Source organism: Mustela putorius, unplaced genomic scaffold (genome assembly GCF_011764305.1).
Source record: "Mustela putorius furo isolate JIRA1106 unplaced genomic scaffold, ASM1176430v1.1 tig00537291_pilon_pilon_pilon, whole genome shotgun sequence".
NCBI classification, from domain to species: domain Eukaryota; kingdom Metazoa; phylum Chordata; class Mammalia; order Carnivora; family Mustelidae; genus Mustela; species Mustela putorius.
In genome coordinates, this window is record NW_025422429.1 from 746940 (window position 1) to 818400 (window position 71461).

At 45.9% G+C, this 71461-nt stretch overlaps 1 protein-coding gene across 1 annotated transcript; it reads right to left on the reverse strand.

Annotated features, from left to right (window-relative positions):
- Positions 1–14011: 14011 nt before the first annotated feature.
- On the reverse strand, positions 14012–36458 carry FAS (Fas cell surface death receptor). The gene is made up of 9 exons (XM_045073846.1): positions 36135–36458; positions 24574–24739; positions 21048–21185; positions 19883–19991; positions 17104–17162; positions 16882–16950; positions 15739–15800; positions 15285–15309; positions 14012–14523 (listed from the first exon to the last, which is right to left on the reverse strand). Exons 1-9 carry the CDS (start codon positions 36162–36164, stop codon positions 14237–14239), a joined length of 945 nt encoding a protein of 314 aa, XP_044929781.1. The 5' UTR covers positions 36165–36458; the 3' UTR covers positions 14012–14236.
- Positions 36459–71461: the final 35003 nt, after the last annotated feature.

The following is a 71461-nucleotide window of genomic DNA, read 5'->3' on the forward strand; positions in this document are numbered from 1 at the left end:
AGAATCTGCTTGAGATTCTCTCTCTCCCTCTACCTCTTTTCCCACTCGTGTGCTCTCTCTCTCGGATAAATAAATAAATCTTTAAACAAAATGAAACAGAGGTAATAACATCTGCCTCAAAGTTGGAGAGTAAAATGCAGCAGCGAAAATAAAAGTAGAAAGGGTGCTTGCATGGACCAGTGATAATAATCCGTACACGGAAGCATGAGACCATCTCAAACCCCTGTGCCCCCGATACCCTCCACCCCATCCCCATTCCCCGCAGGAGACCGTCTCAGTAAACTTCCCTATTCTAACACTGGCTCTCATTGCCAGGAAGCGAGCTATTCCTGTTATCATCTGATTTCTGGATCTTTATCCAAAGCAAACTAGCTCTGGGATCTACAAGTCTGACAACATTATATATGTACCCCCCTTTGACACTGAAGACAGTGGAAAGCCTTTGAGATCGCTACTTTCAGACAGTAACTTGCTACTACTGTATCTGCTCATGGGGCTGTGGGGGGATTAAAACCCGCACCTTCACTGGAATGTTTGTAGTGCTGAGTAGTATACTTCAGCAAGCAAATATAAACCATATGTATAAAACCAAATAAAACTATATAAGCAGGGGTACCTGGGTGGCTCAGTGGGTTAAGCCTTTGCCTTCAGCTCAGGTCATGATCTCAGGGTCCTGGGATGGAGCCCCGCATCGGGCTTTCTGCTCAGCAGGGAGCCTGCTTCCTCCTCTCTCTCTGCCTACTGTTCTGCCTACTTGTGATCTCTATTTCTCTGTCAAATAAATAAATAAAATCTTTAAAAAAAACCCATATAAGCATATAAAACCACACGTTGTATGAATGACAAGGAATAGTTTTAAATCCTCAGAGGCAGAAAACAGAGTGGTGGTTTCCAGAGGCTAGATGGAAGGGAGAGTGAAGTAGGGGCTTCTGAACAGGTGCAGGGTTTTCCTGGGAGTAGCGAGATGTTTTGGAACAAGGAGGTGGCTGGTTGCACAACTGCACAGTGTGGAGTACAAGGCATGCCACGGAGTCGTATATTTCAAAGTGGGCCATTTTATGCCTTGTGAATTTCACCTCATTTAAAAACAACAGGTGGTGGAGGGAAGGAAGGGACTTTCCAAATTCCAAGTTGTTAAGAAAATCCTTTCTCGGTGGAAAAATGAGTAAGGTATGATGCATAGGAAAAGCCAAGAGCTGGAGGAGGAGTGGAGAGAATGCCCCAGAGCAGAGTACAACGTGCACAATACACACTTGGCAAGATGGGTGTAGAGCGTGCCGCGCTGAGTGCCCTTCCCACCCGGATTCAGGGTTCTGCCAATCCCACAAATGGTCTTCGCGGGCCCTCCAAAGGGCAATCAAGCCCACGGATTGTTTCTTGCTTCCTGGTGCTGGGATCTCAGCTCTACCCCGGCAGAGTCCTGGGCTATTGCATTAAGCTTCTCGTGGGAAGCTTGGAATGATGCCCGGCTCAGAAATGCTAGTTGTTCAGCAAATAGTTGCTGAGACAAAATCCCCTAGCTGTGTGTGAGCCCCTTCTTGTCTCCATCAGTGTGAAGTCTGAACACAGTCCTTTGCTAACCGTCCTGTCCGCTCTTGCCTAAGAGGAGAGTAGAAGGAGTCACCTCCATGTGCTGTGGTTACGGAATCCAAATCTGAGCTGTTCCTCCTCGGCTGTTGCCAAAGGACCGGACTGCGTCTCTCGCCAGCTTCTTCACACTTTGAATCAGACCTTCTCTGCTGGAGCCATAGTACAGTAGGGGTGCACCCTCCAAGGAGGGGGAGCCTGGGTCTTTGCTTAGAAATTGTGAAAACCTTGCCGGCACTGTCCGAAGTTCTGGTGGTCTTCTAAAGCCACAGGGATAGAAAATTCCAGGTTTGTGAAACTTCATTGCTAAACTTCTTGCCTGCTTCTGCAGGGTGAATGAAGCCGTGATTCAGCCATTACCAGTAGGCACTCAGTCATTTATTTGGAAGCAAAAAGGATCCTGTGGGGGTCCAAAGGCAGAGCTCAAAACAATTCTGTTGAGTCTGCCAAATCCTATGACCCAAACACACCAATAAATGGGGTAAAACTTCTAGAGTTACTCTACAGGCTGTCCCAAGTCTGTTAATCATCAGAGAAATATTTCAAACACTGGCTATGAACCTAGGAGAATGAACAAAATAGAGATTTCTGCCCTCATTCGTTAATCTGTGTGCAGTGGAGACTGTGGAACTTTTATTTACAATAGAAAATCATAAATGCCATTATAAGGGAAGGTAAGAATAACTTCTATGCCTTAGCCTTTCTCCTCCCATTGGAGCCTATTTGCAAAGGACATTTCCTTGCCTTGTGGTCCTTCGGCATCACAGTTATTGAAAGTAGTTGGTAATGTGCAAATTCCCAGGCCCAACACTGGACTTTACTGAAATATCTCTGGGAGCGGAACCTGCAAATAGGCATTTAAAAATGTTCCTCAGGCCATTCTTATGCACATTAATAGTTAAGACGTATTTTCTTCTTGTTCTACATAATTATCAGAAGGACAGGTGAAATGTGTCTTCATTTTGTAGATAAGAAAAGGGAAACTCAAGAGATGTTAAATCCAAGGCAATACAGTTAATTTGTGGCAGGGCTAAAATTTGAACCTGGATTTGCTTGATTTCAGATCAAATCACCTTTGACTTACCCCACGCTGGCAAAAAAAAAAAAAAAAAAAAAAAGGCGGGGGGGGTGGAGCGGGGAATCAAACTATGAAACCACTGGGATATATTTCCACAGGGATAACAAATCCCTGGGATTTGTGTATCTATGGGATAACTGGGCCACAGAGTCCCAGTTAGGCAGTTAGGACTGGAGAAACAGTGCCATCTGGTGGCCATTTTTGAGAGACATGACAGAGGGGGAAAATTAATTATTATTTTTTTTAAATTGAGCAGGGGATCATTTCCTCTTGCTCACTTTGGTGCACCTTTCATGGATGGATTTGGGTTGAGCTGGCCTCACTCATCTGGAGGACCCGCTGACTGGTGTTTTGTGCTTTGGTTTTGTAACCGAGAACTTTTCTTCTCCTAGCTAAAGTTAATTTACTCATACAGGGCAGGACACTGCAAGGTCTTTAGGGCCACATGAAAATCAGTAGATCCAAGGGACCCTAGTGAAATACTTTCTGGAGCCAACATACCCTATTCTGTATCTCTAGAAGTTTAGTTTTCATTAAAAAATTTTTTTATTCAAAAGTGGTTTGGGTTTGTTGTTTTTGTTTTGTTTTGTTTTCTTTTGTTTTTTACCATAGTTACAAAATCTTTTTGACAAAACCAGCGTGTCATCTGAGTATTAAGGAAGAGGACCCCCAAACCCCACCCCCAGGAGAACATGGAGATGAGGCGCCCCTCTGCCCCCTCCACTCCCAGCATGCGGACCTCTGCAACTTCTGTGGAAGTCACTATGGGGAGCTGTCAAGTGGACCACAGAACTATCCAGACATCCCCTAAAGCAGCCAGGATTATCTGGCCAGGTAAATGAAACCGTCTACCTCCAAGATAACACAAAATCTGCTTAAGCCACCCCAGGCAGCTGTGCAAATTCTCAGTCCTCGTTTCTGGAAATCTTCACATGTGCTTATCTCGCTTCAGATGGTGAACTTGCAAGCTGGGGGTGGTAGACCCACAGGGATCCCCTTGCTCCCCCCCACCCCGCCCTTGCCCCCCACCAGCCCTGAGCTCCACCCCAAGCTCAACAGCCCTGCTCACCCCTCTGCCTCCCACTGCTCTTACTCATTGCTGCCGCAGGAACCTTTCATATCCTCTTCCTTCCTCCAGATCTCAGGTCCACGGTCATTTTCTCGACCTCACACACGAGATCACACCCTCCTGTCCTGCTGCCCTTCGTCCTTTTCTTCCAACAGCATCTGCCAAAGTTGCACTTGGCCATCTAACTGTGGTTCTCTCTCAGTCATGTCTGCCCCTAGACGGGAGCCCCCAGGAAGGATTAGCGTTTGTAAGCCATAGCCTCTCATGGTGCCTGGCACACAGGGGGAGAGTAGTAAGCACTGACGCACTCCCTCCCTCCCTCCCTGAGCATGCAAGGGAGGCCCATCCTGTCCCAACAGCCTCAGCCTTACCCCCTCAGATCCCATGTCCCAAGCTGCGTCTCTGTGAGATTGTTTGGTGCTGGAGATCGAAAAACTTGATGCCTAGGCCCTGTTGCCCTAAAACCCCAACCTCAAGGGCAGGGAGAGGGCAGACACACGTGGAGTCCTGGCGAGATCGTGAAAGATGGCGATTTTGCTTCACAACGCCCTGCTGATTTCTTGAGAATATTCTGACTCTTACTGATTGCAACTTTGGATGAGCTCATGCAGCTTTTAAACCCTTGCCTCCTTCATCTGCAAATTGGGAATAACAGAACGATGGCGATGGCAGGCGGGGAGGAGGAGACGGGGCTCAGCCAGCTACCAAGGGCTCTGTGTCGCAGCAGTTTGACAGGGTGCTGCCCCCAGCTGCCGGAGGAGACCCGGCCCGGGGCGCAGCTGCTGCGAAGAATGCACGCGGGCTTCGGCTTCCTGTCCATGACCCCCTGCGGTAGACCCTACCCACTCCTCCCCGGATGTCTCCATGCGCAGAGCAAGCTGCCCGTGGGCGGCTTCCGAAGCCGGCAGGAGGGTGAGCCGGTGGCGCGCACCTTCCAGACCCCGCTAAGGGCCTGGCATCAATCAGGGCACCCCTGGGTGGGGACTTCTGTATCGGGAGTGAGGGCCCCCCAAAAGGGAAGGATGTGCAGAAAAACAGATCGAAGGGGGTCAGGGGCGACAACCCGTGGAGGTCTAGGCCACCACGCAAGGAAGGCCCCTGGCTCACCGGGGGTGGGGGGTGGGCGCCCTCGAACGAGCAGGAGCCAGCCTCCAGGGGGAAAGTCCCTCCCCACTGGGCTTTCTCGGAGTCTCCGGCCCCGGTCTCCAGCTCTTGAAAGTGGCCTGGATAGGGAAGTTGTTTTCCTCTCAAGAAGGCTGTGTACTCATAATTTCCCCCCAGGCTAGAGTGAAAAGACCAAGCGGGAGACCAGATTGATGGGCCCAACCCACGGGCCAGCACATTCTGTGGGAGGGAATCTCCCAGGGGGACGGCAGGGTTTTTCCACCTCTTGTCATAACCCGCTCCGGGGATAGGTGCCGAGAACTGCCCCCAGCTGTGGGTTGCGACAGCAGGCAAAGGGCCTATGGGGGAACGGCAGGAGGCCCGCTGCCCCGGAGTGGACTCCCACTCCATTCTGGCCGCATGTCCCTTGGAGGACAGCACCTCGGCCCCACTTTCTCCAGGATGCCAGCTGCAGTGGCTGTGTGCAAGTGACCAATCTCTTGCATTTTACTTTTTTTTTTTCCCCTGTAACATCAAGATTCCTGGTTCCTATTTTTGTATATGTGAGTCGAAGGCTCTGCTTCCTGCACCATGTTCTGAGAAGGCCAGTGAGCTCAGATTTACACTCAGGTATACACGTTGATCAGCCGGGGGAGGGGGGGGGGAAGTGTGGGGGTGGGGACAACTGTTTGGAGAGCGGAGCCTAGGAAAGGTCCCATTTTTGCAGGTAAGAGCTGGCTTATTGGCCATAGCGTCCTCTCGAGAGCCCTCGCCTGCAGGGTCCGTGGGAAATTAGGCTTGAACTCAGTTGCCCCCTGACTGGATCTCCTTCTACTGAGAGACTGAAAATTGGTCTGAAGAGGAACAGGTGGTGTAGGAAAGCAAAGAGGGTCTGAACCAGGTGAAAGACCAGAGGAGAAGCCAGGATTAGCTGAGGTTTGTAAATACTACTAGAAGATTCTTGTTCTGGACTTCTAATCCCAAGGCACGGACTCCTTTTCCATACCAGATCCATTCTAAACAGGATGCACAACAAGGCGTGTGTGTGTGTGTGTGTGTGTGTGTTTAAAAATGAGTGGGTATCGTTACGTGTAAGAATAGTATCTCTGTATCCATTTTGAGCTGCCCGGGGGTGGTAGTATGAAGCAAAGGCTAACTTTTTGCATGTTTATAAATTCTGGGCTTTTCTTGTTGGCTTCCAGGGAGACCATAAGCCGTGGCTTCTTCGTGGTGCCCAGAGCCAGTGTCCTGCCCTACTGTGGCAGCAATGAGTGTCCCAGGAGCTAAAGGAGACGGACGCACTGTGAGATCCCCACAAACCACCCTCACTCCCAGGGTACCGCCTCCGCAGTGCCCATGTTCTAGGGCCCTGTCTCCTTGCACTTCCCCACCAAGTCTTTTCTTTCTTTTCTTTTTCCTTTTTTAAAGATTTATTTATTTATTGGAGAGATAGGGAGAGAACGCAAGCAGGGGAGGGGGCAGAGGGAGAGAGAGAGAATCCCAAGCAGACTCCCCTGAGCCTGATGTGGGGCTCGATCTCAGGACCCTGAGATCATGACCTGAGCTAAAACCAAGAGTTGGTCCCTTAACCAACTGAGCCCCCTAGGTGGCACCCCGCCCCACCAAGCTTTTAGTTCAAGGTTAAGTAAGTCAAATAGGAACTTAAGGGTGAATGTCCGTAGTGACTAAATATCTTCATATTCCTATGCAACACTCGTATTTTAGCAAAGCAAACGATAACATTTGTATCTTAAGAAAGCACAATACCTCAAAGTGGTAGAATCCTGTGCCACCTAAGTGGATGTTATATATTTTTAAATATTAAAAAGAGAGTTTCATATTTATTATTATGGAACAGCATGCATAACCCATCATTGAATAACCACCAGACTATAAGCATAGTCAGCAGCAGGTCACTTTTATTTAACTCTCTGTGTGTATAGATACCCACAGATTCTTGGGAGTGGTTATCTCTGGTCGGTGGGATCAGGTTACCTTGCACTTTCTTCCTTACTCTTACCTGTATTACTTGAATTTTCTAAGTGACTACACTGGCTTCAGAATTAAGGGGAAAAAACAATGAATGCATTTGCTGCCTTGTGCTTCACAATCATAATTTCAAAAGAAAACAAAAAACCCACACTTTTGCTCCTTATGTTGCTTCCATGATGAATTAGGGATTGACTGGCTCTCTAATTTGCGTGGTCATTTGTGCAGCAAATTTTTCATAAATCCCTACATGTGGGAGATTGGGCAGACAGAACTCCTACCTTCCTGCTTTTATGGTGATAAGCTGTGTAACTGTGTGTCAGTTCCGATGAAAGTGATCGCTGGAAAAGCAGGTTTCATGGTGGCGTGAGCCAGGCGCTGTACTGGGCTCTTTTTGCAGTGGTCTCCTGTCCGCTCTACCAAAGGGGAGGAAGCATATCAGCCCTGATGAGTGGCGGGGGCCCAAGCTCTGAGAATGGCAGAGTCAAAAAGGCATCTTGAGCCCGACACCCCGGGGAGGGCTTCATCAGACACGTGGCCTTCATCAAAGCCTCGGAAGAGTGTGACGTTTGACCTTCGAAGACGGAAGAGAGAATCCTACCTCCAAAGCGGTCTAAGAAGAGGTGCGTGGGAGGGTCAAGCATTCGACCTGGTGCTAGACAGCTGTGTTTCTCAGCTTTGCTGGGGAGACTTTTCAGATGTGATCAGCCGGGCTGGGATGAAGCTGAGGAGGACCCAGGTGCCAGGTTTTGGAGACAGATCTGAAGTTCCTGCCATCTAGGGCTACCTGGCTGGCTCAGATGGAAGAGCAGGTGACTCTCGATCTCGGGGTCGTGAATTCAAACCCCATGTTGGGTGCAGACATTATTTAAATAAATAAAACTTTAAAAAAAAAAGTTCCTGCCATCGAGAGAGGGAGGTGTACACTCAGACAGCACGGAGGGCAGCGGACATGCGAGGATGCCACAGAGGACAAGAAATCCTCGGCTGCTACTTGCTGGTTGGCAAGCACAGGTCTCCCGCACCCCGGGCTCTGCTGTCTGGTCGCCCTAGCTGCAGCCTCAGGGAGTTGGGATGAGAAAGGAGGCACCTTCTTTCACCTGTACCCACTGCCCTGGTCATATTCCTTGACTGCCTCCCAGTGGCCACTTGGCAGTCTTCTGCAGTAGACGTGTTTTCTACTCTAAAGCGGTGGCGCCAAGAATCCCAGGGCTGGCGGCCAAGTCCTGGCTCTGTGTGACAGCCGAGGCATGGCCAAACATCACTAGCTTTGCGTGTGGTCTCCTGGAGCATCCATGTCAAGGGTCCCATGGCGACCTTACTGATGCACCAGTGCTGGCAGGGCCCGTGGAACCCTGGAGCTTGAGGTCTGTATAGCAGAGCTCCGTTCAGCACTTACCAGTGCTGGACACCGGGCTACGCACTCCGGATGCGGTAAGCTCACTCCAGAGCTGTGGATCTGCTTCTCCTTCTAGAGGTGAGGACACTCGGGCCGAGGGAGGTTAACTGGCTTGTCTAAGGGGGCCCGGTCCCAAACGCAGGAATGGCAGAGATCCAAATGCCCTGTCCTCAGAGCCTGCTCTCATAAGCCCTTCTAGATGCTCCGTTTCTGTCCCGAAGGACCTGACGGATGCATACATACCGCAAGTCAGATATTTCAGGGCACCCGCTGGGATGGCCGGGGACGTCCTGAAGGCAGTCACTGTGACTTCAGGAGACGTGAGGCTGTGGGGGAGTTGGTGACTGCCCCTTGGTGGAGCTAGCATTTTCCCTGGAGCTTTGAGTAGGGGAGGGATTCGGCGAGACGTTTCTTGGAGGCAGGGGCATAGCGCAGGGTGCAGCGTTTTGACTGAGCGATGCTGTGAGAACGGGTGGGGCGTTGGCGGGGTGTAGTGGAGACAGTGGGAGATGAGGCTGGAAGGGCATCAGACGAGGGGAGCATCTCAAAGGGCCTCGGATACATGTGATAACATAACGACATGATCTTTTTTTTTTTTTTTTAAAGAAAAATGTCTCCCTGTAGAGGGAGTGATCAGCCATTCATTATAATTTTTCTACCAAAATGCAGTTACAAATCAACACAACTGACTAGGTAGATATTTACGCCTTCTTTCGCTGATTCAGTCAAAGAATATTGATTGAATGCATACCTACTCTGTGTCGATCTTGATTTCTGTCCTCAGGTGCCCTGTGGGCCAGCGAGGAAGAGACAAACGGCTGCCTAGAGGGCATCATTTGTGAATACCTCCGAGGCGCAGGGCAATTCCATAGCAGGTGGCATTTAAAGCTGAGACCTGAGGAGAAAACCGAAAGTAGGGGGACAAAACGGGGAAGAAGCAGAAAGGCAAAAACCCAGAGGCAAAGACGAACAGCAGCTCTGAGGAACAATAGATGGTCTGGCCTGGTTGAGGCGTTAGACTAGAGCGGGAAAGGTGTTAGGGAGGGTGCTAGAAAGGCATGCGTGCCCGCATCACATAGGACTCATACCCCGAGTGTAGACTATTCGAGAAACAATGGGAGTCGTGGAGCATTTTGAGCCGGGAAGCGATATAATCAGATTGTGGTGGCTGCTGTTTGGAGCGTGGATTTGGAGGGTCAAGAGTGAAAGCGAGACCCTTCAGGAAGGTGTTGCAATAATTCAAGGAAAGAGCGCGGCCAAGGAGAGGTCATGGCAGGCAATGCGGGGTGGGCCACTCAAGATGAACCTACAAAGTTCAGAAATGCATGAGGAAAATCGCACAGGAAAAGCCAAACCACAAGAGCAGCATGGATATCAGCACAGTTAAAGTGGAGATATCAAAGGACTCCTGAAAAGGACTCTGAAATGATGGTGTGTAAGATCCCCAAGGACATGAATGGTGTGCTAAGATCTGTTCAACTATAATACATCATCCGTGAAGAAAAGCAGAAATGAACAAGTACAGCGGGAAATGTGAAACCATCAGAAATATTCAGAATGAAAAAACACAGGCAACAGAATAGATAATTCAGTGGGTAGAATATTCTAGAATAACTGAGTATGAAAAAAAAAAAGTTAACTGGGAAAGAGTAGTGAGGAACTCCCCAAAATGCACCTAGAGAGACAACTGTATTAAGAAGTAAAAATAAAAATGGAGAGATAGGAAGAATAACTCAAGAAACTTCGGCAGATAATGCTAAGAGTTTCAGAAGAAACCCTTCTGAAGGAGACAAGAGCTGGGAATTTTCTAGAAATCGTGAAACATTTCAGACTTCTCTCTCTCATGGAAGATTTCCCCACATGAAGATAAGTCCTCACTGAAGCTCGTCACAGTGAGACTGCACAGTCCCAAGGACAAGGGCAGGGGAAGCTTTGAAAGTTTTCAGTTAGAAAAACAATGATTGCCTACGGAGGAGGGATATTTAGACCCACAGCAAACATCTCTTCAGCAGCCATAGATGTAAGAAGACAGTGGATTAGTATTTTCAAAGTGCTGAGGGAAAACTGCAAATCCACTAGTATAAATTTCTATAACCAGATAAATCACCACTTGGAAGTGAGAGTGGAAAATTCTCAGATTGTGTTGACCGTATGCCTTATCCAGACAGTTGTACAGAACATGATGGTTCAACAGCAAAGAAGGGTCTGGTGCAATCAGACGCGAGCGAACTCCAGGTACATGGCAGGTCCTCACTGAGTAAGCAAGGCTTGCCCCACGGTCTGACCTCTCCTTCTAAAAAACCTACTCTGCAGCATGTGACTGGCACTCTTCCCCAGGATGCCCACCCCAGAGAGGACCAGACCAGGTTCACCCGAATGAGGGTGATTTGGAACCGAGGCATCATGTCAGACTTGGAAACATGGCTCCCGTGATTGTGGACATGTGAGCAGTCATGCTGGGTTGAGACCCTGAGACAAAGAGCCATCACACCAACACCAAGGACCGTTCCAGCTTCCCCCTCTCTCCCAAAGGAACCCAGAGCTCTTGGCTGGGACTCACTGAGTGGGCATGCGATGCTCTCTAACTGGACTTCACCTTGCAAAGGGAAGCTTCCGCTTCTGGCCACGAAGGCTAACGAGGTTCAGACTTGCCCTTCTGCTGTCTGTCTGCAACTAGAAAACTGGACAACAGGTGGCCTCAAGTCTGATGGGGTGAGCCCTTTGAGGGCTCAGAATTTCTGTCCAGGGGCACTCTCCAACCCTGGAGGACACCGAAAGCAGAACACAGTCACCTTCTTGAGCTGAGGAGAAGAGATTGGAGCTCAGGAGGCTGCTGGCTGGCCTGACAGTATCGGGCGCTGGAAAAAAGGGAGCTACGCAGAAACAAGGGCCCCAGAGATCTGTACCATGGTTCTCTGGAGTCTTAGGCTAACCACTGTGTGCCCAAGACGGGTTAAGTCTCCAAGAGGTGGGCAAAGACCAAGTACTGGGCACTGTAAATAGCATAATTCCTAAAATCCTCATTCCATAGGGGTGGAAGATGTCAGCGTTCAGGTCAATCAAAACAAAAATGAAGAGACCTTGACGCAGAGACCCAGGAAGTAGCAGGACTGGACCAGCCATGGGGTCGAGGGCTTTCAACCTGCCCTCACAGAGATATGATCTGAGCTATCTAATACAAGAGCACTAGCCATGGGTAGCTACCAAACCCTTGAAATGGCTGACTTGTCCAAACTGAGATGTGCCTTTTCATATAAATAAGACACATACCAGATTTGGAAGGCCTTCATATGAAAAAAATGAATGTTAGCTACCTCATTAGTACTTTTATAATGGTTACACCTTCAAATGAGAATGCTTCAGGAATAATAGGTTAAATAGAATCTATTATTAAAATTAAATTTGGGGCAACTGGGTGGCTCAGTCAGTTAAGCAACTGACTTCAGCTCAGGTCATGATCTCGGGGTCCTGGGATCGAGCCCCAGGATAGGCTCCCCACTCAGCAGGGAGCCAGATTGTCCTTATCCCTCTGCCCTTCCCCCCTACTGATGCTCTTTCTCTTTCTCAAATAAATAAATAAAATCTTTTAAATTTTTTAAATTAAAAAAGAGGGAGGAGTGCCTGGGTGGCTCAGTGGGTTAAGCCTCTGCTTTCGGCTCAGGTCATGGTCTCAGGGTCCTGGGATCGAGCCCCACATCAGGCTCTCTGCTCATCGGGAAGCCTGCTTCCCCCTCTCTTTCTGCCTGCTTGTGATCTCTCTCTCTGTCAAATAAAGAGAGAGAGAGAAAGAGAGAGAGGTAGTCCAATGGTCACAAAGTAGCCAGAATGGAAAGTATGCAGGAAAGAACATTTTTCAAAATCCTCATTTAGCTTTCTTACCAATAAAACCTGACCTTTGAAATAGTGACTTTCTTATGCACATTCACGGCCCAACATATAATCCTTTTGTAATGTATCCTGCCACAGCGAATAATTATGTACTATTTGGGAGAGGTGTTCTTGGCCAGAATAGCCCATGGAGAGAATTATATAACTACTGAGAGGACTTTACAAAGGAGGTACTTTCTGAGAGACCCAAGAGAGAATTCGAGATTCATAAACAGTTTACATTAAGCTGTCATTAGAGAACAGGGAAACAAAAACAAAAAGCAAGGCCCCACCAGAAAAGACATAATCATAAATGTCTGAAACGTGATTTTAATTAAATATTTTGTATTTCCAAACATAAGGAAAAAATATCTTCCAACCACAGAAGTTCTTTAGGTAGTTCTAAATGCCTGCGTCAGTTTGGAGCAAGCGTCCGTTTCCATCCATATAAATATAAATAGTATTTTTTTTTTAAATATGTGTCTTTCCTTTTTTTAAGATTTTATTTATTTATTTGACAGAGAGAAATCACAAGTAGGCAGAGAGAGAGAGAGGAGGAAGCAGGCTCCCTGCTGAGCAGAGAGCCCGATGCGGGACTCGATCCCAGGACCCTGAGATCATGACCTGAGCCGAAGGCAGCGGCTCAACCCACTGAGCCACCCAGGCGCCCAATATAAATAGTATTTATTAAGCTCCATATTTAATGCAAACTTCTGGAAGTGTTTAAATGAAAAAGTGAGGAAGGAGCAGTGGGGAGAGGGGTTTGTTTGCCCCAGAAGCGACCGGGAACCCCAAGAGACAACCCTAAAACCTGAAGACGATTTCCCCCTTGCTGTGTACGAATGGCATTTCTCTCCTCAGAGGACACAAGGGGAGTGACTGAGCACTTTGTTTTGAGGAACAGGACAAAATAAGACTTTGGTGGGTTTGTGGGTTCCTGATAACATCACAGAGCTACCTTCCGGAAGAGCGGTTAAGTCTCCCCAAAGCAGGCTAGCAGTTTCTACATGCAGCCATGGTTTTAGGGGATCATGAAGTGTTTCTCATGCAGCACTTTTGGGTGCTGTGAGGGTGTACAGTCAAGATACATATCAGAGAGAAAACAGAGAGGCAACAACACCCCAGGAGTACTTCCCTGATGAAAATGTCCAGACACCTGAGAAAAAAGTAGATTATCTCAATCCAGTAAAACGGCATTCAAGTAGAAAATATTCAAGCATTAGAAGTCAGGTCTGCATTTCGTGAGTGAATTCAAAACAGAAAGTTTTCACACCGAAATGCCAATAATCTGTGCAAAGATCTTTGAGATAGACCCTTATCAAATTCTTTATTCAGAGGTGCATGCAAACTTGTCTCAGATTCTCTCCTCTGGAGTTGCAAAATTCACGAAAGTAGTACCGCCTCTAGAGTCGGTCGTGGAGCCGGAGAGCTAATGCAGAAACCAAGTGGGCTTTCCAATGATTGAGACATGGCAACCAAAAGTCACAGCTCCTGTTGATTCGTGGAATGGAGTCAATCTGCCGGCAGACATTTGTACTCACACACACCGATGCCGGTCATACCCACACCCTTCCCTTAGATACTAGAGTGTGTTCCTCATCTTCTGTCCTTTGCACACAACTTGTACACTTCATGTGACACTGAATTTACTTTGAACCATTTCTGTCTTCCCAACATCCTTGAGGTCAGAATCCTGAGACCCTCAGAACCTGCAAACATACTAGCTCTACAAATCTAACAAATGAAACACACACGCTATAAAAAGCCAAGCAATGTTCACAGTCCACAGCTGCTAAAACCCTAATTTTTCTTTCTTTCTTTTTTTTTTAATTTTTTATTTTTTATAAACATATATTTTTATCCCCAGGGGTACAGGTCTGTGAATTACCAGGTTTACACACTTCACAGCACTCACCAAAGCACATACCCTCCCCAATGTCCACATGAAAAAGTGCTCCATATCACTCGGCATCAGGGAAATACAAATCAAAACCACAATAAGATATCACCTCACACCAATCAGAATGGCTAATTTTTCTTTCTATCGACTTGTATCTGCTCAGGGCTGAGTTATACTACATTCTTTTTGCTTTTGGCCAAGGTTTATCTTTTCTTTTCATAGTTTGAAGTTTCCATTTTCAAGTTAGCTAGTACTGTCCTCCTGGATCATTTCTTGAATTCTCTCTGCTAGTTCACAAAGATGGGCTTTTCTGAGGCCTCTAAGTAAACTGTAATAAGCATCTTTCCTCCCGTGGAGTTGGTACCAATGACGCAGCAGTTGGACTTTTTGTTCTGCTGTGTCTTGGAGGTGATCATTCTTAATCTCATCTATCTTGGCTTCGTTGATCCCATTCTTCCGAACAAATTCTCTGACTTCAGTTATTCTCATTTGTTCAGCAATAATACTTATATATGTATTCAGGTCGACGTCTGAAAAATAGAAGGCGGTCTCTGAAGATTTGTTTTTCTAAATGAAATTCTAATTCTGAAAACTATGTTTATTTCTTTTCTAATAGTAGTAAGAATACTGGTTAAGTCCTAGAGATTGAAAGACTGGTCGGGGAAAATGAAAACAGAAACTGCCCCCCCCCATCAAGTTCTAACCCTAACCCCTCCTAGGTCACCAGTAATTTGCTCCATGACATGGGCAAGATCTATGACATAGCTCTATCTTCTTTTCTCGTCTATAAAATAAGAGGGTTGGAAAAGATCACCTCCAATGTTCTTCATGGATCTGATGATCCATGACCCACAAACCTAAAAGGCAGGCAAAGACTTTATGATCTTCTCTCTGACTCTCAGGAAAAGAGAAGCAGAACTGTAGAGAATCGTGGAAAATACCGGGGCCAGGAATATACCAGTAATAACCAAGTCTACAGATGAGTTTATTTGGTTTAGGAAAATCAATTTAAGCAGGGGAGTTCTACAATATATCTGTTTGTGAAGGAAAATTCTCTTAAGCCTCAGACTATAGTGTTTCATTGCTACCTGATTTATTCTTAATGAGGAGTATTAGTTATACATTCAAACACAGTCTGATACACCCTTGACAGTGAGCAGAGTGAGCTAGAAGCTCAAAGAACAGCAAGACCCCACGTGTCACTGAAATTAGCAACATTATTTTATTCTGAAATTGGTCTGTTAACTCCTAAGGAAGCCATCCCTGGGAAATACAATGATAGTAGACTTACCTGCGCAATTTATTGGCATCATTTCCTGGGGGGAGACCAAAAAATAGAGGGAAGGAGCAAGATAAATAAAAATATATTTGTGACCTTCTAAATGTAATTGTCAAATTCTCCCTTAAAACTGAAGGAAGTACAATCAGTAGCTTGATGTATAAAATTAGCTAAGTGACGTGATTAAGGATGCTTTTCCTATTCAGTTTTTTATTCTGCAAAATTCCAGCCTTGCCAGAAATTAAAGAACATTCACTTAGCTCTCTCATACTCTTTGTTAATTAATTCTCAGGCTGTTCGTGTTCCTATAAACGGGACACCAAATCTTCGTCCATTCTTGTCGCCCCTCTAACCCGTGCACATGCACTCACACGAAATGTAGGTCTTAAAGCAAGGAGCAAATAAAAAACCGAATTACTACTTTCTCCATTTTCTTAAGAAAGCAGATGTTTGTTTCGATACCTACAGTAGTTGAGGGTTTGGATTCCGGGTCTTCAGTCTTTTTATTCCGGTGCCTTCTCAACCACCCTGGAAAATCAAAGACATTTCTGTCAGACTTCAGTCTCAGCCTCACAGCAAGCCTGGGAGAACAAACTCTCACACGAAGAGAAGTGGGAGAAGGAAGGAGAAACTCAGTGAAAACTTCAAGTGACCAACACCCCAAGACAGCCTTGTCCTGAAATCCCACCCCACGAGGTCAAATCTTCTAGAGATATGTCCCATTGTAAGTGAGCCATCCAATGGTCACACGCTGGCCTAGCCTGAAGCTGGCTTTTGTCTTACCCTATGGTCACCACTACTCCCTGTCACCAGAATAGAACTGGGGGCAGTGGGTGGAGGGTGTGCCCGCAGCCGGACTCAGAAGCCCCAGGATATGGAAAGTTGGCACTGAAAGTTCAGAAATTCAAGGGCATACACCCACAAATCCCTACAGTATCCTCACTTGGTCTTCAGAAACAGTGATGGGTTGCAACAGAGAAGGAAAATTGGAAGCTTCCGAGTTACTAAGACTTGACACCCCTCTGTGTTTTTGGAGTGATTTCTGGGGATTTTTCATCATGGTTATGCTCCATTTAGGCTCACCTGTTGACTTTCCTAAGTAACCCTAGCATAAGCCCTATTGCCACAGTATTTGAAGTTAAGGTGGAGAAATAACAGTAAAAAGGCAAAAACCATGGAGTCTGACTGAACAAGGGCGAGGAGGTACAGAGAAGGCAAATTCAGCAAGTGTTCCCAGCAGTCTTTTCCAGGAAGATCCTTGCTTCTCGTGTTCTCTATGGGGCCATCTCTACGAGCCGGCAAGGATTCCTTCGGATCCCTGACTGGCTCCGCTGCTGCCGGAGTGAAAACCTACCCTTGTTCATATGGAGAATGGGAATATCCATTCTGAGCTCCAGAATGATTGCTCAAAAACAGTAGCCAAGGGATGATATCGTCTTGTTCTTATCAGCTCTCCGGGGTTCATTTAGTGGCGGGAATTTAGCAATATCACAGGGCCACCTCCCTAGGATGAGCTTTCTTATGGGGAGGAGACAGAGGGGAATTCTTGTGCATCACTACTTCCCAAGTTATTTCGATCTGCAGTTGTTTGAACAAAGTAAGAACTTACACCAACATATTAGCGCAACGATTAGAATCGGGATTAGGACACAAAACCACAGAAAGCTGGAGCTGGCTCCTGTGGGTAGAAACAGAACACTGAATGTGAAAATAAGTCCTCTTTAAGATTAAACAGAGTACTCTCAAAGAATCGAAAGGGATTGGCTTTTCTTCATATTTTACAGTAGGGATGAGAGAAAGGAGAATGTAATCATAAAAAAGGAATAATAACCTTCTTTACATTTGGTGTTGCTGGTTGGTGTGCAATTCTCAAGGACTCCATGTTCACACCTAAAAGAAAAAAAAAAAGAAAGAAAAGAAAACAAAAACTAACAGGGGCATCTGGGTGACTTAGTCGCTTAAGCGTTCAACTCTTGATTTCGGCTTAGGTCGTGACCTCAGGGACGTGGGATCGAGCCCCACATACGGCTCCCGTGCTCAGCGTGGAGTCTGCTTGAGATTCTCTCTCTCTGCCTGCGCCCCTTCCCCCACCACTTGGATGCGTGTGTATGTGTGTGTGTGTGTCTCACAAAATAAAAAAAGTCTTTAAGAAAACACAGAAGAAATTTAAAAAGCCGGACAGACTGACTCCTTGATCATCTGCAATGACACACTCTAAATCTAGGGCCATTTTATTCATCTTTGCATCTCTAGCAGACACCATCCCTCAAATACTGACAAATTAGCATCTAAAGCTGGTACAAATTCATAACATAATTTGGATGTTGGATGAAAAATATCCTAAAGAGTAACTATACTTTAAAATACCAAGAGTTGGGGCACCTGGGTGGCTTAGTCAGTTAAGCGTCTGCCTTCAGTTCTGGTCATGATCCTGGGGTCCTGGGATTGAGTCCCACACTGGGCTCTGTGCTCGGCAGAGAGCCTGCTTCTCCCTCTCCCTGAGCCCCTTCCCCTGCTTGTGCTTTCTCTCTCTCAATTAAATAAATAAAATCTTAACAAAAAAATACCAAGAGTTACAGGAAAGTAATCAAATATTGACAAATAGGAGAAAGGATGAAATAGACAAAGATTTAAAATTGGTAGTAAATTGTGGTCTTAAAATCATAAACTGCTATTTCAAAACAGTCCCACTGAACAATAAAATGACCGGACAACAGCCCTTGCCTGTGATGCTGCCTAAAAAGCCTACCCAGTCAGCCCTCAGAAGTTTCGCCTCTCACCAACAAGTGGTGATCAGGACCCTCGAGAGGAAAATCCTTGGGATTTCCTTCAGACGGTCAGATTGCCAGACTGAATGACAGCCTGGTTCAGCCCATTCCTTAACTCCGTGCCCTTGGGTGAGTCGCTTAACTACCCTGATCCTGTTTTCTCCTCAATAACAGGGAGATTACATTACAATACCAAGGAGGGTTATGGCAAGAAGAAAATTGAATTGAGATTATGAGGTATTTAGAACTACTATTACAGTTGACTCTTGACTCGTGGGGGTTGGGGCACTCATGCCCCCAATGCATAGCTGAATATCCTCGTATAAGTTTTTACTCCCTCAAAACTTAACTACTAACAGCCTGCTGTTGATCAGAAGACTGACTGATAACATAAACAATCGATTAACACATTTCGTATATTACATGCATTCTAGACTGTATTCTTTCAATGAAGTAAGCTAGAGAAAAGAAAATGTTACTTAAAAATCGCGAGGAAGAGGCACCTGGGTGGCTCAGTCAGAGAAGCATCTGACCCTTGATTTTGGCTTAGGTCACGATCTCAGGAAGATCGAGTCCTATGCTAGGCTCCGTGCTCCCTGCTTGGGAGTCTCTCTCCCTCTCATTCTGCCCTTACCTCCCCACCCTGCTCATGCTCTCTCTCTTTAAAAAAAAATAAATAAATAAAAACAATAAAATCCTAAGGAAGAGAAAATACATTTACAGTGCTGTACTGTACTTATAGGTGGAAAGAAATTGCATATAAGTGGACTGACATAGTTCAAACCCATGCTGTTGATGGGCCAAAGCATTATTATTTAAGTGCATCCGTCCCTCCCCTGCAGTCCCCACTTCTGCCGTCATCACGAGGCACTCTCAGCCATGGGAGGGCTAGAAGGGAAAGACTAGGTGAACTGCAGGTAATTTTAAATTTCTAGTCAATAGAAGACATAACCTGTCATGTCCCTACTTCTCAAGTCAACTAGGTGAACTCCTAAACATTTCCCGAGGCAAAATACAAGTTTAAGGAGAGGCACGTAACTATAATCCTAAATGTTTATATTGGTACCACACAATATCTTACAGAGCAAAAGCTACATTCCAGCACACACCACCTAGTCCATGCTTCACAGAAATGAGAAGTGAATACCATTTGCTTCCCCTGACGGAGGGATTGGATGCTCAGAGAGAGAGGTTCAGTGACCTGCTCAAAATCACCCAACTAATCAGAAGAAAAGTGAGATGTACCATCAGGTTTTCTAACTTTGAGTCCAAACCAAGCTCTTCTGTGTAACAGGCATGGCCCTTCGTGGTCTGGCCCTGGGTGCTTCTTGCTACCCTCCAGCTGGGTACTCTGCTCTCTGGAGTGGCCATCTGTCTTTCCGCAGATGCTCCTCTGCTACCTGAAATGTCCTGTCCATGTTGGCACACCTGGGAATGTTCTTTCTTTCCTGTCTCAAGACTCCCACCATGTGTCCTACCTTCACCCACCCCGTCGGGCAGGGCTGGAAGGTTCTCTGTAGAACTCGTAACAGCCTGACACATGTCTTTTCTGGTTCTTGTCCCCATAACCATTGCTTTTCTTGACTCTCTCTCTGCCTCTCGCCTGGGACCCTTGATGCCAGGAATGGGGCTTGCTTGTAACTTCAGCAGCGCGCAGTTTCAAGCACATAGGAGGTGTTCGATAAACGTTTGGAGACTGGACATCTAGTTATCTAGCAGCTCAGAGGCAAAGTAAGACTAGAACCCAAATTCTGGACTCTCGACCAGCGTTGCTTCCCCCTGGGAAGACGTGGTCTGTCCAGGTGTATCTAGCACCGTGATCAAAGAAAGATGAAAACTTACGTAGTGCATGGGGTACAATGTTCGCATCCAGAGATGTTACAAAAAAAGTTTGGTTTACATCTGCACTTGGTGTTCTGGCTCCGGGTACAGTTTCTCTCCACTTCCAGCCCTAGAAAACCAGTTTGCAGACCATTAATTCTCGCAGCTCGTGAGCAGGGGCTGCCTGAGGTTTTGAGATCTCCTGCTTCCATCAGCACACTTTTTGCAATGCGGGGAGCCTTCACATGCCAAATCAGAGATCCCAGCAGAGTTTTAAGTAGACAGACAGTCCAGCAGCCAACACAACCCCACTTCTGCTTAAAGAGTTCCCCTGTTCCTCTAGAGCCTGGCTGCTTAGGGCATGGCTGGTGGACCAGCAGCCTTAGCCTCAGTCGGAAGCCTATTAGAAATGCAGAATATCAGTGGCACCTTGTTGAAGCATCTGACATCGGCTGGGATCATGATCTTAGGGCTCTGGAATCAAGCCCTGCACTGGCCTTCCTGCTCAGTGGGGAGTATCTTTTCTTTCTCCCTCTGCACTCCCCCAACTCATGCCTGCTCTCTCTCTCAAATAAATGAACAAAATCTTAAAAAAAAAAAATGCAGAATATCAGACCCTACTCTGGACCTAGTCAGTCAGAGCAGAAAGAAAATTTCATGTCCAGACATTTCTTGATATCACATGACACTGGGAGTGTTTCTGTTACATTTGAATCTGGGCTCTCACAATAGAGGACCTGCATAAAAATTCAGGCCCCCAGTTGGAATGATCAGGAGAAAACCAACCTCCAAAGCAGGGGGAGGGGAAGCACCCCACCTACCACTTGGATTGCTCTGTCCTTGTATCAGAAGGCTTCTGAGCTCTTGCTGCCTATAACAAGGGCACCGATCATGGTGGGAAAAAAAAAAATCTCCGCCAATTTTGATTACAGCTGATGAACCCTATTCACCAGGTTCATATTCAGTCATCTTGGGAGAAATGCCTAGATTTGACCCAGAAATGTCTAGACTGGTGATGAGCACGGTTCCCTATCCTGCTTCGCTCCAGCCAGCTCCATCCAGTCCCTTCCTCCATGCCAACCCAGCCCAGAGTAGCCGAGAAAGTTGTCCCATTTCCGCCTGTATTATAAATGGCTCTATTTGGAGTACCACACCAGTATTTTGGATCGATTTTTAAGATGCTTACCATGCTCTCCATCACAAATTCGACATCTTCTGCATTTATCCAAAAAATGCTTCTCTTCCATGTACTCCTCCCCGTCCTGGCAGGGCACACATTTTGACTCGCCCCCCGCAGATCTGCAGTCACCCTCCTTCCGTGTGCCTGCCCCAGAAAAAAACACGGCAAGTGTTGGAACACGAGGAACACAAGCAACAGGCAACAGCATGGGAGATACGTGGGGATGGCAAAGAAATGGGAGTCAGGACAGTCAGACTAATGATAAAGAAATACAGTGGGAGAGAAGGCTGGTGTAGAAGTCATGTCGCCAGACAGAAAGTCTTCCAAGACAAAAGCTCAGAGAGTGACTCAAAGAATATGACTACAGACATCGGATGATTAGCAATAGGAATACATATCTTTTAAAGGGTTAGAACGACCAAATGTGTTGGTAAAAATGCGTCTAGCAACTTGGTTTGCAAGGAGGCAAGGGTTTGTATTCATTCCTCTTTCTATTCCTTTGCTTTTAAGGGGCAGAGCATGTTTTGATGGGAAGGTGTGAACATAAATGCCAACTTTTATCATCAGATGGTTTATTGTAATCCACACGATTGTAAATAATATTCACATTCACTTCACTAATCAAATAAAGCGAGGCACTGGATTGGTGTTCGTAAGCTGTAGGCAACAATGCTTTCTACTGAAAATTCATTGATTTAGAAAGGGTTTATTAAATGTCTAGTGTGTGTCAGGCATTTTCTAGGGCACAGAGATCCTATAGGAAGGAAGACAAAGCCTAGGTCTGCAAGGGCTTCAAGTTGCTGGGGAAGAAGCAGGTCATGCCCAGATCAGTGTATGATGTCAAACAGTGGTAAGTGCCTTGGGGAAACTGGATTAGGGCAAGGCGAGAGAGGACGAAGAAGAAAGAGACAGAAGATATGAAGGGAAATCAAAGAAGAAAGCCAGTCTCGTGGCTCTCATTATTTATGGTGTAACTAATTGAAAAGAATTGACCCGCACATGTGGGCATGGGCAAAAACAATTTACGCTCTCTCCTGGGTACATGACTTTCTTAACAACCTCGTTGCATTCTTTCCGAGAAAACAAAATATGACATAAGCAAGTGATGAAACTGAAACAGATGTGATACTGTAGTCAGCAAAGGTGATAGTGTGTCAAAAGCACAAAGTAAGTTGTGAAAACCCAGAACCAAATTCAAATACCGAACATCATTGAGCATGGGGGCTGTGTAACATTATAGTAGTGTTTAAGGACACCGAGCCAAAGTACAATTTTGGGGGCGCCTGGGTGGCTCAGTGGGTTAAGCTGCTGCCTTCGGCTGGGGTCATGATCTGAGGGTCCTGGGATCGAGTCCACATCAGGATCTCTGCTCAGCAGGGAGCCTGCTTCCCTCTCTCTCTCTCTGCCTGCCTCTCCGTCTACTTGTGATTTCTCTCTGTCAAATAAATAAATAAGATCTTTAAATATATAAATAAATAAATAAATAATAAAAACAAAGTACAATTTTGTTGGCTAGCCAGTGGTATTATACTGGTTTCTAAACGAACTGGCCCCCTTAATGAATTACTTTGCAGAACAAAGTCTAGCACAATGTCTATGAAATGAGAGTAAACAGGGTTTTCTCTCCTCCCAAGTGTGCTACGTCAATGTATCAAGTATTTATCAAAATATATGGTTATTTTCTTTTGCTTTTTAATTCCTTTTTAAAAAAATTATTATTAAAGAAAGAGTGAGCAGGGCAGGGGCAGAGAAGGAGAGAGAGAGAGTCTCAAGCAGACTCCCTGCTGAGCACAGAGCCCAAGGCAGGACTCGATCCCAAGATCCTGACTTGAGCCAAAATCACGAGTTCCCTCTCTCTGTCTGCCTGCCTCTCTGCCTACTTGTGATCTCTGGCTGTCAAATAAATAAATGAAATCTTAAAAAAAAAAAAAGAAAAGAAAAAGAAATCCCTTGCAGGGGGCACCTGGGGTGGCTCAGGCGATTAAGCATGTGACACTTGGTTTGGGCTCAGGTCATGATCTCAGGGTTGTAAGATGGAGCCCTGTTGTGGGCTCCCTGCTGGGCGTGGAGCCTGCTTGAGATTCTCTCTCTCCCTCCACCTGCTCTCCTTCTTTCTTTAAAAAAAAAAAAAAAAAAAAAAAAAATCCTTCAGGGAATTTCTACATTGAGACTTATGTCAGAAATATATGAGAAAATGTGACATAGCCGATGGAGATATTCAACTTTTGAACACTCCAAAATGTGCTTAACCTATCCCCCATCACTGAGTGTCACAATGGAACATCACGCATACAGTATTTTCCTTTGACTATTTTTAAAGACATTCTCCCCGTCAATTTATTACTACTTCAGGAGGCATGAACATTTCCAAGTTTCCAACCCACATATCGGAATTTCTTTCTTAAAAGACTGTAACAATTTACCTTCCAATTATAGTTTCAAAAGCAGACCCCCCGGGTTGAAAGCACTTCTTCTGGGGAAAATAAAACAAAGCAAAACAGAAGAAAAGCAAACAGACAAAAGTCCTTGACCGTCTGAAGGGCAAAGCATATTATCTTTGTTTGAATTTGCATTTTAAGGTTTTAAAAATAGGACAAAGGACCTCAAGTCCTAGGGCAGATAGATGATGCTTGGCAAGACATTAGAAGGCCAGAAAGCCATTGTCTATTCCCTTTTGGAGAAAGTAAATGCAAATAGGCTTAAGTATAAATGGGTTGGATTATAGGGAGATTTTCCATGAGGGTTATTAAAAGCTGGACAGGAGGCCAAAGGAGACTGGTAGAATCTTTATAAACAGGGTCTAAGCCTGTTCAGCTGTGGGAATGCTAGAAGCCTGCCATGCTCACCACCAAACCTATTACGGACAGTCCCTCCCGGCTCTGTTCATCCACAGCGACCCACGTGCTCCTTCCTTTCGTCTTCCTCTCGTACTTCACAACAAGGGAACCATCTCTATAGGAGACGGTAGTCAGCTCTACTCCACGTTGAAAAAAAGGTTTGCGCCATTGCATTTTGCAAAGCTTCTAATCGATCTGAAATGGGTTTGCATTTCAAAACTGTGGTGTTAAAAATTTGCTGGGTTCTGTCCATTGCTTTTCTAGCTCATCTAGTTTCAGCTGCAAAAATGCAAATGTATTTTGCAGGCTTCAGAGACCTTCTGATGGGAGGGAATGGCTAGACACGGCTCTCAAGGCGGGGGAGGTCCCTTGCTTTCAGAGCGTCCAATAAGCTTTAATACGCACAAAGGAGTCTTTTTTTTTTTTTCCCCTCCTCAAAAATGGAGTTTAAGAGAGAAATTCTCTCCCTTCAGGGGCACATGTCATTTGCAAATTCCATTTCCTCCTCTCCCCAACAAGCAGGGTAAAGCTGAACTCAGGTAGTCTCCAGAAAGTAATCTCCTGGTGGTTTTTTCTTCCCAGTAATGCTACAATGCGGGAGAAGCAAGCACTGTGAACCGTTCTCTCCATTATCACTGTTTGCTCCTCCTCATCCTGATTGTCAAGCTAATTGTGGGCTGTTGGGTGGAACATACCGGCAGGACATGGCTGACAGCAGACTCTCTTCTCACCATGCTGATCTTCCCAGCACCCGGTCTCCCTTATGGTAATGCTCTTACGAAATCTCAATGCCTTGGAGTTGACAGCAGTTGCTTGAGCACTGACAGCTTTAGGCCATGGTCCAGCAATGGAGGTAAATACCTGTTAAGGAAAAGCATGAGAAGAAAGTTACTGACTTCCTTCCCAATTAGACAACTTGGACCACAGGTGTAAGTTGCTCCAAGGGGCTATGTCTGAGGCTGCAGAGACTAAATGCATGGGATAGGGGGGCTCCATCCTTCTACTTGCACATCTCTGGAAAAGGGATGGTCCAAACTACTCTGGAAACAGCATCATGGATAGTGGGAGCCAGGGCTGTGGGCTCGAAAGCGAACCGTGGCTCTCACCTACCAGCCTTGTCGCTGTGGTTTGTAAAGTCACTTAAATTTTCTGTCTCTCCACTGTTTTATCTGTAAAGTGGAAATCATCTCCTCTTCATGGTTTGTTGTGCTCATTCAATGCACTGAAAGCTCTTAGCGTGATTTCTGGCACATAATAAATAGATGTCCAGTAAACAGTATCGTTATTAATTTATTAATTGCTATTATTGTTATCGTCATGAAGTTCTAGTGAGGAACAACATAGTCAAGTAGGAAAAAACCATGAAATTTCAAAACGATGGCAGCATGAATCCCAGCTCTACTGTCAGCTCGCTGACTTTAGGCAAATTATAGAACCAGGTGGCCTCATTGCCTGACCTGGAGGTGACGATGGCACTTTCTGTCTTGAAGATAAAAAGTGATAATTTCTCCCAAGCCTGGTTCTTAGTTTATAGCATGTTCTATTTCTTGTCTCTTTATACATAACCACACAATAAACAATTTTGATGAACTCCTGTCTGGTTCACCAACCATACAATGTATCTCATGGGATTTTCTTCACCTTTGCTCAGGGAAAAAAAAAAAAAAAAGAACTTCTTTTATTTATTTATTTTTTTAAAAGATTTTATTTGTTTATTTGACAGACAGAGATCACAAGTAGAGAGAGAGGCAGGCAGAGAGAGAGAGAGGGAAGCAGGCTCCCTGCTGAGCAGGGAGCCCGATGCAGAAATCGATCCCTGGACCCTGAGATCATGACCTGAGCGGAAGGCAGCGGCTTAACCCACAGAGCCACCCAGACGCCCAAAATGAACTTCTTTTAGTGGAGAACCAATCTTTAATCTATTTGGGCTTCCTTTCTTCTGAAGGTGAAAGTCTGTTGGTCTAAGTGATATTGTCTCAGAATTATCTCATGAGTTATAGACTGGAATTCTTTAGAAAAATGAGCCCTCCAAGATGTATGGAAGCATTTGGGGATAATCTTAAAAAAAAAAATCTCTCCCCAATTGGAAGAGACCAGTGAGTCTTGTTTGCAACGGATAATGGAAAACTGAACCCAAGCAACCCGACTGAGTAGAAGCAGTTCTTTCCTACTGTTAGCCGCCCCCACTGCTGTGAAGGGGGGTTCACAGGGAGATATCACGAGCTCTCCTCTTTAGATTCTGGTGTCTCACCAGAAATTGAAGAAACCAGTACAAGCTTAAATTCAGAAGCGATTGATAGGGATTGAGCAGGCCAAAAGTGACCAGTGAAAAGCACTGATAGTTGATGCCCAATCCTGTGTGTGAGTGTGTGTGTCCTATGGCCCTGGGGGGCCCTAGCCTCCTTCGTATTCTAATTCCATCCAGGATTCCTGAGACAATATCACAGGCAGGTCCACAATTCCTCTCTTAGCTGATAAGCGCTCAGGACAGCAGCACATTTCACATTTATGGGTCGTGACATGGATGCTATTTCTGGAAAACTCCACATATGTCAACTTTCTCAAGCCGTCTAAAGCAAATGTATGCCCTCCCTCATTTTGTTTTCGTTTTGAAGTTTCTCAGTGGGAATCAAGATCCACCATCCAAATTCCGTCCAGGATTTGAGGAATTCGAAGCGTGGGGCAGAATACTGCAAGTCAAGACCACCACTGGCCTCAAAGGGCAGACACCAGCACGCAGCTCGGCTGTGTCTGATCATGGCCGGGTCACAGAGCTGAATTTCTGGAAACGTTTCTTACTTAGTTCAGCATCAAAAACTGTCTTCAAGTAGGAAAAAGAAAGCTGGTTCAAAGAGCATGTGGGAGCTGCTGCCCAAGATGAGGCCAGCACTGCTCCAAAGAGCTTGTATTTGCTTTTTAATCATTGCATTAACTCAAGTTTGCAATATGCAAAGATTAAACCAAACCGTCCAGGCAGTAACTGCGTTTTGACTGTGACAAGGCAGGAAACCCACAAAGGGCAAAATGATCTGACTGCTCAGAGAACTTATTTTCAGAAGAGCTGAAAAGGCCAGAAAATGGATAAAGTGAATGCCCTGGAAAATGTGAATTAACTAAGTCACGTGATCACCAAATGGGAAACAAATGAGGAATAAGAAGTTTTATATCTCCATCATCCTAAAGATGAAAAAAGTCAGAGAAACCTAGATTGTTTATTCTGCTGGGAATATTAATGAATTGAATGAATACTTTGTTGGGCACCTACTAGGTGCCAGACACGTAGCTGGAAACATCCCAGTGAACAGATTAAAAACTCTGCTCTCATAGGGTTTATATGTTAGTGAGGTATGTTAGGGTTCTCCAGAGACCAAAAGCAAGTCCCAAATCTGATCCGGTAGGCCACCAGGCTGGAAAGTCACAGAGAATCGCAGTTCAAGTCCAAAGGTGATCTGGAGGCAGAACTTCCTCTTCCTCAGGGGACCACAGTCTCTATGCTGTTAGGCCATCGACCGACTGGATGAAACCCACCCGCATTGGGAAGGGGATCTGCTTTACTCAGAGTCTACCACCTGAAATGTCAACTCGTCAAAAAACGACAGTGGCAGAAAACAAAACCAAAACCAAAAAACACCTTCACAAAACATCCAGGGTAAGGTTGGAGTGGACGTCCGAACTCACGTCTGAGTCACAAGGACACGAGAAATGAAGCATCACATGCAGGGAGATGAATCACCAGAGAAACAGGGCCTCTGCCAGGGAGGGATTCGTGCTGTGTAAAGCAATGAAGCAAGCTTGGGGGGCATGGAGAGTTTGAAGGGTGGGGTAGGGCTGTGTTAGAAAGCGTGGTCCGGGAAGGCCATGGAGTGAGAGGGTGTGTGCTCACTGTGGTGAATGAAATGTGGGTAAGAGCTGGCTTTCAGGAAAGAGCTGTCCTGGTGGGTCATACCCAGAGGAACTCGGCCTGATCAAGATGAGGGACAGCCTCACGTCCTCAGCAAAACCATCGTTAGCAACTAGGTGTGAAGATAAATAAAGATCTCGGTCTCCTGAGCCACACAAGTCATCAGGCTTTTGCCGATGGAAGTCATGGCGGGATTATATGGCAAACCTTTACCCCTAGATGCCGCAGTCTCGTGGACTCCTGGAATGTCAGAGCAAGGGGACCATACGCACCTGTTCAGTGGCAAGACAGATTTCAGAAAATGGACTGTCTTAGGTCTTTCGTTATCTACAGGAAGTTCATGTTTTCTGCAAATCTAGAAAATGCGCCTCTCTCTCTCTCCTGACTCATCCATGAAAATGTGAAGTGAGGGGCACCTGGGAGGCTCAGTGGGTTAAAGCCTCTGCCTTCGGCTCAGGTCATGATCCCAGGGTCCTGGGATTGAGCCCTGCATCGCATTGGGCTCTCTGCTCAGCGGGGAGCCTGTTTCCCCGCCCCCCTCTGCCTGCCTCTCTGCCTACTTGTGACCTCTGTCTGTCAAACAAGTAAATAAAATCTTAAAAAAAAAAAAAAGAAGAAGAAGAAGAAGAAGAAAGAAAGAAAATAAATGTGAAGTGAGAGCTCCAGTCCCTGGAGGGCGGTTTTCCCTTTCCCCCAGGACCTATGACAGGCCTGTTAACAAAATTTCTTAATATATGTCTTCTCGTGGTAGTTTCAAGAAGCCTCTGCATGAGGAATTCTTACTGTCTTATTTTACAGTTGAGGAAACTGAGCACAGAGTATGGGAAACGACCTGTCCAATAATCCACAGTGAGGAGAGGCCGGGGGAAAGCCGGCACCTCTGACCCAGACCTGGCCTCTGTTTTAGGTTTGTAAATCAGCTTCCTAATTATTTCTACTCCATTTAGGGGCACCAACAACTCAATTTGTTTTCAGAAAGATAACTGTTGACAAAATGCCCAAGTTTTAATTATACAAAGAACCTTCAGGAGCGCCTGGCTGGCTCAGTCGGTTAAGTGTTTGACTTCCGCTCAGGTCATGATCCCAGGGTCCTGGGGTCAAGCCCCATGTTGGGCTCTCTGCTCAGCAGGAAGCCTGCTTCTCCCTCTCCTTCTGCCTGCTTCTCCCCCTGCTTGTGCTCTCTCTCTCTCTATGTCAAGTAAATAAGTAAAATGTCTTTAAAAAAAAAAATCTTCAAAACAAATGCATATTTTGGATTGGGGAGGGGGTCCAGCAGGAACTCTCTGAGAACCAGAAGACAGTCTCAGTGTAAGAAGGCTGTAGCAGGGCCCCTCAAGGCTGGGGTTCTGGCTGGCATGGGAGAGAGGCAGAGAGTTTGCACCCCTGGTCTGCAGCTGGGAAAGAAGTGGGGTTTACACTTCCTTTCCTCAGGGAAGGAACTTAGAAACTCGGGGTGCTGAGTTTCTAAGAATGGCCACGACGCCCACTGAGACAGCAGTCTCTTGCGGGAGTGGGGGTCCGAAATGTACAAATAGAAACCCTAAGTCTTCCTAGACTAGAATCTTGGCACTGACTCCCTTTGAAACTCAGTGACGGGCCTACAGGACACTCAATACAAGAAATGAAGCCGGCAAAGCCAGACCCAGAAATTGAAGACCGCCTCCCACCCCGTACCTCACCCTGAGTTGACGAGCTGTCTACCCATTGCCTGGACTCACACCACTGGAGATCTCACACGACAGTTTCAAATACAGTAACATCTCAGTGCCTGAATTAAGCGAACTGTTGGAAGAAATTGAGAATACCTTCGGATTACAAGAATCGATAGGCCTGAGAGATGAGCTAAGATTTGAAAAGGAAGTTTAAAAAAAAAAAAAATCACTTTTTTTTTCCTGTTCTTAGTGAAGCTCGAAGCAAACAGGAAAATAATTTTTTAAAAGCAGCAAGTTAAAAAAAAAAAAAAAAGAAGATACGAGGCAATGAAAAATGCAAGAATGGCAAGAATGACTAACAGATGCCTGAAGAGTCAGTGAATTATTTCAAGATCAAGCTCTGTCCTCTGCTGCTGAGGACATTAATGGCCCAAGAAATGACACTCAGCTGACTAACTCTGCTTGCTTGCTGTTCGGACGCTCAGTTATTTAGAACACATGAGAAGAAAGAAATTCTAAAAAGGCCATTTCCAACTATGAAAGACATCTCTTGTATATTGGTGTAAGATCTAAGGAAATAGTAGCGACCTTCTGTAGTAGGTCCATCATTGAAACACTGAAATACAGAGAAATTTTTTAAAAATTTCTACATGAAAGAGATGAGTGAAGAGTCTATTCCTCCTTATTTTTTCAAAACATGTAAGTAAAAATACGCATGAGAAGCTTATGCCTGGAGTGTCTTCTTTCTTTCTCAAGGCCAGTTTCTGGGGAGACCAGGAGAGAAAGAGAGAGCTGAGGCAGTGGGCATAAGGGACTGGCTAGACCTCTGAGTTATCAAGCAATACATAAAAGAAAACGTGGGAATCTAGAAAATTCTACCTGGGATTAGATTTTGAGTTTAGTGCTAGAGTGAGAAAAATAGTCTTCAAAACTGTGGTAGACCTCAGAATCATGGGGTGATGCATTAAAAAAAAAAAAATAGTGTAGGTCCCACCGCAGACATGGAATCAGGGTCTCTGAGATCATCTTCAGCAAGTTCCCAATTCTGGAGATGCTCAACACAACTGGAGACAACCGAGCTCCAGGAAGATCTGAGGGCACCAGACCACTGTATTTACATGTGAGAAGCCGAAGAGGTTAACAGACCAACAGCCTCTGGGGTCCGCACTTGCAAATCAGAAGTTGACTTCTCATGGAGAAGTAATGAACCTTCCCAAAAATTGGCCTGAAGGAAGAGAAGTCCTCTTTGGTGGAGGAAACAGATAATGGGAGGGCCCCCAAGTCCTAAACTAGAGCCTAGAGTCCTTAACTGCCCCGGAAGGACCAAAGAAGTAGCACAGGAATGAGGTGTCCACATGTCATAGGCAATAAGGGAGGACAGCTTTGTGGAAATGGAGAGAGCCACCTGGACCAAAGGGCAGGGAAGTGGGGGCCATGTGGCCAGTGGTCCTAGGTTTTCCATTTTTCAAGAGAAACCAAAATCCTCCAACATTTAGGTGGCAACCAATATTAAAAATAGTATTACATATATATATATATATATATATATATATATATATATATATATATTTACTGTATGTGTCAATACCATGCAGGCTAAAAATGAAACAAAAAACCTACAGTCTGGGGCAGTGTCTGCTCAGTGTTTGAAATCAGGCCTAAATCTGTTAAGACACCCATCCGAAAAACAGTCTACTTTGGCCAAGGATTCTCTTGTGAGGATGGCTAAAAACCAAAGCTCAGTCATCAGCAAGGGGCAAATGCTCTGAGTATGTATTTTCTCTCTCTTCCAAGACCTCTGCCCTCCAAAATCAAGTTTCGATGTTTCTCACATCTTGTATTTTTATGGCCTCCCAGAACACAGATGTGAGTACATCTGGACTCTTGCACGACTTGACCAAAGGACAGTCTGTCACTAATGACTCCATGACCAAGTTTATTCTTCACTAGTCTGCCCAGTTTGCAGCTTAACAAAACCTCCAGTAGGCTCGCCAGCCTCTCTGGGCTGAGGGCATCTGCTTGGGGAGCTGCAGTCAGATCTGCTAATTTATAAGGCTGGCCTTGCTCAAAATGCCTAAATCCACAGTAAGTTCATTATCATCCTTACACTTTGTGGAACTCGGGCCAGTGGTCCAACATAGACCGCTGTTTCTAAACACCCACGATGGGAGTGGCTTGGTTGCACCGAAGTCCATACCAAAACAAGAAGAGAGCAGAGATCAAAGGGGAGAATCAGCTCATTTCCTTCTGGTGAAGGTGGAGCTTTCACTCCAATGATCAGTTCCTTTCTAATTGGAGCTTTACTACTGATATCTCATATCAAAGAAAATAGAGGTTGGCTAGTAGATTCAATTATTTGTTCCTGTTTAAGACTGAGTTCAAGAGAAATAATTGGTGGTAGGAATACAGCTGCTTAAGAAGCTAAAGGTGCAGGGTGCCTGGGTGGCTCAGGGGGTTATGCCTCTGCCTTTGGCTCAGGTCATGATCTCAAGGTCCTGGAATCGAGCCCCGCATTGGGCTCTCTGCTCAGCAGGGAGCCTGCTTCCTCCTCTCTCTCCCCCTCTGCCTGCTTCTGTGCCTACTTGTGATCTCTCTCTGTCAAATAAATAAATAAAATCTCTAAAAAAAAAAAAAAAAAAAACCAAAAAACAAACAAAAGAAGCTGAAGTTTCTTTATTTCTCCTTTTAAAGCAAAAAGGAAATGAAAAGGACTTTCTAGGTAATTAAATGTTGTTTTCCTGCTTTTGTGAATAGAAACACCTAGATAGCAAAAAGAATACAAACTATGGACTGAGATACTAACAATGGTTCTACAAATAGCTTTTTTTTTGTTTTGTAATAAGATATATGTAGGCAGATTCCTGTACAATTAGAAATGGTTTCTTTAAAATAATAGATTACCAGGCACCTGGGTGACTCAGTGGGTTAAGGCCTCTGCCTTCGGCTCAGGTCATGACCCCAGGGTCCTGGGATCAAGCCCCACATCGGGCTCTCTGCTCAGTGGGAAGCCTGCTTCCCCCTCTCTCTCTCTGCCTGCTTGTGAGCTCTGTCCTTCAAGTAAATAAATAAAATCTTAATAAAATAATAGATTACTAAGAAAAGAAATAAAATAATAAATGATAAGAATAATAGAAATTCTAGTTCATTGAATAAATACCCTCCCTGTAAATGCATCCAATAAAAATTGTGTCCCAAAGAAGTGACAGAAAGCAGACTACAAACAGCATTGAACAAACATGCAATTGCGTACAGGTATAGACAAAACTAAGAGGCCACAAAACAAGCAAAAATGCTTGTTTTAAGTGACAAAATAAGGAAGGACTTTACTTTTTTCAATCATTTTTTATTTCACATCATCTAGTCCGTTTCTCTCTACCTATCTCTTTAAAGAGAAGAAAGAGATTCACTGTCCTAAATTTGGTTTCGACTTGCTTTTTATTTCTGGATCCATTATTTAAGTGTGCCCTTTTATTATTCTTCATCCTAAGGTAATAGTCTTCAGTACCTATTACAAAACATGTGCTCAGTGAGGGACTTTTGGGACCCAAGAGAATTTACCAAGAGGCACTTTGCTCACTAGGGGTTTTCAAGTGGGGGATTTCCTTATTCAGGTTTTTAAACATCTCTTAAACCATTGGCTATTTTTCTGCTTGTGGTATTAGAGTCACCTGGTTTTCCTTTAGCATTCTAGAACCCTTCAGAGGGATTCCTTTCCATTGCAAGAGCTATTTACAAGTAAATTACTTGCCTGGTGTCCCAGAGTCTTACATCCAAATCCTGAGGCCCGTTGCCTCTCTCTCACTTTTTCATCCCTCCCCCTCTAAACTTAGGGCAAGAAATAAAACCTCTTTTTCTAAATTAAACTCTAATTTTGCCACTAGGGGTGGTAACTGCATGTCAGAGATGGACAAGAGGAGGTTTCCTACAGTCTCACAGTGGCTCTGCGGGGCTCCGTGTGTCAATTTCATTTCTGCCTCCCCATCTTGCCATTGCTTATAAATTGGCATTTTTCCCTCCAGGTTATCATTGTTTTAAATTACATTTCGTATTTTTGTTTCATTCTAAAAACTTTTCAAGTCTTTTGTGATATAAGTAAAACTCATTTTAAGAAAAAAAAAAAAAAACCCATTTCACGTTTCTGACTCCGGTTTAAGGAAAATGATTAAATTAGAAATAAACTATTCTTTATTTTTCCATTGAAATTTTTCCAGAGAATTCTTTATAAATACACTGGTTTCTTTTCAAATGCCCTCTCCTTTCCCTTGACCGTAGTTTGAAGACAACTGTTCTAAGAAATGTAGAAGAAATTGAGTATGTAGAACTGACTGCCTCACCACAGACCTCATCGATACAAATAAAATCCTATCAGAGCCATGTGCTAGAAAGGAAGGAAGGAAGGAAGAAAGAGGAAGGAAGGAAGCAATGCCTACAGCTATTTCTTATACAAACGTCTATATTAGGCCTGACTCGTTTTCAAAGTCTCCTTCGACATCTGTGAATTGCTTGGGGATTTCAAACTTATTTCTTGTAGGCATCATAGACACAACAGCTAGAAACTAGAGGAGAGGAAAAAGGACCGCCCCGGGGGCAGGAAGAAGAGAACCACAAAGAGAAGAGAGGATAGGCAGCAACAGTGACAAGGGCACCAGGGCAACAAAGAGGACAAGAGAGAATGAGGCAGCTCCTTTCCATCTACTCATAGCCCATTCATGTGGTCAAACAAAATCCGCTTCTGTGTTCCATGTAATTAGCAATCCCACCCACACTTGAATCTTCTTGCTACTACTAAGTAAGCACTGCTAAGTGCAAAGGCACAGAAGCACGAGTTTGCGGGAGACACACCAGATGACACGACAGACAGCCTGGAACTTTCTTTAAGAATACAGGTGTGCTATTGGGCAAGTGGCGGATGCAAGGCAAGATTCTGTGTAACCAAACTGAAGAGTCATGTTTAGAGGGGCAAAATGGAATATACATTATAAAATATAGACAGTTGTTATCTAAGGGACAGGGTTATGTCAGATTTTTTCAGAATTATTTGTCTGCATTTATAAATTTTATTTAATCAATCTTAAATTTCTTAATCTCCTAGGCCATATGTTATATGTAAACATAATACACAAATATTTATTATAGATGTTATAATAAGTGTATATAATAAATATATACACACGTGTGTATGCATTGCTTCAGAGAAACAAAGTGTCCTTCGTGCTTTAAATACACTCTCTGGCAAAAATGCTAGGTTAAACAAGTGTAACTCCCTCTGGGCTTTGATAATTTTGCTGCACTTACTAGTACTGCTGTCCCAAGAACTAAGAGAGATTTTCCAAAGCAACCAACACTGCAATAATGCAGTGGTTACCGGCAGGAAAAAAAAGCATGGTCAGAGCAATACAAATAGTACGATTTTGAATATTAAGTTTTCTCTAAGAGTTTCTAAAGGAACCCAAATATTGCACATTACTTCCAAAAGAGCCAGTGAGGTTTTGTTTTGTTTTTCTCCCCCAATCATAAGATGGTTCCAGACACTGCCTTTTTCCTTTCAACTTTTGGTGTAGTCTGGAAACCAGGTGCCACCAACAAACTGGCCTGGACTTTGGCCAAGTCCCAGCTCTGCCACTTACAGTAGCTGTATGACCTTGACTCATCTACTGGGGCTTTCTGGCCTCCATTTAGCTATCTGTGAAATGGAAGTGAAGAAGACATCTCCTTCACCCTGTGGCTGCTGTGACATCTGCCTGACGTGGCATTGATACACCGTCCCATCATGGCGCTCGGAACTTGGGGTCAGTCCCAATAAAATGAAAATCCTGGGACTTTCGGGGATTTTGGCTCGCCGCAGATGACCTGAGTCTCTTGGATTGGCCACCAAGCCGGCAGCCCTGCGCTAGGGACTCTCCCAAAGTGAGGGCTGCGGCCCAGGCTTCCAAGTTAAGTGCAGGCGCGCGGGGGCGTGCGCGCCGGGAGCAGGTACCACCGCTCCAGCCGCGGGGTCCGGATTCCCCCGCGTCCTGGGAACAGAAGCCACCAAGGGGGTGCAAGCGAGGAAGACTGCAAGAAGAAAAGGAAGGGCGAGGACAGGACGGGACCGGACGGGAGGGGAGGGGAGGGGAGGGGAGGGGAGAAGCGAGAAGAGGAGAGGAGGAGAAGAGAAGAGACAAACCTGAGACCGTGACTTACAGTCTTAAGGAGAAGTATTCCCGGAAGGGAAACAAGAACAAGTTTCTTTTTCTGAGTGGTGGTAAGAAGGTAAACAAGCCTCCAGGGACGCAGTCAGCCCCCGCATAACTTTTTCGAGAAAGAAAGGGTTTGGCCTCAAGCCTCAAGTTTTCCCCCACCGAGCGGGGGCCGCTTTCTTCCCTAGATCTGAGAGCGAGGGCAAAGTGTGCGCTGCGGAGCGGCCGCGGAGCGCGCGGGCTGGGTCCCCGCGGGGTTCGGTGCACCCCCTTCCCGCCCCCGGCCGCGGACACCCACCGCCCCGGGGCCGCCGGGCGGCCGGACACGCCGCTCGGCTCCCAAAGACCCCCTCCTCTCCCGGCCCGGTCCGCGCCCCGCACAGCGGTCCCCGGGGAGGGGCGTCGGGAGGGAGCGGCTCTCTGACTCCGCGGGCCGGGAGAAGCCGCGCAGACCGGGGCCGGCCCGCCGCCCGCCCGCCGCCCCAGGCGCGGCGCCAGCCCGCGCCTAGCGGGCGCCGACTCACCAGACACGGGACGACCCAGGTTCCCCACATGACTGCGGAGCGCTCTGCCGGAGGGAGAGCGTCTGCGAACGCCGCCTGCCACCTGCCCCGGGAGGAGCGACAGCCGCGTGGCCCCTTCCCGAGACCCGCCGGCCTGGGAGTGAGCTCCCCGCGCGGCCCGCCCCGGCCTCTCTTCCCGCTCCCCGGAAGTCTCTGGGCACCTGCGCGGGCTCCGCGGGTGGGCCCCGGGGCCGGGACGCTGGGGGAAGCCCGGCCGGGGAGCGCCCGGGGCGGGGGGAGCGGCGGAAGGTGCGCCCTGGGACGGCGCAGAAGGGCTCGGGGCCGGAGAACAGGGGTGGGCGGGGGGGGGGGGAGCGGCCAGGCTTCGTTGCACAAACGGGCATTCCCCGTGCGGAGGCGTTTCCGCGGGCTGCTGGCAGGCGGGGTTCAGGTGAGGACCCCGGGAGCAGCTGGCTGACCTTCGGACACCCTGGAACCATTGCGGGACGCCCTCCAGCCGGCGCCTGGGCCGCTCGCTGGGAACGTCGCGGGAAGACCTGCCCCGCTGAGCTCGCGAGCTGTGGCTGCGCCCGGAGGCTCGCGAGAGCCCCGAACCCCTGTTCCAAGTGACGTTCATCCAAGAAAAGGTTCAGATACGGCGCTCAGGGGATTCAGAAGAGGGGGGATCCCTTCACCTGTATCACTCAAGAGGGGGACAAAGCTAACCAACTAGTTAGGACCCATCCCGCAGCTCCAGCCCCTCGAAATGTTCACGATGACTCCTCCTCCCTTGTTATTCATTATTTCCTGGCCAATTTTCGTATTTAAAAAAGTTGTAATTCTTTGGTACTTGGGTTAAGGCAAGCTCAATAGCTCAAAGCCGCTATTGTTTTGGAAAAATAGACCTATGGGTTCAGATGGTTTTGCAAGAATTTTGCAGAAGGGAAGTGTGTATAATGAAACCGCTAGAGTGTGATTCTGAAAGCAGTTTCCAGGCCAGGCAAGAGTGAAGTACTCAGTATTTCTTGACAACCTTACTCAAGTTCTGAGCCTCAGTCTGCTGCCTCTCTTCCCTCTTCCTTCAGATTGGGGTCATCCCATCAGGAACACTCGATGCCTCCTCCCTTTGGCCGGCTCACTCCTCTAGCCAGGCTTCTTCATTGTGGACATTTTCTTTCTTTTTAATTTTTTTAAAATTAACATAAAATGTATTATTTGTTTCGAGGGTACAGGTCTGTGAATCATCAGTCTTAACACAATTCACAGCACTCACCATGGCACTACCCTCTGCAGTGTCCATCACCCAGCGACCCTATCCCAACCCCCCAGCCCCACCCCCCAGCAACCCTGTTTCCTGAGATCGAGTCTCTTACAGTTTGTCTCCCTCCCTGATTCATCTTGTTTCATTTTTCCCTCCCTTCCCCCACCCTGCCTCTCAAATTCCTCGTGTCAGAGAGATCATATAATTGTCTTTCTCTTATTGACTTATTTCACTTAGCATAACACCCTCTAGTTCCATCCACGTCGTCACAAATGGCAAGATTTCATTTCTTTTGATGGCTGCATAGTATCCCATTGTATATATACCACATCTTCTTTATCCATTCAGCTGATGATGGACATCTAGGGTCTTTCCATAGTTTGGCTATTGTGGACATTGCTACTATAAACATTCAGATGCACATGCCCCTTCAGATCATTACATTTGTATCTTTAGGGTAAGTACCCAGTTGTGCGATTGCTGGATCATAGAGTAGCTCTATTTTCAACTTTTTGAGGAACCTCCATATTGTTTTCCAGAATGGCTTCACCAGCTTGCATTCCCGCCAATGGTGTAGGAGGGTTCTCCTTTCTCCACATCCTTGCCAACATCTGTCATTTCCTGACTTGTTAATTTTAACCATTCTGACTGGTGTGAGGTGATATCTCATTGTGGTTTGGATTTGTATTTCCCTGATGCTGAGTGATGTGGAGCACTTTTTCATGTGTCTGTTGGCCATCTGGATGTCTTCTTTGCAGAAATGTCTGTTCATGTCTCCTGCCCATTTCTTGGTTGGATTATTTGTTCTTTGGGTGTTGAGTTTGATAAGTTCTTTATAGATTTTAGATACTAACCCTTTATCTGATATGTGTTGATATTTTCTTTTGGAAGATTATTCAGGCACCCAAAGCCTGGGTTAGGTCACTCTCTTGGGGGCCTTCACTCACCTTAGGGTTTGCACTGCACTTACAGCCCAGGCTTGTAGGTGTGCATTTGCTCATTTCTGCCTCACCTTCCAGTTGATTGTTAATGAGTCCTGGCCAGACCCTGGTGGGCCAGGCTCTTTCCTGCCACTGTTCTGACACAGAAGAAACACAAAAGAAGTGAATTTGGTGGGAGTTGGCATATAGGGGACTGTTAGCAACTTTTCTGTATATCCAAAACCATTCTTAAATTAAAAACTCATCAAATTTAAAAATATGGAAAGAAGAAGGAAGGGGGGAGGGAAAAAGGAGAGAGAAAGAGAGAGAGGGGACAATGGACAAAATCAGCATCTCCTGAGTGTGAATTATGAACCAGCAACTTTCACAAATGGCTCTCCCTTACTTAATATTAATCATTTTAGTCCAGAGACGTGGGTGCTTATTAAACTAACTTTACAAATAAAAAACAGTAGCCAAAAAAAGCTTAAGCAATATTGACAAAGTTGGTTAGTTAATCAATAGCAGAGCCAGGAATTAAACTTAGGTATTTTTGCTCCTGGGCCCTGCTCTTTCCATCCACCACTCCTCTCACCCCCTGCCCCAGCAATTACCCTCAGCTTTAATGAGATAGTAGTAGGTGCTTTGTGGGGAGATATGTATTTCACAGCCAATGATTTTAGAATATTCTAGATCTTTAAAATTTAAACAGGTCTCTCATTCAAGACTTCTCAGAGCCTTTACTGTGCTAATATGTATTGTCTAAGAGGGGGTTATCATATAGACTGTTGCCCACACTTGTTTGTCCTCTTCAGGGGGTCCTTTTAGGAACACCTGCTGAATGAACACCTCAGGAATGCTGGTGTTCTAGGGAAAACTGTTTGGATGTTTCTAAAGGCTATTTTTATTTTAACAACACAATCTTAAGGGCCTCCAAGCCTTCATGGCAAAGAAATACAATTTTAATAATGGAATTTCAGGCCCTCTACCAGATGTGGGAGATATTTTGGATAATCATCCTGGTTTTACTCAAACCACACCATATAGGTTAAAGCTTGGTTCTTCTCCTCTAAAGATAGGCTTGCCACTCAACACCCCAGGCTGAGTAACATTTTTTTTTTTTTAAGATTTTACTTATTTATTTGACAGACAGAGGTCACAAGCAGACAGAAAGGCAGGCGGTGGGGGAGAAGGCTTGAAGCGGGGCTTGATCCCAGAACCCTAGGATCATGACCTGAGCCAAAGGCAGAAGCTTTAACCCACTGAGCCACACAGGCGCCCCAAGCTGATAACATTTAAACACGTATCTGATTATATAGAAAGTTGGGAGGAAAAAAAACCTTCAATACCCTTTCCCCACCAAAACTACTTTTATTTTTTCTCCCCATGGACCTGATGTTTTAAAAATTGTTGTCAACCAACTTGCTCTTACTAAATAGCAATCAGTTGGTTGTAATAATTCCTAGCTGTAGTGATCATCCGTGATTCTTTTTCTACATGTTTTCTCCTTCTTCCTAGTAACAGCACTGCCAAGTTGTCTCTAGAAAAATTGCAGCTCTTTCTTCTTTTCAACTATTTGATGTGGGTGACTGTATTAGTCAGAGTTCTCAGGAAAAACAGAAACAATAGGAGATAACTGTCTAGTGAGAGAGATGTATTTTAAGGAACTGGTTTTTGTGACTATTAAGCCCAACAAATATGAAATCTGGAAGATAGGTTGGCAGCCTGGGGACCCAGGGAAAAAGGGGAGTTTGAATCAAAAGGCAGTGTGCTGGCAGAATTCGCTCTCTCAGGGGAAGACGCTGATTGGATGAGACCCACCCACATTGCGGAGAGCTCGGCTTTACCAAGAGTCTGCGAGTTTAAGTGTTAATTGCATCTAAAAATACCTTCCCAGAAACATCTAGAATGGCACCAAATAGTTGAGTCCTGTAGCCTCACCAGGTTGACACATAGAATTAACCATCCTTGGTCCTGTACGTGTGCATGTAGGTGGGAGGAGAGAGAGGATAGGGAACTCCGTTTGGTTCAGCAACCAGCCCATCACATTCTGTTGGCATGAGCCCTGTAATCTTTGTTGAGAACAGTAGGACACAAACACTTTTTATTCTCCACTGGATTTGAAGTGGAAATATGTGACATTCGGGACTGATACGGTTGTAGAGAGCTTGTGGGCCTGCCACGGCTGAAAGCAGAGCCAACTCCTGCCGAGCAGAAGCCATGCCGAGTGGTAGAGCCTAGTCGTGTCCTCTGAATCCTAGAATGATTTGATCCTCGGATGGAGCCTTGGAATACCCAGTTATCCAACTCTGTACTTTCTCGATGTTTGCTTAAGCCAGATTCTTGCAACTTAAAGAATCCTGAATGACGTATCATCAGAGCTTATGATCAGCATAAGAAGTCCTAGGGTACCCAAATTGATTGTTAGAAATCAACTGTTACATTTTCAGCTGCAAGTCTGGATAATGGCCTAAAGGCGCCTATGGAGATGGCGCAAGATGTAGACATTCCACGCCGCCGAAGCACTTCCTACCAGTAGGGGGCGCCAAATACCACATCAGTCAAGCGACAAACCTGAACACTGTTTCTATCAATTAATAGAAATGTATTTTGGTTTTTGGGTGAGGGGAGAGAGAGTTAATTGGTGAATCTGATCACAGACACATTTTCATCTCCCTGAGAACGTATTATGTCTTACAGGGTTAAAGAAATAACAGATGAGCAGCCCCTGGCAGGCTCAGTGAATACTGGTTAATACTTCCGTCCAGACCCTTCCTAGAAGAGGTGTGCAGGGTGCTAATTTGGGGTCAAAGTTCAGATGGAAAGAAAGACAAGTTAAAGGCCTCGCAGCACCTTTCCCACACTATTTCCTGTAGGAATGTGTTCCCGGGGTTGAAAGAGCAGGCTCAAGGCAAAGTGCTTGGAGCCCCAGGGGGAAGGGAGCAGGAAAGCTTGCCTGCAGGGATGTGAGGCGTGGGGTTCAAGCTCCCATGCTGTCCCACTGAGGGCAGTGGGGTCCTAGCCCACCTCTTAAGCAGAACCCGAAGACTGGATTAAAGAACGTTTAGACAGTCCTAGCCAAGACGTCGGGAACATGTGGGTAACAAGGGTTGGAGAAGGAGCTCTTCTGTAGGTCTGCGTTCCTGATGTGGTGGGTGGGGACAGTCCCCTCCTGCTGTTTCTGCATATGGGGCTCCCTGAAGACACACATGAGAAGCATGATCACCTCCTGCTGGCCCCTAGCAAAATAGGGACTGCTTTCCAAGAGGGGCTGATCTCGGGGGGGGGGCAGAGGGGACAAGGTGATGTGATCTGAAGCTGAAATGAAGGCAATAGTTCTCAATCCTCTGCCGTTTCTGGGGTTCACTCGTCCTGTTATTTAACTATATACGTTTTTAAATCAACTGCCTTGGTTTCTGAAGTGATTTTATTTTGAAAAGAAAACACTATATTGTAATATCACCATAAATGGAAAATCAGGGTTCCTTACCCAAGATAGACGGGATCCACAAAAATAAATCTACAACTATTGAAATAGAATATTTATCTGCTTGCGTCTAGAAATTGTTTTCCACACCGGCTCGTGGTCAGGCCACCGTACTTCTGGAGAAGTTGACTGAGGGAATGGAAGGGGCTTCTGTCTGCTTTGGGTGACGGCTGGAGAAAGAGCAGCAGTCTGGACCTCGGGCCCTTCCCGGGGGAGGCAAGGATCAGGAGCCACACCAGGTGTCACATAGCATGGTGGGAGGGGTTGTCATCGCACTGCAGGGGTGGGTTGGGAGAACCCTCTACCAGGCACGGGCCTTTCCCTGTTAGAGCAGCTGAGTCAGCTTGAGGGACACTTTGGGTGGGGAAAGAGGAAAGTGAGTCTGGCAGGGCCAGCAAGAGAGCAAGTGGGGTGTTGGAGGAGAGAGCTTTGTGGGGGGCGGGGAGGGCTGGAGGCCAATCTAGAGCACATCACTTGCCCAGAAGGGAGAAGTAGCAGGTTTTCTGCAGAAGACGGTCTTCGTCAACGAATGCAGAACAGAGACAAGGGAAGGCCCGTGGATTCCGTCCTTGTAACTTCACTAACTGGGAGAAGCTTTGCCTAATATTTAGCATCTCTCCGCCTCAGTTTAACATAAGCCCTTTGAGTGGCAATGATTAGCTTGGGAATTGGTCTTGCCTTTTGTAATCTCATTTTATTTTATTTTTGCAATTTGCAAATGGTCTACTCCAGACCCTGTGGGCCACCAACATGTTTATAGGTGACAAGGTGTGTGGGCCCTGCCCACGGTTACCAGCATCATTGCCTTTTGTTTCCTGATCAGATCTGGTCTGAAGAAGAAATGCCCCCCCTCTCTCCTTCTGTCTCTCTCCCCCCATAAATAATGTGACTGTTCAGACAGGCCCAAAGTTTTCATGAGAAACTAAATGCAAGCCACATGGCCAGTCTGTGTTCTCTGGGTCATGTCTGCATTCAATTCCACCAAATGGGTATCAATGAAGAAAAGAACAAATAACTTAATAATTTGTCTTGTGAGGTGCCTAAATGATAATTATTAAATTGTTCCAAATGATCAGGAGACACACCCACCAAAGGGAGAGAGGCACGGACATAGGACTTAAATTTGTTTTAAATTTCTGAGCATTCCCTCCTGCCGTATGCACAGCGCCTTCTAGGAAGGATGGTTCTCTGGACACGCTCATGATTGTCATGTGGTAGGAATCTGCTGATTCAGAGGGGCTAGCCTTCCATGAGAAGGTGCTGGGAGATTGACACTGAGAGTGAGTATATTTGGTGGGGAGATGGATCAAGGTAGCTGTCAGGGAGGTGATATTAACATGGGGTCAGGAGAATGACTTAGGGAAAGACTTGCCTGATGAGGTGTTTTTGTTATTTGTTTTTGTTTGTTTGTTTGGGATTTTATTTTATTTTATTTTATTTTATTTTATTTTATTGTTCCAAAATTTATTGTGCACCACACCCAGTGCTCCATGTGCCCTCCATAATACCCACCACCAGGCTCACCCAACGCCCACCCCCACAACCCTCAGTTTGCTTCTCAGAGCCAAATTGAGCCCTGTTTGATGGGTCTTCTCTCTGTGGATAGTCACAATATGCTTGGTTGGATTGGATTTCTTATCAAAGAGCGAAGGGGCCAAACAGAAGCATGGATCAAGGGGGCGGTGAACCCCAGGGATTTATGTACACGTCCCAAGAGAGGCCTGGTTTAGAGAACTTGGCCCTATCTGCCTTTGGAAGTTCTCCTAGTGCATTAAAGCTGGGCAAAATCAACACAAAGATCAAAGCAGGTTGGTGAAAACTGTGGGGTCTCTTAGGTGTTAAAACTTCAATGCAGAATCTCATTTGGGGCTAGCGTCCGGAATCTTTCTCAGAGATCCTTCATGGGCGTTCTAACCCATTCCCAGCCTCAGACCCGCAGTCACAGAACTTCAGGGTGAGAGAGACCAATGGGACTCCAGCAAGGTCCTTCTCGTTTGAATCGAGCCTCCGCTCTGGGGCCCCAGGCTTGGCTTGAATCCTTCCAGTGCTGGCTCTCTCTGTCTCCCGAGCTGGCTCCTGCCATTTGAGAATGCTTTCCAGTGCTTAGAAATTTCTCCCCGACGTTACAGCTTCCTGTAGTTTGACAAGTGTTTGCTCAACATTATTATCCAAAGAGGACTACCTAGAGACGGGGCTGGACCAGCTCCAGGAAACACAGCTGCTAGTATCCCTCCTTCAGCGCGAGGTTGGAAGATGCATTTTGACCATCACAAACCTCCTTCTTCGCAAACTCATGTTTGGGAGACTTTTTTTTTTTTTTTTTTTTTTTTTGTATTCAGGCTACGAGGACAAGGAGTCAGCCTGACTCCCTGATCATGGTACACTAGGGGAGACAGATGTTTACAGCAGCCTTCCCGGAAGAAGGATATGATGCAGGAAGGTACTTCCACACGCCCCCCACCCCTGACTTTGAAATCCCCCTTGGAATCTCCAAGCCATCCCAAAGGTTTATCAAAATTCTTTAAATTTTTTCTTCTAATTTATTTTTACTTAAACCCTGAAAAGGGGAGGTTGGGAGGAACTGTTTGGGAGCTGGGAATTTGTGAAAAGAAACAAAAATGAGGTTTCACCAGTAGTAATATTTAATACTCATAGAGTGCTGGGGGCCTTGGGGGGGGTGTCTTTACAAAACTGCTAACTCTTCCAAACCTCCCAGCTACCCAATGAACCAGGTCCTGCGACCATCCCTGTTCACAGGAGCACCTTGTAGCAACTTGCCCAGGGTCACGTGGTTACTAGGTATCTGAGAAAAATCTCTTGAGGTCCCTGCTAAATCCACTTCCTCTTTAAAAAAGTTACATCCATGGCCTTAATGATTGAGACATAAACTCTCCGAGGAAGAGTCAGCCCTGACTGTTGTGCTGTTTTGTTGAACACACGGTTTCCTGTTGAGTAAGGTCACACATTTTATCACTTTATTTGCTTAAATTTTAGGCTTTATTTACTAAGACCATAATTCCGTGAGCTGAGGGAACTCTTGATTGTGTTGAATAGTTCGATCAAGTAAGAAATTTTGCTGTGTTTATACCCCATTTTCCCTTCAAAAAATCACAGCCTTTGCTTGTGCAAATTGTATTGAAATAAAGACCCAGCTAAGATTATTTGGCCACAAGTCCCCCCTCTAACTCAAAGTTTTCCTAACCTTAATATGAATATAACTCACCAGGCAATGCTGTGAAAATTCACATTCTGGGGACACCTGGGTGGCTCAGTCGGTTAAGCGTCTGCCTTCAGCTTAGGTCATGATCCCAGAGTTCTGGGATCAAGCCCCACACAGGGCTCCCTGCTCAGTGGAGAGTCTGCTTCTCCCTCTCCCTCTGCCCCTCCCCTGCCACTCATGCTTGCTCACTCTCTCTCTCAAATAAAAAAAAAAATCTTATTAAAAAAATTCAGATTCTGATTCAGTAGGTCTGGAGAGGAGTGTGAAACCCTGTATTTCTCACAAGCTCTCCCGTGTTGCCGTCAGTAACACCATCTAGAAAGGGGGCTTGAGTTGGCAAAGGACTAGCCAGCCCAAAGAAGCCACCCATCAATTCAGTTGTTTGATCCACAGATAAAAACAAGCTGAGTCTACTTTTACCATTTTGGCCAGTCGTATTATCATCCGAGTACCTCTTTTATGGTATTAGGTGGGGTATCTAGGAAAACCAACAAACTAAATGATGCCACAAAAAATTAATGAATGTATTTCTATCCAGTTTTCATTACCTTAACATTATACTCCTCAGGCCAAATTTTTACTTAGCAGAAATGCATCTGCCTTGACTATAGAAATACGCTCTTCCTATGAAGAAAAAGCAAAAGCAAACCTAGATCATTTTCAAACAGGCTGAGCTTTTATTTCTGTGAACAGTAAGAAAACTGGCCAGAAGCCTACTGATGCCTCAGCCAATCAGAATAATGTGACCATAAATGTCCATAAATTCCCGCCTCAGTGAATCTCTGCCTCTTTATTTCTGTCATGGGGATGTGTGTCTTGTTCTGTGCCACAAACTCTGCCTTTTATGTCTTTATTCTCCTCTTCTAAAAAAAGAAAGAAAGAAAGAAGAAAAAAAAAGGAAGGAAGGAAGAAAGGAAAGAAGGAAGGAACCAGCCACTAAGGGACCTCATGGGGGGCGGGGGTGGGGGGTGAGCTCCAGAGCTGGCGTCTGAACCGAGACAGTGAATTGCTTCTTGCATTTGACAAGGGGCCACTTTCTTCCTGAGCAAGCACGTGCTAACTAATTGAGCATTCACTTTTACAAGCCCTGTAATGTGTGGGATCTCATTTAATTCTGATATCCACACCTATGCAAGAATTACTTTTCTTATTCACATGCACAGGTAACTGGATCGAGTTCCTGAGGCAAGGAAGGGACCAAGGTCTGTCTGTCTGTCAAGGCAGTGTTCTTTGCACCATATCTTGTTATCTCCACCTTCTTAGTGACTGAGACAGTTGGCCTCATGCTTTTTTTTTTTTTTTTTTAAACAGAGATCCAGCCTGAAAGCTTTACAAAGCACAACTAGAATCCTGCACATACCAGTGTCCCTGGGACACTTTCTGGAACCATCTAATCTGGGTCCGGATTCTTCCTCTGCCAGCTGAGCCCAATCCCACTTTGATGGTGTATCATCTTGTCCTCGGCTTGCGCTGGCTTCCTCACAGTCTGCCTCCCCATACCTTGTCCCCACCCTGTCACCCAAACTGCCCCTCTGGAAGCTTCTTCTTCCAGTTTCACAATCCAGCTCCCACTTTCCCTATAAAGCAAAATTAAAAACTCGGAGCCTTCCCTGGCTGGCTTCTGCCCATTACAACCTTTCCAAACTTAGAACTTACTCAGCTCTCGTGAGGAGCGAGTGAGACCGATTTTCTCATGCGGAGTCTCCAAAAAGTATCTCTCTCTTGAAAAATTTCTGCTTCAGATAAATCCACGTGGATGTGGAATTGAACTTCTCCACTCTAACTCCTCATTGACCCCCAACTGCCCTTGACTTTAGATACTGATCAGGAAGCGAGTTGCTTGAAAAGAGGCCATTATCTTCCACGGTTTTTGAATGGAGGCTTTGAGCTTAAGTCTGGATCTCAACAATCTTCCTTAATTAAACAAACATTTATGGGCACCTATGTCATGGTGTGGCCTGAACCAGGCACTAGGACTAGCAGTGCGCAGGACGGCATGGCCCCCCCCTGGGCTCTATAGGCCAGTGAGACAACACAGTAGAGTGGTTTCAATAGTCAACCAAGGCCTCTCGTGGCCTGTAGAAACGTTCCTCTTCTTTGGTTCCCCAGACACTAGTGTTGGGGTTCATTCCTTCTCTGCATCTTCTCCCTGGTTATGCCTGATGCCCCGCTGCTTACCTCGTGCCCTCAGACTTAGGTTTACACTTACAGGGCACCATTTGTAATTTTGTCCCATTTCTACTTATCATCTCAAACTCTTTGTGTGTCCAAGATTGAGCTCTTCACTTTCCGCCTGAGATTAGAAGGGAGAGGAAATTGCCAGCAGTGAATAAAATAAAATATAAAATGAAATTTCAAGTGGAAAGAGGTCCAAGTAGGTCTTTGGGCCCATCTGGCCATTTTTCTGAACCCACAGACTTACTTAGCAGCCGTGCTGGGCTTCTTCTGTGTCTGTCCATCTCCATAATGAGCTTCGTAGCTCCTTCAAGGCGGGGAGCGCCCCTTCCACCATTCTGTATTTCCAGGGCCTGCTCCAAAGTCTCACAGGAGCTTTGTGCGCCCGCCGGGAGGTGTGTGACGAGGACACAGAGCCGGAAATGGCCTTTGCTGCTTCTGTATGGATTCACCTGACATTGGATTGTGGAGTCAGGACTAGACAGCTCTCAAACTTCGTTCACCTTTTCTGACTGAATGGAGTTTGAATGGTGTCCTGATTTTTTAAATTATTAGTTGAGAAGGGGGGGGCACAGAGGGAGAGGGAGAGAGAGAAGCAGACTCCCGGTGAGCAAGATGCCTGATGTGAGGGCTTGATCCCAGGACCCTGAGACCATGACCTGTGCCGAAGGCAGATGCTTAACCCGCTGAGTCACCCAGGGGCCCCATCCTGATTTTTTATAAACAAATCAAAACAGTTACATCCATGCTGTCCTTCCCCATCTCTCAGGGATGGCAGATGTGTTCAGAAAAAAACAACAGTGTCATCATCAACAATAGAAAAGCAGAAAGAGAGAGAGACAGAGACAGAGGAAGAGACAGAGATAGAGAGACATTAGCCTCAGCTTGAGACCATCATGTTCGCTTTCCCATTTTTTTTTTAATTAGGGTTACTCCCACCTACACTAACCAGAGCCTAAATCACCCCAAGATGCATAGCCGACATTTCAAGGGCTCCTGACAATTACTTAGCCAGACTGTCATCCCTTCCAAATGCTGGCGTGTTCCCGTGAACATCTCTCTTTGAAGTCAGCAGGCATCTGGTCCGTGATGAATCACAGGGCCTGGCTTCCTTAGGACAGATGGCTGCCAAAGCTCTCCCTGCTGCAGAGCCTGGAAACTCGCTGACCCTGTTTTTTTCTTGCCCTTTATTTCAGCTCCCGCCCCCCTCCCCCACACCAGTGTGGCACCGTAGCCTCAGCTTCCCGGTGGTTGAAGAATCTAGGGTTTGAATGCAGCTAGGTGTTTCAGCCTTGTCGACAGAGGACCCTGTTCTGAAACAGAGCAGCACGGGATCATAATGCCTTTCTCCCCGATGCCTATGGTTGGTTGCACGTCCCTTCTTTACTTCCTTTTTCTCTCTGCCTCTGCTCATCCTCCTTCTTCCTGCAGTGAACAGAGCAGACAGGGCGACGACGTGACTGTAGATCCAGGCAAGTAGATCCGCGTGTGTTCACGGAGGTTGCGGGGCGCCCAGACTTCCTAGGACTGAAACTTCTGTCTGGAGGAGCCACGCTTCCCCGCCCTGCCTGCGCCCTGGTATTAAAGCCTTTCTCCGCTGTTCTCTTATGGACAAGGGTAGGATTCCAGGTGCAGACAGTTGGGTGGCCAGACGAGGAGCTGGCTTAGGAAACTGGGTGAGGGCCAAGAGGAGCTCTCCAGGTCACCCTGAAAACCAACTGCAGTTTGCTTTCCACTTGGTTAACAACTCTGAAGGTGTAGGTCTACGGAGACAACTTTCTCGTCTTTCATTCTCTGCCCAGGTAGCTCGCACTGTCACCTGCCACGTTCATGGTCCTCAGGGAGAAAGCTGGGATACGCCGGTCTGTCCCAGTCCAGGCGCGCCCCTGGAGACCGATTCTCTCCTCGGCTCTCATTTCAAAAATGTTTATTGACTTTCGGGCAAGTCACCATCTTTGCAGTGGTAAGAAGAGAACAAAGATTTAGGATACAGGGAGGAAGGGGACTTGGGTCCCGTCACCTGGATGGACACAGGCAGGCCAGGAGAATCTATGCACTAACCGCGTAGCCTCGGAATCGACTTCTGGCTCCACACACAATAACGATGAGGGCATGGAGCAGTCACTTCCTTTTTCTGAGCTTTTGGCTTTCTGTCTGTAAAAAGGTGGTAATAACAGAATGTACTTTACATGCTTCTAGGAGGGGACAGGTGGTTCATGGAAAGGATGTCCCACGGTATCTGACACAGAATTTCTGGATGAGTTTCAGTTCCTATTAGTGCTATTATTTCTACAAGTGAGGTGAAGTTGCTAAGAGACCCAAGAACCTGACGGCTGCTTCTAGCTTCACGTGTCACGGAAGGCTTTATGGAGAAACTGCCTCTCATATGGGACAAGTTAGCCCCTGTTAGGGGGAGAGAACACTCACATTGCCCACCTGACGCTCCCAGGGCCGTCCTGGGCCATCCTGTGGGCTGCCTGGAAGTAGGGTGAGCTTGTGTTCTAATGCACTGGACCAAGCATGATTAAACCCAGCTCTCAGAATGAGCCTGACTGGCTATTGTTTCTTCTTTCCTTTGTGGTTGGCTCCCCGTACGAACAGAATCTTTTCTCTCTCCTTCTGTTTGCTGAAAGGCTGAGAGCAGACACTGTTTTCAGTTTTGTTCGTTACTGCATCGTCAGAGCGGGTATGACAGAGACTCCCCGAGAACCCACAGAAAACAAGATCGTGCAAATTTGCAGAGTTCAACAAATACATTGACGGTTATGTTTTTCAACTTCACCTATTTATATGAAAGGGAGAGTAAGGGCTTCTTTTAAGCTTTTTAATAATTCAGCCTATAAAAAGTACCAATTGACTAGGGGTGAACGATGCAAGGATCTATTTTCTCCTTTGGGGTCCATAGGAATACATTTTGCTGCTCATCCAAGGGAATCTGGGGGAGGTAGGCAAAATTCCTTCAACCAGAGGGAAGCATCTCGAATAATATAAACATCTTCCAGAAACATGGTGCTACTTTAAGCCTCCAAAAGGGTCTAACAATGTTTAATAAAAGAAACAAGCATTCAATATTTAACCCTCAACTCTACCCAGTATCTAGAGAGTTCCATTTTGCTTTATTTCATGAAACATGTTCAAGGATTCTTTTTTTTTTAATTTTTAATTTTTTTTAATAAACATATAATGTATTATTAGCCCCAGGGGTACAGGTCTGTGAATCACTAGGTTTACACACTTCACAGCACTCACCATAGATGTTCAAGGATTCTGTTCATAATTTCTTCCCAGAAAAGCTTCTTCATTTCTTCTCGAAATGAACCAGTATGTTGATCTCAACCCTATCAACCTCTTTGGTTGAGACTAAATATGGCCCTCCCCATCTTTACTCTTGCCTAGTAATAATATCACTTATTAACATATGAGTTAAATTATCCATAATACATTATATAATTGCTATATTTAATTTATGGTAATTCGCAGTAATAATAATCTGTGTTAGAGTCTTAGTCTAGAAAGGACATAAGATTATTTGGCTGAGCCATTTGGCCGTGGCCCCATGCTTGAGAGGGATTTCAGATTTTGGCCACAATTAATTTGATAATCTAATGAAGAGGAGCCAGGTGGGGACTCTGTTACAAGGATTGATTCTAAATGAAACTCACTGAGCTATACCTGTAGAACACAATGGTGTAGAGCTGTAGAATTAGTACTACAGTGTCAGTACTACAGGCTAATACTACGGTACACACGCCCCACATCGAAGGGGAGAACAGATTCAAGGACAGGAAGGTTCAAAAGCTGTTAAGTCGCCAGAGTCTCACTAAGGCTCCCACTACCTTAACATTCAAGTAACTCCCAGGTTATGGCTTTGTTTTTATTCTAGAATATTTATGGAGAGCCTACCATGTGCCAGGCACTGTTTTACACCTTGGCGATGCAGTAATGAACAAAACTGAAAAGAGTGTCTGCTCTCATGCAGCTTACAGTCCAAGCGAGAAGCAGGCCTGGCCCCAGTTTCCAGAGCCTGGAGCCCACAGGCTGCTTTTTCCAAAGGCTGTGCGCTCTCTCACTCCGTGTCCCTTCCTATATATGTCCTGCCTTATCCCCTGAGATCCTTGGCTCACTAAAGTTCTGGGAGACCAGGGATGACAAGAAAGTTTGTCCTGTCTCATCTGTAATGAGCCCAAACCAGAAACACTGTCAGTATTTTCAGTTTCCTTAAAAAATAAAAAATAAAAAATCAGAGACCTGGTGTTTTTCTCATCTTCTCGTGACAGGACTCCTCTGCTGCCTCTGATTTATTAAACTCCCTTTTTATAAATTTAGCAATCTTCTTCCCCAACCTTAAAAGATTTGTGTTCAAATGTTCAAAGACTTAAAAAATGTAAAGACACCACCACTCTTGCTTGATAGTTGCCTTTTTTTTTTTGAACTGATGACTTGGAACACTGTAATTTTTATTTCAGTTAGTGATTTAATGTGATACTAATGTAATCTGTAGTAATAGTTAAATGCACTGAGGACTAATTACATGCTAGACATTGCACTAAACAATTTGCCTTATATCTCCTTTCATTGCAAGATAACCTTAGGATTCTCCCCACTTTAAAGACGCAGTTTTAAGAGGTGAAATGAATTGCTCAAGGTCACAAAACCAGCAGATCATTGATTGATCTGGGTTTCGAAATGAGCTCAGCCAACTCCAGAGACTGATCCCTAGACCACATATAACCCTCTGCTTTTTTTTTTTTTTAAGATTTTATTTATTCATTTGACAGACAGAGCTCACAAGTAGGCAGAGAGGCAGTCAGAGAGAGAGGGGGTAGGGGCAAGCAGGCTCCCTGCTGAGCAGAGAGCCTGATCCCAGGACCCTGGGATCAGGACCTGAGCTGAAGGCGGAGACTTTAACCCACTGAGCCACCCAGGTGCCCCAACCCTCTGCTTTCTGTTCCAGAAAGTTACCCTGCTCCTGGCAACCATGGGAATATTATTTCCAGGGATGGGGGGGCAAGATTCCACATACTCTTTGACCCCGTGACATTAGAGCATTGGTCAGCTTTCCAAAAATTCTTCTTAATTAGAAGGAGACAGATTTCATTTTACCAGTCTTAAGAGAGACATGAATGCCAAGGTCAGTGGTCAGGTGGAATTTATGAAAACATTTTTATTACTTAATAACCATTAACTGATCTATCTGGCTACCAGAAGAATTCATTTTGAAAAAGACCACCAACAATTTAATAAGTTACGTTCTATGGCAATTGCTTTTTCCGTATGTTCCAAGTTCATGCTTCCCCTCTCTCTCTGCCTCCTCTCTGCCTACTTGTGATCTCTGTCTGACAAATAAATAAATAAAATCTTAAAATAAAATAAAAAAAAGGAAAACAATCACAAACTCCATATGGGTTCAATCTGTCTAAGTATACTGTGTGGCACTTTTCAATAGCTAATAGTTAAGATGTTAGTTTTCATCTGACTTTGAATTCATAAAGCATAAAGCAAGCATAAAGTTCAAAGTGCAAATTCCCTGGACATCTATTTTTGGGGAGAAAGCCAAGGACATTTTTCTCTCTGCTAAGTGTTTCCTAAATAGGGGTCTTGAGAGTCTGTTTCTTTACCAGAGATTCAAGCCAAATGAAATATTACTTTAGTCAGGCTTTATTTACAGTTCATCTCAATGCCCGGTGTAGTCCCACTTTGAAAGTTTAACAAAAATCGATAGCTCAAAAAGTCCGTGTTTATGTAAATATGCAAAATAGACAGGTGACTATGTGCATGTGCATATATATTTGGTTGCCTTTGGCCTGACAAAAACAAGGCTGCCCAGTGACTTTGGTTCAGTTGTAAAAATGAATAGAGATTTTATTCAAATGTCTGGAATTTGGGGTCATTTGAGGTTCACACGGGCCATGTGCTTTGTACTGTAAGAGGGAATAGCCCATGTTAGAGAGGTTTGTGGGGGGGGCATAGGGAAAGGAGGGTAAGCAGGGTAGTGCATCCCAGACAGAGCCCACGGGGCCACACTGCCTCAAATGCCTCAAAATGCATGAATACTTACTAAATCGATTAACCAGAATGACACAGTCTATTTCTCTTTAGAAAAGGGGAGAGGGAGAGTGGCTGGGTGGCTCAGTGGGTTAAGTGTCTGCTCTGGGATCAAGCCCCTGGTGGGCTCTCCACTCAGCGGGGAGTCTCTTTCTTTCTCTCCTCCCCACTTGTGCTCTCTCTCGCTATCTCTGCCACTATCTCTGTCTCTCTCTCTCTCAAATAAATAAATAAAAATCTTTCAAAAAAAATACAAAAATGGAAAGGGGGAGGAACACACAACTTCTAATAAGAAAGTGTTCTTTTTGCTGTGACCTCTGCAAAAGGATGTCACAATTTCCCCCAACAATCTCTGGGGCTGCCTTGTCACTCCCCATTAGGATCCCACTTCCTGTTTCTCTTAAACCTGTTCAGATGGCAATGACCCGGAGGTCACCGAGAGTGGGGATCCAGTAGATCGAAACAGGGATCTCTAGAGTCAATCTTGGTGGACTCTGTCTCCAGAGCAATGCCAGAAATTATCCCCATAAGGAGTTTCTTACTCAATGGGTCACATGGGGCAAAAGGGGTCGGGGTGGGAAGAAAGGAAGGGAAAGTCCCGGCAAAATGCAAATAGGAAAATGAAACTTGGAAGTTGAAATTTATTTTTTGAAAAACTAAGAACTTACAAATTTAGCTTTTAAAATAGAACGACTGGGGCGCCTGGGTGGCTCAGTGGGTTAAGCCTCTGCCTTCTGCTCATATGATCCCAGGGTCCTGGGATAGGGCTCTCTGCTCAGCAGGGAGCCTGCTTCCCCCTGTCTCTCTGCCTCCTCTCTGCCTACTTGTGATCTCTGTCTGACAAATAAATAAATAAAATTTTAAAATAAAATTAAAAAAGTAAAACAACCACAAACGCCCTATGGGTTCAATGTGTTTAAGTATTCCGTGTGGCACTTTTCAATAGCTCCCCCCTCCGGCCCACACTCACATACACAGAATCTTTGTATCCGCCATCTACAACACCTCGAACACTACAAGGTTGCCTTTAGGGTTCTCAGTTAAAATGGATATTGGGAAGATAGATCAGAAACAGATCGAAATCCAAATAAGAGGCTCACTTTGATAGAACATATACTAAAATAGAAGTAACACTGAGAACATTAAAGCAAAAATGACACCACCGAATGGGATCTGTCATGTGCATCGTTAACAGGACGAGGAGGTAAATGTAGATTTCAACACTTCCCATGAAGTGGTGCAATACTAACTCTAAGTGGACAGAGACTGTACAAGGATGTATATTTTGAACCCTGGGGCAACGGTTTACATACAAGGCAAGAAGATACAGTAAAACAAAGTAGAACAATTAAAATGACATTTAGGAAATATTCAAATAATACAAAAGAAGGCAGGAGAGAAGAAAGAGGAAACAAAGGTAATAAACAGAAGTAAGTCATAAAATAGTAGGTGGAGGGGCACTGGAGTGGCTCAGTGGGTTAAAGCCTCTGCCTTCGGCTTTGGTCATGATCCCAGGGTCCTAGGATCATGCTCAGCAGGGAGCCTGCTTCCCTTCCTTTCTCTCTCTGCCTGCCTCTCAGCCTACTTGTGATCTCTATCTGTCAAATAAATAAGTAAAATCTTAAAAAAAAAATAGTAGGTGGAAATCCAACCACATCAACTATGACATTAGAGGCTAATAGACTAAAAAGATGGGGATTGATTGTTTTCCTAAATGCTCTGTCCCCCCAACTCCTTTTTGACACCAATCACTATTAAAAATAACAGTAGCTGATCTCTTACTTTCCTGCTGCCTGAAGACCAGCTGAACTTACACTCCTCTCCTGCTCATTGTTGCATTTCACTAGAAATGGATCATTATTAAGTGTTTCCATCAGGCAGCAGTCTCCTAGCTCTCCGGAAACTAGAAATCTAGCTTCAATAAACGGTTAGAAAAGCTACAGATCTGTATGTCGGCTCCCGGTCTGAGCAACACCCACCGAACACCCATTCCTGAGTGTCTTCTAGGGCAAAATACAGCAAGGACAAGAAGAAGGATATTGCACAAATTGCCGAAGCCAGTCCCTGCTGCGGGTCCATCCGCATCCTAGCCTCGGTTTACAAATGTAAAACACAAAATCAAAACGAACGGCCAACAACTCTTCAGGTGGTTACCCTTGATGCTTCTGCTTCTTGGAAGCCCATTGGAAAAACATCAAATCCACATGGTCTGGAGAGGAAGGAGTTAGTCAGATAATGAGATTTGGAGCTAAACCTTTAGCAGATGGAACTTAAGGAAACACATCTCCCACTCATTCTTAGCTTATTCTGTTTACCCAAAACACTCGGATCCTCACTGAAATTGTAATGGGCTGCATTGACAAAATTTGAACAAAATCATATGGCGCCGTCCCACCGACTCTTTCTGCAAAGCATCCCGCGTGAGGTTTGCTCATTTCATGTTCGTATTTGTCCTTAGTTGTTCTTATTTCATCAAGTGAACAAGACGGAAAAACAAACACCCCGTCTCTTACCCCACGCATCTGGAAGTACACGCCGTCTCTTACGCATCTGGAAGTGAGACTCCCACCCATCCAAACAACTGAAGTTTTAAACCGTAGGGGAAGGAAGCGTAAGAAAACTGTCATAGTAAAGATTTTTCTCAAGCATCATCTCTTACATCCTAACATTGAGCGTGAGAGATTGATGGATGGCCCGAATCCTGGGGACAATGTTCTATCGCTAAAAAGTCATCTAAATTCATCGTCCTTTCCAGTTGTCGGTGCAGGGACAAATCGGGTGTGTCATCAGCACCGTTTCCAAAACGTGTGTATTTTCTAAAGGATTGGGAGCCTTCATTCATCCTAAAAGCCCAGGCAAGTTTATCGTTTACCAACATCCACGTGAGAAGCATTTGCTGAGCACCTGCGAGCCCCCGGGCATTGGCATAGCCACCGGAGACGAGGTGGTGAGAGTCGGGGTCCCTGCTCTTAGCCGAGTGAGAGAGGGGACTATGAGTGAAACGACCATGCACACACGGACTACTACCAACACTGCTAAGTACCACCGCAGAAGGTCGGATGCTCTTAGAGTGTAACTGGGAAGGGTTCCGGGGGTCCGGGAAGGCTTCCTGAAGAAAGCCACCATCCCAGAGATCTGAGAAATGTGAATAGGAGTGACCCGTCCCCTATGAAGGATCCTGACGAAGGAAGCCCAAATGTCTGAAAGTCTCCTTTGCTCAATTAGACAATAAGGCCCTCTGGTTGTTTTCTTCCTTTCCAAGACACATGAGGCAGAGCGGCTGTTTAGATAACGACAGGAGTTTAGGCATAGCGGATACCTCACATATGCCAGAATGTGGAGGTAATTCATTTCTTCCATAGTAGTTTTGGGGTTTTTGTGGTTTGTGGTTTTTGTGGTTTTTTTGTTTTTTTTGTTTTGTTTTGAGACAAAATATTAACACTAAATTCAGTGGAGTTTTCTGGGAGATGAGAGAAATGAAAGCCAATAGGGCATGGGAAAAATCTATTTTAATCTTATGGAAATAACCCTGTGTTCCCATTTTCCCCATCTCTATTACTTAGGATTACACTTTTTGGTTAAGACTCAAAATCCTACTTACTGAGTAGGATGGAGTACTATTCAGTGCGGGGCAAAAATCAAACCAAACCAAACCAAACACAGAGCATAGCTTTCCAAACACTTAACACTTCATTTTACTGGGATGTTTCTCCTCATCCAGAAGGATCTTCTACCCAGACGCATTTTCCATCCATATGTAGCCTGGGAACAAGTAAAATAATGTCATGCTTTACCCCAGATTCCAAACCCATACAAAGTTCTGGTGGACGGAGCCTTTCCTTCCCAGAGCCTGAGAAGCCTTTCTTCCCTACGCCACTTTCCAAGAAGAAGGCTTTAAAAGGCCTGAGTGGGGTATAGGAACCTGTAGAACTTTGCACCATGTACACATTCTGTTACTAGAATAGAGGGCAGGAATTCCTACATCAACAGTTGCCTGAAATGAAGCATTTTTAGCAGAGGCTCATTCCAGGCCAGCCGGGGAGAATGGAGCAGGAAAAGCCTTGCTGTGACTCAGAAGCTGCCTTCCCTTATAAAGTCAAGGTTCTCCAGAGTGGTATTTTGACTACTCTTGGAGGAGGGGCTGCCTGCCTCCAGTTGCCGGAAGAAGCCAGGGTTTTCTGTTCTTCTCTACCAAAAAAGCTCTCTGTGGACAGATCTGTGCGCAAAATGCAGACCTCGCCTGCATTCCTTCAGGTCAGCGGAGAACCCGTGTTACCAGCCTCCATGGCGGCTTTTTGGATAAAGTTCTGGTTGTCATGGACTCAGGGACACAAACATGTTTTCAATTGTTCTCTTATGAATTTGAAGCCTAAGGGCACCCAAGACTGCCAAATGTAGGCTTGGTGGGTTCTTTCCCTAAAAGAAATCACCTCTATGGTCCATTCTTGCTGCAAAGTCAAGAAGCCCATTAAATGCACAGATCTGATGCCCCAAATATAGAATGAGATATGCTGGTTAGGCCAGTACTTCGGATAAATGAGAGTTGCTCATTCTGACACATCTGAATGAAGGGTTTTCAAAGATGTTCATGCAAGCTCGGCATACAATGTACGCGTTAAATACAAATTACTTGGCAGGATCATGCCACACCTTCAGGTCACAGCCAGAAAAATCCCAATTACTGTATACGTGACAGCACAAGCAGATACCGTCTGGGCACTCCAGTCATTAGATTTCTGGGCAAAATATAAACTTGCAGTCTAATGATCATTCTGAAAAAATCTTGAGATATCTCATTCAAAAAACTCCAATGTATGTATGTTCCAAGGGGATAGGGAGAAGAAAACCTCATCAACCATCTTTCTGTGTCGTGACAGTTAAAAGGTGTGCAAGTGTGTGAACCTTCATGGCTGCTGCCCTGGCTGAAATAATTTGCAGAGATTTGGCCTGCTTTCTTCTATGGGTCTTGACGAGATGGGACTTCAAGGGAGAAAACTGTGAAACAAAATGTTTGACTTCAACTGCTCCTCTTCCAGCTTGCAAGCTTAAGACACAAAGGTTCTTGTGTTCCTTTTTGTTTGTGTTTGCTAGGGTGCGCTGCATTAAGCAATTTGGATTTAAGCCATGTGGGCAGAGGTGAAGATACACACAGGGAGGGAGTGATAGAGGGGAGCAGAAGACGGAAAGTCATCAGAATCTGACATTCCCCACAGTGACCCAATGAAGTGGATGTCACATCGTCCCCATTTCTCAGATGAAGAAACTGAGGAGCTGGCCTGCTGGGTGATTGGCCCAAAGACCCAAAGTACGTTGGAATACCAGGGTTTGCTCCTAGCCGAATTTCAGAGCTCCTACTTGATGATGCCTGTCATTGTGGAGAAGGAGAGTCTTGGCCTGTTCCAACTAGCTCGGATTTCTAGCTAGCGTTTAAGGGGGAGGGGGAGCTCCTCGGCATGAAATTACCCTACAGGGTCTCATTTTGTTAGAAAAGGAAGTGAATGCCTCGAATTCCAAGTTGCAGTTTTTGGAATTCTTGAGGCATCCAAAGAAATCTCCCAGGGTCCTTCCTGTTCGTTTTCTTTTCTAGGAGCTGGAGTATGTCTGATGCTAAAAAGAGTGTCACATTCACGCGGGGCTCATCTTGGCACATAGCCTGACCTCCCTTAGCACCACCAAGGCCACTTTGCTCCTTGTAGGGTCTCCTCACTCAAGCCCCGGGATCTTCTACTGGAACCCTAAGTTCCTAGTGCTGCCCACCTCCCTCTAGATGGTGACCATGTGAGCATCTCCTGACACCTGATCCCCGCCTGGATTAATCCCAATATAGCAGATAATTTGTGCTGTGCCCCTTGATTGCTACTTTATTGTTTTCAAAACAGTTGCACAGTTTGTGTCTTTCGTAAGTACTATAAGCTGAGGAACCCTGCAAAGTGGTTGAGCAGGAGTCATTGTCATTTTGCAAATGGGGAAACTGAGGCACACGTCACCTGTCCCACCGATTAAAGATAAAGTTCTGGCTCCCGGGGCAGAATCTCACCCACTGTATCTGAGACAGCCTTTCCTTTTGTGAAAACGATCAACCCCTCTAGCCTGTTACCTCATAGAGGCCATTGGAAGAGTTTATATTTTAGAATTTAATAATGCAGAGATGGGCCGAGGGATAAAGGACATTAAAATATCGGGTTTCACACACTTATAGTGGAGGGTGATAAAACCAAGGCTGGAGGGGTGAGCGAACCGTTTGAAACCACACAGACAGTTAGTGGCAACACTGAAATGGAAGACAGGACTCTAGTCTTGTCCAGAGCCCACCTCCTGGTGTCTGCGTGTGTGCCGCCCACTCGACTCTCTGATGTCTCCTTGGGACCCATAACCAGTGACAGACAAGGGTGACTGTAATGACAGACTGATCCTCGCTGTTTCCAGATGTCTGAGATTTCCAATGCCATCATCCCTGTAGCTTCTTTTCTAGGGGCTTCTGGATGGCTCATATTTCAATGCGCCTTTCAGGAGCCCCCCTCCCGGAAGAGGTTCAGGAGAGGCCCAGGAAGGTACATTCTGACAAATTGCCCAAGTGACTCCGTACGTTTAGGCCACACACTGAGAAACTCCTACTTCCTACCTTTAAAGATTGGGGTGGGGGAACACGATGGTTAGCTACACTGCAGGAACTATGTCTTCTTCTTGGCCTCATAGACCAGTCCTGATGGTAATCAACAATCAGTTAGCGGCACGTCAGCCAAAACCCGTGGTCGATCCTAAAACAGAGGCTTGTTCTGTTAGTAATGGGGTCCTTTGGTTAGCCATTGTCCTTTGTACAAATGCACAGAGAAGCAAGGTGGCTAGCCTCACCTGCCTTGACTGATGACCTGATCTCCCCAACTGGTCCCGTTGCTTGGCAGAGGGCTCTGTGCTATGCATTGTTGGGTAGTGGATGCGTACTGTTAAACCTCATGGGTTCGATCTCCTCAGGGTGGGATCAACCGCACTCTGCTTCAGAAAAAGAGGGCAAAGCTGTCCGTTGCAATAATCCTAAAATGTGCTAGGGAAAACCTGGGGCCAGAGAATGGCCTTATCTCACACATCTTACCGGTTCTTTTCTTAAAATAAATTAGGAAAACTTTCTGAAAATAACGACGTCTGGGATCATTATTGAAGCCCTTTTGATGAGGGAGCAGGAGGCTGGCTGAGGACAAAGCAAGAGCTGGCGCCTTGCACCCCCCCTTTCCATCCGCTCCCCTCCATAGGTGTAGCATTCCTCAGGCACCCCTGACTGCCATAAAATGATAAATAGTTAACTTGCTAAGATCACAATTCTACAAGACAGGAATCTCCCTTGGTTTGCAAATGTCCTTGAGATTTACAAACAAAGAAGTTACCTTATCAATAGCCCAAATTCCAAAGACACAGAACTCAGTTTCTCAAGCCTAATGTCACCCTCCCCTCCATAAAAACCGAAGGAGGCGGAGGTAGAAGAAAAAGTAAATAAAGTTAAATTTCTTTAAACCTAAATCTCATTAACAAGGATGTTTGATGGCAGGAATGTAACATTCCACCAGGAGACTCTCAATTGTCTTTACTTAATAGTAACTAAGCCTTCAATATCCTGATAGTATTCTTTGCCCCAATAGCCCTTTGTCCTCACCTACCCAACTCCTGCGTATATAACCAACCACCCCTCACAACCCGGGGCGGCCGCATCTCTGCCTGCCCACGGGTCCTGTCCCCGTGCTTTAATAAACCACCATTTTGCACCAAAGATGTCTCAAGAATTCTTTCTTGGTCATCGGCTCCGGACCTCAGCCCACCAAACCTCACCTAGGTTCTAGAACTTCATCACTTTTAAGGTTGCTGGGGCCGGGGGGGGGGGGGGGGGGACCAGAAGTACGTAACTGCATTCCTGAGATCCCACTCTAGGCGGAAGGAATAACCATCCGTCTGGCTGCCTCCCAAGGCTGGCGGGCTCCCGGTGACCCACCTGAGGCGCACTTGAGAAAACAGAAGAGCTTACAACAAGGAGAGGCGATGAGGGAATCGCTGGAATGCATCCTCCATGTAGAAACAGGAGTCTAAGACGGTTTGTTCCAACAGGCTTTTGAGAAAAGGCAGGAACAGGATTTAGCAGGATAGGAAGTGAGAAGGTGCCTCAGGCTCTGGAAGCAGAAGGCAGGAAGGCTTTGAGGCAGGCCTCTGGATTTGTGTGCTGGGGCAAGGGTGGGGAGCCTAGGACGTTAAGGAAGCTTGCGGAGCTTGGTGAAGATTGCCAGGGGGCAGCAAGTGGGAGGGAGCCTCCTGTGTGTTCTTGCTCCCCGAATCATTGAACAGTTGTGGCTACGCAGAGGGAAAGGGAACAGTTGGTACAATATGCAGAGATGGTGCGCAGGATACCTGGGGGCTCAGACAGGGCCTCTTAGGAAAAACGGAAATCAGAAACGAGGTGGCAGAGCAAGAGTCTTAGTCTAGCTGGAATTAGAGCCTAGAGCGTGGAAATGAGGAATGAACACACAGAGATGAGACCTTTAGGCAAACGTGAAGGAATGCACAGCTCAGTGCTCATTACCGTGTTCTGCCTGGTGCTTTATCGGCCATGCAAGGAAATCCGTCTGATTACTCCAGAACCCACCTCGGTGTTGCCCCAAAGCGTGGTGTTGTCCACGTTTGCCCACTCACCTTCTCTGCCAGCTTTTGATGAGAATGAAACTTGGTTGCAGACAAAAACTAATCCGCCCTCCAAGGACAGAGATGTGCCAACACTGGTGACCCAGAAGAATGGGTGGTTGGTTTGGGTCGCAGGTCCAGATCTGAGCTGTAGTGGGTACTGATGAAGTGGGTTAGCTTCCTAAGGCCCCTTCTGGTACAGGAGTGGAAATCACCGGGCTCTATAAACTCAGGTGAGAGTTTAAAAAATAAAAACTCTCCACAGGTTCTAATCATAGCCCTGCTCATAATTAGGACTTGTTACTTAATCTCTTCGTTCGGAAGGGCGTGAAATTTCGTGCATCTCAGGATCTGTGTGCTCTTGCTCAGGGATATAACTTGGCCCTCGATGGAAGTTCTGTTCTCCTAGGAATCCACTATGACATTATCTGCCATTTCCTCCAAATCCCACGCTCCTCAGAAACTGCCCAGAGAACTGACATCCTGGAAACTTCCTGACATTTCCTGATAGCCTTTATTCCCTGGCCATGGTAAGCACTTGCTAGTTGGATGGTGACTTTGGCTGACTGTAGACACTGAGATAGCGTGTGATGTTTTCAGGTTCAGAGGATATCCACCATCTGTGGTCCTATCATCAGAGACAGGGACCCAAGATTTACGTTACGCCTTCTCCTGAGTGAAGTTTGCACGACCACATCTAAACAGCTGATAACAAAGCAGGCTAGAAGATGCAGATCTGAAGCCTTCTCCATTGAGATCTGTGCACCAGATTTGATGCCCCTTTCCCCCTATTCTGTTATATCATTGTAAAGCATTTTTTTTAAAAAAAGCATTTATTTAGGGGCACCTGGGTGGCTCAGTGGGTTAAGCCTCTGCCTTCAGCTCAGGTCATGATCTCAGGGTCCTGGGATCAAGCCCCACATCGGGGTCTCTGCTCAGCAGCGAGCCTGCTTCCCCCCACCTCTCTCTCTGCCTCTCTGCCTGCTTGTGATCTCTGTCAAATAAATAATATCTTTAAAAAAATAAGAAAGAAGCATTTATTTATTTTAGAGGGAGAGTCGGGGGGCAGGGGCAGAGGGAGAGAGAATCTCAAGCAGACTCCCCACTGAGCTCAGAGCCCAATGTGGGGCTCAATCCCAGAACCCCGAGATCATGACCTGAGGGAAAACCAGGAGTCGGTCACTTAACCAACTGAGCCACCCAAACGCCTCTCAGGTAAAACCTTTTTTAAAGTTAATTCTTGATGGCATTTTATATCTATCCCCCCCACACTCATTCTGGAATTAATAACCTGTTGAAATGCTGTGAGGACTGGATTAGTAGTGTCATTTATACCGCAGTTTACCAACTGAACGCCCACAGAAGGGATTTATCTAGTGTAATTCAGTTGCCTGCATTGAAGAACAAGGGAATTACACATAAAACTTGCAATTTTGGCCTTCTCTTAAAAAGAGGAAAAACTATCTACTCTGAACTAGCGTACCAGCAATGCGTAGGAGCTGAGTGGTAGCAGATGCCTTCGTGGGCTTCCTGGGCCCTCTGCTCTTTAGAGGCATCAACCACTTGGCCATTTTCAGTTAATTTTTGCCTCTCACAGGTAATGGCGGATTGTGTCAGTCCGGTATTTCACAGAACGGAGGTGGGCAGTAACACTTGGCAAGACACCAGGTACAGGGTCACTCATACCACGGTATTGGAGAGTCAAGTAGTTAAAGGTACTCAAAGGTCTCTTCAAGGTTTCTACATAATATGGGAAATCATTCTCTAACAGCCCTGGTACCATCTTGCTTCCAATCCATTAATTCAATGGACAAGACACTCTGTACCTCTCCAAGACATTTGTCCTCTGTGTTGTTGGGTTCTTAGAAATGTTTCGGTTTCCTGGTGATGGCAAATGAAGTCTGTTTCCTTGTGACCCGTGGGTGCCGGTTCTACCGTCACATGGAAGACGAAGATGCGTCTTCTCCTTCATAGTGTGTTATCTGGACTGCCCTCAGTCTCCCCGAGGTTCCGACTCCCACTATGCCTTCTGTTGCCTACAGCCATTCCTCTGTGTGGACAGGCTCCGGGGCCTCTCTCAACCCTTTCATGTGTCCCTGGTCATTTCCTTCACTATTAAAATGGAACAGTTCCAAGCTAAAATAAAATAACATAAAATAATATAATATAATAAAATAAATAAAATAAAGTGAAATAAAATAAAATGGAACACTTCAAAAATAAAATAAAATAAAATAACAAAATAATAACAAATAAAATAAAATGGAACACTTCAGTGATCCATGACTTGAGAAATGATAGGTCAAATCTCTAAACTCAGCTTTGCTAAAGCCAAATGGGGATCCAGGCTGTGGAGACTTTCCGTGGCTTATAAAACAGCAATAACTGAACACGTTTCCTGCAGTGAGACTGCCCTGTGACCAGGCCGTAGCTTCTCTTAATGACCACTGAGTTTCAGAATTACGTTTTCCGCCACAAACCCTGTCAACGGTTCATGTGCCCACGCTCTGGCGGATGGTCCCACCTTCGACCCACCCTTCCTACATTGTTTCTCCCAAGTCAGTGACATGAATGAGGCTACTTCCTTTGTCCACCTTTCTGAGTGGGAACATGGAGGTGCCTGACCTTCTCCATGTGTCTTTGGGAATACCCTGTTCCTCTAATAATGCAGCTGGCCTGATCCGTGCTTTAACCTCAGGTCTAAGGTCATAGGGTTTGAGTCCTACACCCATCACTCAGTTACGGTGTGACCTTGGGTAAGTTATGAAAACTCAGCTTCTGCTTTGTAATTTAAAGAATGGGTATGTTATTAGTCCAGCTGTTGTCTGCTGCATACTAATGGCTTAAAAAATCTTTGTTATTGTTCTTCCTCATGTTCTGAAGTGCCCAGACCGCTCATGTGCCAAGTGACTCTCCTCACGGGACCTCCTATATCCCAGGGTCCATAACTCCCTGTCTCTAGTTGGTGCTGACACTTTCTGTCCCTTAGCTGAGTCTACAACGTGTCTGACTCCAGCCCAAAGCATGCATATATGTGTACGTGTATTTATATACCCTGCTAGATCTTCCACAGTGTGGCCTTTTTTTCTCCTCCAACATGCCAGATTCCAATTCCAAAACACGCCATGGTAGTAATATCAACAATTCTGTGTTTATTCCCTGTTTTGTGTCTAGAGGATCCACGACTTGGTTTCTAGACTAAATAACTGACTATCAGTCTGTCACCACTGGAACCCAGCAAATCCCCCTGGTTGCCATGTCAACCACACTCAGAATCAGAGAGTTACCAAGTTGGAAGGAACCCCAGGACATCACGTGATTCCATCCTGTTGGCCCAGCAATTCCCAAGTTTCAGTATGGATACGAATCCTGGAGGATCCTATCAGAAGTCGATTCCATTCTGGATGATTCTCGTAGGCACTCAGCCCTCAAGGAGGCAGAGCATGACTCCCCATTCTTTAAGAGGGGGCTGTGCTTGGTGACTTCCTTCTGAAAGGTTCAGTACCCAAGGGGCTGGGAGGAGAGTGCCTACAGTAGAGAAACCTGACAAACTTCACTGGGGTAATTAGGACTGACATCAATAGTGATAAGCTCTCTTGATAGGGCATACACTTAATACAAAGTGATGGGAACAGCATTTCATTTTGGAATCTTCCTCCAAAACGTACAACCCCAGCCTAAATATGCAAAAAAACATCAGGCAACTCCCAGTTGAGGGACACTTTGCAAAGTACATGACCAGTACTCCTCAAAACTGTCAAGGTCATTAAAAATAAAGAAAGTCTAAGAAACAGCCAAGAGTCACCAAGAGATACCACCCTGAACGTGCCTGATCTCGTCTGATCTCAGAAGTTAAGCAGGGTCGGGCCTGGTGAGTACTTGGGTGGGTGAAAAAGTCAAGCAGAACCTCAGGAGACATGACAACCAATTGGGTTTTTTTTTTTTTTTTTTTTTTTTGTTTTGTTTTAATTATTTTATTTTTTATTATTTTTTAAAGATTTTATTTATTTATTTGACAGACAGAGATCACAGGTAGGCAGAGAGGCAGGCAGAGAGAGAGAGGAGGAAGCAGGCTCCCTGCTGAGCAGAGAGCCTGATGCGGGGCTCGATCCCAGGACCCTGGTATCATGACCTGAGCTGAAGGCAGAAGCTTTAACCCACTGAGCCACCCAGGCGCCCCAATGACAACCAATTGTAACGTGGTGTCCGGGATGGGTTCCTGGCACAGAAAGGGGACGTTAGGTAAAAACTCAGGAAATCTGGATAAAGCATTGACTGTAGTTAATAATAAGGTGTCCTATTGGTTCATTGACTGTGACCAGTTACCACACTAAGGTAAGATGTTAATCATAGAGTCAGTGGGTGTCGGGGATATGGGAACTCTTTGTACTGTCTTCATGGCATTTCCATAAACCCAAATGCTTCTAAAGTGAAAAGTTTATAGGGGAGGCGCCTGGTGGCACAGTTGGGTTAAGCATCTGACTCTTGGTTCAGGCTCAGGTCGTGATCTCAGGGTCGCCTGAGATTGAGCCCCGCGTCGGGGTCCCCACTCAGCCAAGAGTCTGCTTGAGATTCTCCTCCCCCACCACCACTGCCCTCCCCTTACACATGCTTTCTTTCCAAAATAAGTAAATAAAATCTTAAAGTGAAAAGTTTATTTTAAAAGGGCTATTCTGAGATTTTCCCCAGGGATCTTGATTTAGAAGATGTGTTTGAGTGGGAGGGGTTTCAGTTTCCTGTGTTATTAACACACTCTCTCTTCATGATTTGGATACAAGCCAATCAACCATAATTTGGATGCTTGGAGAACCCTGGAGTCTTCTGAAGTTTCTCGTTTTGGGCGGCACTTTGATTGCCCGTGTCCTTCTGGCCTGGGCATTTGAGGTTTTTAAAAATCCCTGAGGTGGTTTTAGTTCAAGGCCATGAGGTTAAAAATCACTTCCCGGACATGTGTTGTCTAATACGGTAGCCACACACAGATACCAAACCTTTCCATCCCGGCGGAAAGTTCTGTGGGACAGTGCTGCTCTGTAGCATGGGTGTGAAGGGGATGCCTGTGATCTTCTCCCAGAGCCTCCAAGGGGAAGAGTGCTGAAGGATTCCCTATGAGTAAGACGTGGGAGAGGCCACACAGAACCACTAAAGAAGATCAGACTCACCAACTCATCCTGGTTGGCTCAGGACTTTCTCAGGTGCTGACAGTCCCGCACCCCGGAACCCCTTCAGTTAGAGGCAGCCCATGACATTCCCCTTGGCGATTCAAGATTTCTGGGGAGGAGGGTTTCAGTCAGGAGGATTCTGGGAAGTTCGAGCCTAGCAGGGGTGGGGGTATAGGTAGAGAGGTGAACGGCCAAAGGTCGCGCCAGGCAGAGAAGAGGGACCAGAAGTCCTGAGCTGCGAACCGGTCTCTTAGTGGGAAAGTCTACCGTTCAGTAGCCCTGGGGCTGTGTTGGAGCCTAGTGCTTGCAAGGGGGGCAGATAAGGGAGGAGAAGCTTGAGAAATTAAGTGCAGTTCAGAAAGACACAATAGAGAGTGTCCTCCTCCTCCCGGGATTTAACTTAGCGTGTAAAGCTCTCTGTTCTGCACGGGCAAGCCTCATTTCCTGCGTCATCCTGACCGTGAGAATGTTGAAGTCGTTGTGTCCAAAATCCAGCAGGGTGCAATTCAGAAGCCCAGCAGGCATTGTCTGCTTCCAGGAACCCAGCGCAATGAAATAAACACAGAGCACTCGAAGGGAGTCTCTTAACCTTGAAACACATTACATATTCTTGACACTCGGAAAAGCTTCCAGGAGTCCACAGGCTTCCTCTGTTTTCCTTACTGGCTTCATGGGATCACGGACAGACAGCTTTATGGTGCTCAGATGCCTCTCTTAAGACAGGACCCTGGTACTATCTCCGAAGTGTCTATTAAATGTTAGTAAGTATGCTTAATGTCAACACCATTCATGGAAATCTTTTTTTTTTTTTTTTTTTTTTTAAACTGAGAAACTGTTACAAAGGCCTGGGCATGCAACAGGAAACATCTGTGTGTGTGCTGGGATAGGCTTGCCACACGTGCGTGCTCCCCTGCTCCCATCCTAATCCCAAAGCCTTGGGGGCTTGGTACCTGAGACGGGGGGGGGGGGGAGGAACTTTGCAGATGTGATTAATTTACTAAACTTAAAATGGGAAGATAATCCTGTGTTAATCCCAAGAGCCCTTTGAAGAGGGAGGCGGGATGGGTAGAGTCAGATATTGAGATCTGAAGATGGTTTATTGTCAGCCTTAGGGGTGGAGGGGCTACATGCCGGGGAACACAGACCACCTCTGGAAAACAGGTGACCGGGAAACAGATTCTCCCCCCACCCCCGCCTTGATGTTGGCCCCGTGAAACCTTGTACAGATTTTCGACCTCAAGAACTGGAATATAATAAATTTTGTGGTTTGAAGCCAGTCTGTTCATTGGGATTTGTTAAAGAAGCAACAGGAAAACAAACACAGCATGTCAAGGTCTTGGGGTCAAGTTCTCCTCTTCACCTTTGTTGTCTGAGCAAGTGTCTTTCTCACCTGTAGATCCAGGTCCCTCCTACAGAACATCCGAGGTCAAGATGGAGTTCCTGGGCTCTGTTCATTTTATTCTCTGCAACTCACTACTGCCTTGTGATAACATAGGATTATTCATAGAGTTTTTCATATAAGAACGCTCAGGCAGGAGCACCGGGGTGGCCCAGTCGATTAAATGTCTGCCTTCAGCTCAGGTCATGATCTCAGAGTCCTGGGATGGACCTTCACAGAGCCTGCTTCTCCCACTCCCTCTGGCTCTCCCCCGGGCTCATGTGCCCATTCTCTATCAAATAAATAAAACCTTAAAAGAGAAAAGAAAGAAAGAAAGCTAAGGCAGACAGAGGACCCAAAGCTGGCAAGCAGTAGATCCAGAACTTGAACTCTGCACTGAAATCCCTCCAAAAATGTTTGCTTTGTACAAAGCCAAGGTGTGAGGGCTGATAGTCACTGCATTCCTTCCATAGGCTACATGTTATTCCCCTCACGTGGAGTGTGCGAAGTGCCTTCTCTCATGGGAGAGCCCTTGGGCTTCTCAGATTTTGAGTTAATGAGAAGACTAGTAACATTAAAGCCATCTACAAGAGCATTAGCATAACCCCCAAATACCAGCACTCCCACCTCCATGGGAGGCGTCAAAGTAAACTTGTCCTGAAGATCTCGTGGTGTTCAAGTGGAGAGCAGAGCAGAGCCTGGTGAAGGTGTGCAGGTGACGTGAGAGGGGCTGTGTGTAGTCTGGGTTTCATGCGTTTGTCTGCCTGCGCTGTCTTAGCACAGCTCAGCCTTGGGAAATGAGATTTCCGGGACCTGGAGAATGTCAAGAATGGGAGACAGAAAAGGCACCTTGCTCTCACCGTGTCTTCTCCGATGAGATGACTCTTACAAGCTGACTATAATACGGAAGAACCCAGGAGCGTGATCAGTCTGGAGAAAGCAACTCCTACAGCCCAAATTCACAACAGCAGCACAGAATCATCTCACCAGATTCCAGATGGTACGGGTGTTTGCCAGGATTGACAATGGTCTAACTCAAGCCTACATGGTGATGGTGCTAGAGAATGATCAAGAACTTGTTAGGCAATTATTGAACACTCACTGTTTACTCAACTCTAGAGACCGTGCCCACCCCAGCCCGAGAGGATGAAACTTTTCCCAGATCTTCAGGGATTGATCATAAATCATCACTGGGTAATGCTACCAAGACGGCTTTCGTGATGTTTGTGGAACAGCACGTCTGGAGAGGATTCTTGACTATGTGCTTAGGGTTTGGAATTTATTTTATACTTTTCCTGAACAGCAGCCGAGCCATCAGACACTTCTGTTTTCCTAATTGGCTCGTAGCTCCATGGATACAGAAGGTATCTGGCCACTTGGCTGGAGATTTCTCTGTGCACGCACATACGCACAGGGTGCTGCTTTCTCTCCATGAAGGGACTTGGATGGGCACAGAAGTATAAATCTCAAACCAGACAATGAGACCATTTAATCACCTGCCCAGAAATTTACTTTCAGTTATAGGTCCTCTCTGGTTAGTATCACAGATGAAGAAAGGAAAGAGCCAGTGGGGAGGAAGAGAGACAAGGAAGGAGGGTAGGGAGAAAGAGAAAAAGGGCAAAAAGCTCCTAAGAAAAACTAAATCTTGCATCTCCTTGTAAGTATGTCTGTTGACATCAGTCTGGTTATTGTCAGGGCTGTCATATACACTACCATTATCAAGGAGGAAACTAATGCAAAAATTAGTAAGGTGAGTACCGCGAGTCTTATCTGTGGTGTTTAGAGAGCTAGTCACCTTACAAAGTTACCAGGCATGACACAGCCACTCCTGAGACCGGAATACGACCTCTAGGCCAAAGGCCCTCTAACCAGGAAAACAGGGGATTTTTGCTTCACCTGGTCCCTGAGATTAAAAACCACTGGTTTAGTCCTGCAGACCGAATTTCATGTTACATTATGAAATCTTCATATTTGAGCTTTCAGACTGTTGTGTTTTCTGGTTGATAAAAAGTAGACCCACTGGCCAGATTCCGAAAAACATAGAGAAACCCGTTATTATTTATGTAGTCGTAAGCCATTTGAAATGTTCTCCTAATCCGCAGTGCCGCCTCTCCAAGATGAACACACGTGTATGTGCGTGCGTACCACCAATCCAACGACGAACCAGACCCAGTTAACGGGAGGGAACAGCTGCTCTCAGCTGTCAAATAAAGCCATTCATTCTGGGACTGCTCTCCTGTGTCAGCAGTCTGGAAGTACTCACGCTGTCCATCCACGAGATTTCTATTATGAATTTAGTTAGGAACCTGGCTTGGAGGAGAAGAGCGGACAATGTCAAACACTGAAGCTCCCACTGACCCCTAGGCATGAGAGCTCACAGCCAGATCCATGCCCGCTGCCTGCTTATCTTTGAGATACTCACCTGCCTCTCTGTCACCTGTCAAATGGGTCAACAGGTAGAGAGGGGGGTCAGAGGGATCCCCCCTACCCTTGAACATGCCCCTTTCTCTCCCAAACTGTTTCTGGGACACGGGGCAGCATGGACTCTGGTCAAAAGTGGCCCGTCATCATTCTGCTAAATCCCTCGGTCACAGTTGGTGGGCATTTGCGATGTGCCAAAGGACTAAGTGGTCAAGGTCATGCTGAGTCCCCAGGCTCCTCTGGGAAACAGGGGCCCGTCAACCCTGTCTGCACTTCAATTCCTAGTTCCATGAACACCACACACGGACTCCACTCAGAAACAGCATGACGGCCATCAAATCACGTCTCTCTCTTTCTCTCTACTTATGATCATTTGGAGCAATGTCTCCATTGCAGGCCCCCTTCATAGAGGGGTTTATTTTTTTTTTTTTAAAGTGCCTACTTCTCAAGGCCACTCCTCTTCGTGCTCAGGTCGTTCAGAAATGCCCTGAACGCCAGCGGGAGAGCAGGAACATACGGCCTGGCCTGTGTCTGCCCCATCACACAAGGAGCTCAGTGTCTCTGGGCATCTCAGGAGTGGCTCTGGAGGCTTGGGGTGTTTATCTCCCTCTGGCAGCTGAGCTG

Coding starts and splice junctions, on each gene's coding strand:
- FAS (XM_045073846.1), bottom strand. CDS start 36,164: ATGTGGGGAACCTGGGTCGTCCCGTGTCTG. Junction 16,951..17,103: donor CAACACCAAATGTAAAGAAG/GTTATTATTCCT, acceptor TTCTACCCACAG/GAGCCAGCTCCAGCTTTCTG. Junction 14,524..15,284: donor GATGCCAATAAATTGCGCAG/GTAAGTCTACTA, acceptor TCTATTTTTCAG/ACGTCGACCTGAATACATAT.